Source organism: Amblyraja radiata, chromosome 8 (genome assembly GCF_010909765.2).
Source record: "Amblyraja radiata isolate CabotCenter1 chromosome 8, sAmbRad1.1.pri, whole genome shotgun sequence".
Lineage (NCBI taxonomy): Eukaryota > Metazoa > Chordata > Chondrichthyes > Rajiformes > Rajidae > Amblyraja > Amblyraja radiata.
In genome coordinates this window covers 53,077,975-53,150,063 of record NC_045963.1, presented here as the reverse complement: position 1 = coordinate 53,150,063, position 72,089 = coordinate 53,077,975, and the positions used below count along the sequence as shown (strand labels likewise).

General features: G+C 45.5%; 2 long non-coding RNA genes across 2 annotated transcripts; one reads left to right on the top strand and one right to left on the bottom strand.

Annotated features, from left to right (window-relative positions):
• The first annotated feature begins 32,047 nt into the window (after positions 1 to 32,047).
• On the top strand, positions 32,048 to 33,972 carry LOC116976225. Its single transcript, XR_004412900.1, has 3 exons — positions 32,048 to 32,057; positions 33,559 to 33,566; positions 33,724 to 33,972. It is a non-coding gene; the product is annotated as an uncharacterized LOC116976225 (long non-coding RNA).
• A 537-nt stretch (positions 33,973 to 34,509) lies between these two features.
• LOC116976224 lies at positions 34,510 to 60,610 on the bottom strand. The gene is made up of 3 exons (XR_004412899.1): positions 60,553 to 60,610; positions 59,195 to 59,272; positions 34,510 to 34,958 (listed from the first exon to the last, which is right to left on the bottom strand). It is a non-coding gene; the product is annotated as an uncharacterized LOC116976224 (long non-coding RNA).
• Between the last annotated feature and the right edge of the window lie 11,479 nt (positions 60,611 to 72,089).

Genomic DNA, 72,089 nt, shown 5'->3' with positions numbered 1-72,089 from the left:
AGGATGTTGCCAGGATTAGAGGGTGTGAGCTATAGGGAGAGATTGAGTAGGCTGGGTCTCTATTCCATGGAGCGTAGGAGGATGAGGGGAGATCTTATAAAGGTATTCAATATCATGAGAGGAATAGATCGGGTAGATGCAAAGTCTTTTACCCAGAGTAGGGGTATTGAGGACCAGAGGACATTGGTTCAAGGTGAAGGGGACAAGATTTAATAGGAATCCAAGGAATATCTTTTTCACACAGAGGGTGGTGGGTGTATGAAACAAGCTGCCAGAGGAGGTAGTTGAGACTGTGACTATCCCATCATTTAAGAAACAGTTGAACAGGTACATGGATAGGACAGGGTTGGAGGGTTATGGACCAAATGCAAGCAAGTGGGACTAGGGTAGCTGGGACATCGTTGGCTGGTGTGGGCGAGTTGGGACGAAGGGCCCGTTTCCACACTGTATTACTCTATGACTCTATGTTATAGCAGTGCATTTGACGGGACCTGTCAAAGTCAGCATGGATTTATGAAGGGGAAATCATGTTTGACTAATCTTTTGGAATTTTTTGAGGATGTAACAAGTAGAATGGATAAGGGGGAGGCAGTGGATGTGGTGTATCTGGACTTTCAAAAAGCCTTTGACAAGGTCCCACACAAGAGATTAGTGTGCAAAATTTGAGCACATGGTATTGGGGGTAGGGTATTGACATGGATAGAGAACTGGTTGGCAGACAGGAAGCAAAGAGTAGGAATTAACTGGTCCCTTTCAGACCCCAATTATTTACTATATATATTAACAAGCAGAAAAAATGTTCCCGATGTTGGGGGAGTTCAGAACCAGGGGTCACAGTTTAGGAATAAGAAGTAGGCCATTTAGGACTGAGATGAGAAAAAACGTTTGTGAGTCTGTTGAGTTCTCTGCCACAGAAGACAGTGGAGGCCAATTCACTGGATGTTTTCAAGAGAGATTTAGTTCTTGGGGCCAAGGGAATCAAGGGATATGGGGAAAAAGCTGGAATGGGGTACTGATTTTGGATGATCAGCCACGATCATATTGAATGACGATGCTGGCTCAATGGTCCGAATGGCCTATTTGCACCTATTTTCTATGTCTATGTTTCTATGAATGGGAGGAGGTTAAAGTGCTGAGCAATTTTTATTACACTCAGTTCTGATGAATTGTACTGTTAAAACTGCATACAAATGTCCGAAGAAGGGTTTCGGCCTGAAACGTCGCCTATTTCCTTCGCTCCATAGATGCTGCCTCATCCGCTGAGTTTCTCCAGCATTTTTGTCTCCCTACAAATAGCTTACACTCACTTCTGCTCCCACTTTCCAGTAACGTAAAACAAAGTTCACTTTCACTTCTATACCCAAAGCCTCTATTCAAATGGTGTTTGTTACCTATTGGAAATCTGCTGTCCAAAACAGAATTTTGGTCTTTTTAGGTCCTCTGCATTATCTGACAGGCATTAGGATGTGGGAAGACATGCTTAAGAACCCCATGAAAGGAAGGGAAGAAAGTCTACAACAAGCTTAACCCAAGACTATTCCCATCTTGACTTTTTCAGAAAGTTTTCCATGCCTTTCATGCCAAGTATGGTGCCAAGATAACATAGAAACATAGAAAATAGGTACAGGAGGCCATTCGGCCCTTCGAGCCAGCAGGACTCGTGAGAGAAAGTAAGTGAGAGAAAAGGGGAGAGAAAGAGAGAGCGGGGAGAGAGAGAGGGGGGAGAGAGAGAGGGGTAGAGAGAGAAGAGGGGAGAGAAAGAGAGAGGGGGGAGAGAGAGGAGGGGTAGAGAGGGGGAAGAGAGAGAAGATGGGAGAGAAATAGGGGGAGAGAGAGAAGGGGGTGACGTGGGCGTGGCTCCAATGGACGAGAAGCCAAAGCAAAGAAGTGGAAGCCAAATAACCGAATGGAATCAAAGCCGAAACACCAAATAACCGAATGGAAACAAAGCCGAAACGCCAACTAACTGAAAGGGTGGGACGCCTAAATGCAAACTAACCGAAAGGGCGGGACGCCTAAAAGCCATCTAACCAAATGGCTGCATGGCCTAAAAGCAAACTCACCGAATGGCCACTCTGACGAAACGCCACCTATCCGAAAGGCGGCGTCGCCTACAAGCCAACGGATCAAATGCCGCTCAACAGCCAAGTCAAATAACGGACATGACATTGCCGGGGGGAGTGGCTTGTCAGCGATTGTCCAGACCCCCGCGTCCATCGCACCACTGTGGAGGGATGAACATTTTCCCACACCTCCGCTCCACCTGACCCACAGCCCGCGGATGGTGGCCGTGGGAGAGTTGGAGCTGTCCCGAGGGATGTGCACCTTCGGCCGCTTACAACTTGGTGCTTGGGTTCAGTCATCTATGGCTTGTGTTGGAAAATGACTCTCATACTCCCATCTCCCCCTTCTCTCTCCCTTCTTCTCTGTTTCCCCCACTATCTCTCCCCCCTATATCTCCCTTCTCTCTCCCCTTCTCTCTTTCCTCCTCCCTCTCTCCCCTTCTCTCTTTCTCTCCCTCTTCTCTCTCCCCCTCTCTCCCTTCTCTCTCTCTTTCTCTCCCCTCTTCTTTCTCTCCCCTCTTCTCTCTCTCTCCCCCCTCACCCCCTTCTTTAAAACAAATGTAGGTCCCTTGCAGTCAGAAACAGGTGAGTTGATCATGGGGAACAAGGATATGGCAGACCAATTGAATTACTACTTTGGTTCCGTCTTCACTAAGGAAGACATAAATAATCTGCCGGAAATAGCAGGGGACCGCGGGTCAAAGGAGTTGGAGGAATTGAGTGAAATCCAGGTTAGCCGGGAAGTGGTGTTGGGTAAATTGAATGGATTAAAGGCCGATAAATCCCCAGGGCCAGATAGGCTGCATCCCAGAGTACTTAAGGAAGTAGCTCCAGAAATAGTGGATGCATTAGTAATAATCTTTCAAAACTCTTTAGATTCTGGAGTAGTTCCTGAGGATTGGCGGGTAGCAAACGTAACCCCACTTTTTAAGAAGGGAGGGAGAGAGAAAACGGGGAATTACAGACCAGTTAGTCTAACATCGGTAGTGGGGAAACTGCTAGAGTCAGTTATTAAAGATGGGATAGCAGCACATTTGGAAAGTGGTGAAATCATTGGACAAAGTCAGCATGGATTTACAAAAGGTAAATCATGTCTGACGAATCTTATAGAATTTTTCGAGGATGTAACTAGTAGCGTGGATAGGGGAGAACCAGTGGATGTGGTGTATCTGGACTTCCAGAAGGCTTTCGACAAGGTCCCACATAAGAGATTAGTATACAAACTTAAAGCACACGGCATTGGGGGTTCAGTATTGATGTGGATAGAGAACTGGCTGGCAAACAGGAAGCAAAGAGTAGGAGTAAACGGGTCCTTTTCACAATGGCAGGCAGTGACTAGTGGGGTACCGCAAGGCTCAGTGCTGGGACCCCAGCTATTTACAATATATATTAATGATCTGGATGAGGGAATTGAAGGCAATATCTCCAAATTTGCGGATGACACTAAGCTGGGGGGCAGTGTTAGCTGTGAGGAGGATGCTAGGAGACTGCAAGGTGACTTGGATAGGCTGGGTGAGTGGGCAAATGTTTGGCAGATGCAGTATAATGTGGATAAATGTGAGGTTATCCATTTTGGTGGCAAAAGCAGGAAAGCAGACTATTATCTAAATGGTGGCCGACTAGGAAAAGGGGAGATGCAGCGAGACCTGGGTGTCATGGTACACCAGTCATTGAATGTGGACATGCAGGTGCAGCAGGCAGTGAAGAAAGCGAATGGTATGTTAGCTTTCATAGCAAAAGGATTTGAGTATAGGAGCAGGGAGGTTCTACTGCAGTTGTACAGGGTCTTGGTGAGACCACACCTGGAGTATTGCGTACAGTTTTGGTCTCCAAATCTGAGGAAGGACATTATTGCCATAGAGGGAGTGCAGAGAAGGTTCACCAGACTGATTCCTGGGATGTCAGGACTGTCTTATGAAGAAAGACTGGATAGACTTGGTTTATACTCTCTAGAATTTAGGAGATTGAGAGGGGATCTTGTAGAAACTTATAAAATTCTTAAGGGGTTGGACAGGCTAGATGCAGGAAGATTGCTCCTAATGTTGGGGAAGTCCAGGACAAGGGGTCACAGCTTAAGGATAAGGGGGAAATCCTTTAAAACCGAGATGAGAAGAACTTTTTTCACACAGAGAGTGGTGAATCTCTGGAACTCTCTGCCACAGAGGGTAGTCTAGGCCAGTTCATTCGCTATATTTAAGAGAGAGTTAGATGTGGCCCTTGTGGCTAAGGGGATCAGAGGGTATGGAGAGAAGGCAGGTACGGGATACTGAGTTGGATGATCAGCCATGATCATATTGAATGACGGTGCAGGCTCGAAGGGCCGAATGGCCTACTCCTGCACCTAATTTCTATGTTTCTCTCTCTCCCCCTTCTATTTCTCTCCCCTCTTCTCTCTCTCCCCCTCTCCCCTCCTCTCTCTCCCCCTCACTATTTCTCTCCCCTCTTCTCTCTCTCCCCCTCTCTCTCTCCCCCTCTCCACCCCCCCCCCCCCTCTCTCCCCTCTCTCTCTCTCTCTGCCCTCTCTCCCCTGCTCTCTTTAACTCCCCTTTTCTCTCACTCCCACCTCTCTCTCTCTCTCCCCCCTCTCTCTCTCCCTTCTCTCTCACTCCCCCCTTCTCTCTCTCTCCCACTTATGCAGGGCGGCTATGGAAGTTGAGAAAACTGTCAGTGACAGCAAAGATAGACACAAAATGCTGGAGTGACTCAGTGGGGCAGGCAGCATCTCTGGAGAGAAGGAATGGGTGGTGTTTCGAGTTGAGACTCTTCAGACTCAGTCTTCAGGTCTGAAGAATGGTCTCAACATGAAATGGCACCCATTCCTTCTCACCAGAGATGCTGCCTGTTCCGCTGAGTTACTCCAGCTTTTTGTGTCCATCTTCGGTTAAAACAGTTTGCAGATTCTGGTGTTTTGTGCGTGGGAGCTTGCTGTGTGCGTTCCGGGGGAGAGTGGGTGCTGTCCCGAGGGATGCGCACCTTCGGCCGCTTACAACTTGGTGCTTGGGTTCAGATTGCCCAGAGAAGTTCTGGCCGGTCTCCGGCAGGAAAGGCCGCGCCAATCCAGATTTTAGGCCGCGAGGAGGGGCCAAAGTTGCGGCTCGAAGGATAGACGCATCCTCGACCAGGAAGTGACTAAGAGAAACGGTTTCCCCCCTCCCCCCTCCCCCACATAAAAAAGACTAAAGACCTCGCACATGCCCTGACTAGTATTTAAAGAGCCAGTGACCATCTCTCTTGCCTTTCTGCTGTGTGAATTTAAAGTGATATTTTAATTTCAAATATCTTGCTGTATTTCAGAGATGTTTCATGATTTTTGATTGTTCTCAGCTATTCATAGAACCTTTCAGACATCTTTGCAGCATGTTGAGGCAATTTATGTTTTTTTTTAATGTATTAGGATTTCCATTTGGTTTCTAAACTGCAATGATCCACTGTCCAGTTCTCATTGCTATTAGATTTAATTTTCAGCTGGTGTTCCAACTCTCAGCATTTTGCTTTTCATGCCATTGGCCACTGGATCCCATTGTCAATTCTGTGTCCACAACCACTTTTGTGTCATCTCAATCAGTTTGCTATTATGTGGTGGTGGTTTTGAATCTAGCCTGTGCCCAATGGCTCACAATGAACAAACAGAGAATGACTTCTCAGCATACAAAACGGATTCACTCATTCTATCATTTAGCAAGGAGGATGTGTTTCTATTTCCTTTTAGCTGAGATAGGGTTCTACAAAAATATCCTACTTTTCACAGTAAAACGCTAATAGTCTGCCATTCAATTATTTAGAAATATTAATGGTCCGGTATTTAGCTTATCAAGGCACCTTTACCACCCTCCCTTCTAACGGACTGGATCCACGTTTCCTACACTCCCTTTATACTCACTGGAACTCCATTTCCTGTATAATTGGTTAATGTTCATGCAAATAAAGTATTGCTTGCAGATATTACTTTAACAACCCTTTTTGGAATACATACCCCTCTGCAGCATGAAATTGAGCGTTGTACTGGTGAGTGATCGGATAAGATTCCAGATAAATGTCTTGACCCAGATTAAAGAATTCTTTGGTTAAAACACGAGATAACTGTTGGGAAAAACCATACATCATTTGAGTTAGATATAGGTCTTAGGGCTAATGGAATCAAGGGATATGGGGAGAAAACAGGAACAGGGTACTGATTCTGGATGATCAGCCATGATCATATTGAATGGCAGTGCTGGCTCGAAGGGCCGAATCGCCTACTCCTGCACCAAATTTCTGTTTCTAAACAGTTTTGAACAGTGAGTAGCTGTTCATTAGTAAAGAATTTTGTGACATTTATTTAGGTCATAGAGTGACTTTAAGTCACTCTATTAAGTCATAGAGTGATACAATGTGGAAACAGGTCCTTCGGCCCAACTCGCCCACACCGGTCGACAATTTCCCAACTACACTAGTCCCACTTGCCTGCACTTGGTCCATATCCCTCCAAACCTATCCTATCCATGTACCTGTCCAACTGTTTCTTAGACGATGGGATAGTCCCAGCCTCAACTACCTCCTATGTGAGCTTGTCCCATACACCCACCACCCTTTGTGTGAAAAGGTTACCCCTCGGATTCCTATTAAATCTTTTCCCCTTCAGCTTGAACCTATGTCCTCTGGTCCTCGATTCTCCTACTCTGGGCAAAAGACTGTGCATTTACCCGATCTATTCCTCTCATGATTTTGTATACCTCTATAAGATCTCCCCTCATCCTCCTGTGCTCCATGGAATAGAGACCCAGCTTACTCAACCTCTCCCGATAGCTCACACCCTCTAATCCTGGCAACATCCTCGTAAATCTTTTCTGAACCCTTTCAAGCTTGACAAAATCTTTCCTGTAACATGGTGCCCAGAACTGAACACAAGATTCTAAATGCGGTCTCACCAACATCTTATACAACTGCAACATGACCTCCCAACTTCTATACTCAATTCTCTGACTGATAAAATCCAAAGTGGCAAAAGTCTTTTTAACCAGCTTATCTACCTGCGAGGAACCATGCATCTGTACTCCAAGATCCCTCTGCTCTACAACACTATCCAGAGGCCTATCATTTACTGTGTATGTCCTGCCCTTGTTCGTCGTCCCAAAATACCAACACCTCACACTTTTCTGTATTAAATTCCATCAACCATTCCTCCGCCCACCTGGCCAATCGACCCAGATCCTGCTGCAATCTTTCACAACCATCTTCACTATCTGCAAAACCACTAACTTTCGTATCATCAGCAAACTTGCTAATCTTGCCCTGTATGTTCTCATCCAAATAATTGATGTAGATGACAAACAATAAAAGACCCAGCACCGAACCCCGAGGCATAGCACTAGTCACAGGCCTAAAGTCTGAGAAGCAACCTTCCACCATCACCCTCTGATTCCTTCCATGGAGCCAATTTGCTATCCATTCAGCTATCTCTCCTTCGATCCCATGTGATCTAACCTTCCAGAGCAGCCCACCATGCGGAACCTTATCGATCGCCTTACTGAAGTCCATGTACACAACATCTACAACTCTGCCCTCATCAACTTTTTTGGTCACGTCTTCAAAAAAATCAATCAGACTTGTGAGACATGATCTCCCATGTACAAAACCATGCTGACTATCCCTAATCAGCCCTTGCCCATCCAAATGCCTTCTAACTTATCCCTCAGAATACTCTCCAGTAACTTACCAACCACAGATGTTAAGCTCACCGGCCTATAGTTCCCAGCATTTTCCCTGCAGCCCTTCCTGAAAAGAGGCACAACATTTGCCACCCTCCAGTCTTCCGGCACCTCTCCTGTATTTAAGGACAACTCGTTCCCCACAATGTCCTCTCTAGTTTTCCACAATGTCCTCGGATATATCTGATCAGGCCCTGGGGATTTGTCTACCTTCAAACATGACAGTATGTACGTTCAGTGCTTCTTTGACGGTAACCCTGACCGCTCTGAAGACACTTCCAGTGACTGCTCCAATTTCCTCCGCCCTCGGTAAATTCAGAGGAGAAATACTCATTTAGGACCTTGCCCATCTCCTGTGGCTCAACACAGAGGTGACCACTTTGAATCCTGAGAGGTCCCACTCTCTCTCTAGTTACCCTTTTCCCCCGTATATATTTATAAAGTGAGCTACATAAGCCTTGTGTTTACTAAAGATGGCCTGAAAACTGATACGGCAAAAACCATTGCTATCAACGAGTTACCAGCTGAGTCTGCAGAGATTCCTTGGCATGGTAAACTACCTGGGTTAATTTATTCCGAATTTCAGTGAAGTATCGGCCCCTCTGCGCCAGCTTACCCATAAAGACAGTTTGGGCTTGGCACGAGGAACAGTAGAGGGCTTTTGACACTCTTAAGCAGCAAATGTCTGGTTCCCCCACTCTCGCTTATTTTAAGCCTAAACTACCCGTCACACTGACTTGTGACACTTCACAGTATGGACTAGGCGCAGCCTGTCTGCAAGGTGATGGCAGCGGCAACAAGCCTGTCGTTTATGCTTCGCACACCATGACTGACACGGAACAATGCTACGCTCAAATTGAAAAGGAGCTGCTAGCAGTCGTCTTTGCATGCAAGAAGTTTAATGACTTTATCTTTGGATATACGGTCACGATTGAAATTGACCACCAACCCCTGGTCAGCATCTTTAACAAACCGATACATGCCTCTCCAGGACGCCTTCAACGGATGTTACTTTAGCTTCAAAAGTATTTTTTATTGGCCTGGAGTGACTGAATACATGTGGCATCCTGTGCAGTGTGCAACAGGTTGGCACCTCATTAACAAAAGCAACCGCTTCTCTCACACCCGGTTCCTGCCCTCCCATGGTCTATGGTGGCAACTGACATATTTGAGTGGCATGGCAATCAGTACATGGTTCTTGTCAACTCGTAGTTGGTTTGATATCGATCTTCTTAGTAGCCCCACTTCTCACGGGGTAGTTTTAAAACTCGCTCACCACTTCGCAGACCACGGAACTCCTTGTCAACTGCTGACAACGGTAGTCAATTTACTAGCCAGCACTTCAAAGACTTTGCTGCACGCTGGGGTTTTTGCCACATCACCAGCAACTCAGTCGAATGGGATGGCTGAACGCGCTGTCAGGAGTGCCGAACAATTATTGGAACGATCCCACAGAGCTAAATCTGATGTATACCGAAACTTGCTCAACCTGCACAACATTTCCCGCGACCCTATCTTGTGTTCACCTGCTCAGCGTTTACTGTCCAGACAGACCCGAGCCACATTGCCTGTAGCGGTTCAGGCACTAGTCCCGCAGGTAGTCCCACCATCAGAGGTCCAGTCCAGGCTGCAACAAAAGTGCGATATACAAAAAGAATGGTATGACAAAACGAGCAGACAGTTGCCACCATTAACAGAGGGGCAAAGTGGTTTGTTTGCAAACCGACAAAGGTCATGACCGTATCGATATAATTTCTGGAACTGCCTCAGAGCCACGTTCATACTTGGTCAATGCTGATGGCGGCACCTACAGACGTAGTTGGCAACACATCCTGCCTGTGAATGAGCCAGCTCCACCTCCGTACTACCCTGACCGCACAGGTGTACTTGTAGTGGCATTTGGCTTCTTTTGTGTGTTATGGCATTTTTCTTTAAGTTTTAGACTGCCCGTAATTATGTGTGTGGGATTTATTACATAGTCAAGGGCGTGTTTGCTGCTAGGTTTCTTGAGCAGAAGCTTAGTTTTAGTTTAGCTCAGAGCTACATGGCAGAAGGAACACCCTTCGACCATGTAGAGTTTACCGAGACACGAGTAGTTTTCTAACATTTAAAAATGAAATGCTGGAGTTGCAAGAGTTAGTGCGGTTATCCTCCATCTTATTAGCTTTATAGCCATTATAGTTACTAACCTCCATTTTGTACATAGCATGCTGGTAGCAGTTTAAAATATTGGCCACTGCAAATATCTGCAAAAGCCTGTGAATACAGAAACCTGTAAAGGCGACCTTCACTGTCTCAGTGGGAATGAAGATAAGAGCCGTTCCCGGCCGTCTGGCATTGCATTGAGATACCAGCAAGCTGTATGGGAGGGGCAAAGTATGCAATAGGACTGTTCTTGACTTTGCAGCTGGTCTGCCTCCCAATATACTTTGTATCTCCACAAATGTAGCTGAGGGGATTCATTGTGTTTAACTGAAGCTTCTTTGTTATTAACCACGTGCTTATGGTTGTTTTCTCAGTATAAAGATGTGTGTAAATCCTCTGTATTGTCAGTCTGAACAGCGCCAGCTTTTGGTGTGGACGCTTTGTGCACATCACTAGCTGTTTTTCTATTTCACCTAGGTGACTTAGTAAAGGCTTTTTTACAGAGATTTTTGACTCTTTGATTTATTCTACTATTCGAGTGGATCAAACTTTAACATTTTGGCGTAGTCGGCAGGATACCTTTGGGATAGACAGCATGGACGAGTAAGTGGCAATAGTGAAATTGAGATTTCGGAGGGGGATTCAGTGCACAATCCTGGCCCCTTAAGCTGGGTCCATATCATCGGACTCCTTGGAGCACTGTGATATTTTATTGTATGGCTGTATGGTGATCACATTTCACTGTGCCAACTGGCACGTGACAAATAAATGTATCTTGTATCTTGTGTCTTGGTTCATCGGCTGCGTTGAGATACCTGAGGGTGTTGTTGGGCTAAGATACGCGGGACGAGGAGTCCGCTTGCCTTGTTGAGAGATCCAGGGGTTGCTGGATTGAGGGACATGGGCGGAGGTGCTTGGTTGAGATATCCGATGGGGTTGTCGGGTTGGGAAACGAAGGAGGATGGGCTAGGGCCTGGATAAAAGTGATGGTAGTTCACCGGTGCAGCACATGTGTTATATGGATCCGGGTAGATATAGAGCCAATGAAACTAGCCGAGAATCTATTATAATGTAGTCAATCCTAGAATAATTATGATATACATGAGAAAACAAAGACAATTCTTTGTCATTTGGGTGTAAGAATTTCCAGACTTCTAACATTCCAGAGTCAAGTAAAAAAGAATTGATTAAAAAAGCTGATTTATTTGGAAGCACATGATCAGATGTAGATCTGTCAATCAAGGTGTTCAAACAACAGTTTAAATCTCCACCCATTATTAAAAAGTGTTCAATTAAATTAGGAAAGGATGCAATTAACTATTTAAAAAACTCAGGGTGATCAATATTTGGTGCATAAACATTCACCATAGCAACTTTTTAGTTATAAAGAACACCAGTAATCACCAAAAATCTACCATATGGATCAGAAATTGTTTCATAATGAACAAACGGAATTGAGAAGTCAATAAAAAATAGAGACTCCTTTCACCTTAGGCTGTGAATCTGAATGAAACTGCTGTCCTCTCCAAAAGTTGAAAAATCGTTGATTGTCATCTTGCCATACATGAGTTTCCTGAACAAAAATAATCTGAGCATTTAGTCTACGAAGAACTTAAAAAAGAATTCCTCTTAATGGGATGGTTCAAGCCATTCACATTCCATGAAAGGAAGTTAATAACTTTATCCATGTTGTTTGTAAAAATCATGTGGGATGTAATGGGTTAATTTCTTAAAGCATAATAGTTCATGATATTGGAAGAAGAAAAATCTAGGGCGGAGCCAGAAGTGACGACATTTCAGACATTTTTGTAGTCTCTGGAGTGCCGTTGGAGAGGTCGCAGAGGGAGGAGGAGCTGAAATCTGCAACGTTCCAAGTTCCACTTCAAAAACAAGTGGGTTTGAGGAAGCCGCTGATTGGTGGAAGCAGACAAGAGGGAGCAGCTGATTGGGAGTCAGATCCCTGCTGATTGTACTGTATTGTAGCTGTTTGTTTTGTATTGTATCCTAGGTAAGGGAGTATGAGGGCCAGGGCAATTTACTGTTCTGGATGTCAGATGTGGGAAGTCATGGAGTCTGATAACCCTCCAGACGTCCACATCTGTGCCAGGTGTATCGAGATGGGGCTCCTAAGGGACCGTATTAGGAACCTGGAGCAGCAGCTCGATGACCTCCGTCTGGTCAGGGAGAGCGAGGAAGTCATTGATAGGAGTTACAGGGAGGTGGTCACTCCAAGACCACAGGAGGCAGGCAAGTGGATCACGGTTGGGAGAGGCTAGGGGCACAGGCAGGGACTAGAGAGTACCCCGGTGGCTGTACACCTTGACAATAAGTACTTCTGTTTGAGCACTGTTGGGGGGGACAGCCTACCTGGGGGTAGCGACAGCGGCCGGGCCTCCGGTACAGAGACCGGTCCTGTTGCTCAGAAGGGTAAGGAAAAGAAGAGGAGAGCAATACTAATAGGGGACTCTATAGTTAGGGGATCAGACAGGCGATTCTGTGGACGCAGTCGGGAGACCCGGATGGTAGTTTGCCTCCCTGGTGCCAGGGTCTGTGATGTGTCTCAACGTGTCCAAGATATCCTGAAAGGGGAGGGAGAGAAGCCCGAGGTCGTGGTACATATAGGTACCAATGACATAGGTAAAAAAAGAGAAGAGGTCCTGAAAGGAGAATTTAGGGAGTTAGGAGGGGAGTTAAAGAGTAGGACAGCAAAGGTAACAATCTCGGGATTACTGCCTGTGCCACGTGACAGTGAGAGTAGGAATGGAGCAAGGTGGAGGATAAATGCGTGGCTGAAGGAATGGTGCAGAGGGCAGGGATTCAAATTTCTGGATCATTGGGACCTCTTTTGTGGAAGGTGCGACCTGTACAAAAAGGATGGGTTGCACTTGAACCTGAGGGGGACCGATATCCTGGCGGGGAGATCTGCAAAGGCTACTGGGGAGACTTTAAACTAGAATGGTTGGGGGGAGGGACTCAAATAGAGAAAGCTATTAGACAGTGTGTGAGGCAGGAGGCAGAGAAGGAAAGCATTCAGACCCAACATGTAGGGGGGAAAGAAGAAAACAATAATAAACAGAGAATAAGAGGTGGTGGGGTTCTTAAATGGGTGAGCAGAGAAACAGAGGGGTGTAAAATGCGGGCGGAAGCAATAGGTAGCAAGGTGAAAAGTAAAAGTGGCAGGCAGACAAATCCAGGGCAAAAATCAAAAAGGGTCACTTTTCAACATAATTGTATAAGGGGTAAGAGCGTTGTAAAAACAAGCCTGAAGGCTTTGTGTCTCAATGCAAGGAGCATTCGTAATAAGGTGGGTGAGTTGAACGTGCAGATAGCTATTAATGATTATGATATAGTCGGGATCACGGAGACATGGCTCCAGGGTGACCAAGGCTGGGAGCTGAACATCCAGGGATATTCAATATTCAGGAGGGATAGAGAGAAAGGAAAAGGTGGTGGAGTAGCGTTGCTGGTTAGAGAGGAGATTAACGCAGTGGAAAGGAAGGACATTAGCTTGGAGGATGTGGAATCGGTATGGGTAGAACTGCGAAACACTAAGGGGCAGAAAACGCTGGTGGGTGTTGTGTACAGGCCACCTAGCAGTAGTAGTGAAGTTGGGGAAGGCATCAAACAGGAAATTAGGAATGCGTGCAACAAAGGCAAAACAGTTATAATGGGTGACTTCAATCTACATATAGATTGGGTGAATCAAATTGGCAGGGGTGCTGAGGAAGAGGATTTCTTGGAATGTTTGCGGGATAGTTATCTAAACCAACATGTAGAGGAACCAACGAGAGAGCAGGCTATTCTAGACTGGGTATTGAGTAATGAGGAAGGGTTAGTTAGCAGTCTTGTTGTGCGTGCCCCCTTGGGCAAGAGTGACCATAATATGGTTGAGTTCTTCATTAGGATGGAGAGTGACATTGTTAATTCAGAAACAACGGTTCTGAACTTAAAGAAAGGTAACTTTGAGGGTATGAGACGTGAATTAGCCAAGATTGACTGGCAATTAGTTCTAAAAGGGTTGACGGTGGATATGCAATGGAAGGTATTTAAAGACTGCATGGATGAACTACAAAAATTGTTCATCCCAGTTTGGCAAAAGAATAAATCAGGGAAGGTAGTGCATCCGTGGATAACAAGGGAAATCAGGGATGGTATCAAAGCAAAAGATGATGCGTACAAATTAGCCAGAAAAAGCAGCATACCAGAGGACTGGGAGAAATTCAGAGACCAGCAGAGGAGGACAAAGGGCTTAATTAGGAAAGGGAAAATAGATTATGAAAGAAAACTGGCAGGGAACATAAAAACTGACTGCAAAAGTTTTTATAGATATGTGAAGAGAAAGAGATTAGTTAAAACAAATGTAGGTCCCTTGCAGTCAGAAACAGGTGAGTTGATCATGGGGAACAAGGATATGGCGGACCAATTGAACAACTACTTTGGTTCCGTCTTCACTAAGGAAGACATAAATAATCTGCCGGAAATAGCAGGGGACCGCGGGTCAAAGGAGATAGAGGAACTGAGTGAAATGCAGGTTAGTCGGGAAGTGGTGTTGGGTAAATTGAATGGATTAAAGGCCGATAAATCACCAGGGCCAGATAGGCTGCATCCCAGAGTACTTAAGGAAGTAGCTCCAGAAATAGTGGATGCATTAGTGATAATTTTTCAAAACTCTTTAGATTCTGGAGTAGTTCCTGAGGATTGGAGGGTAGCAAATGTAACCCCACTTTTTAAGAAGGGAGGGAGAGAGAAAACGGGGAATTACAGACCAGTTAGTCTAACATCGGTAGTGGGGAAACTGCTAGAGTCAGTTATTAAAGATGGGATAGCAGCACATTTGGAAAGTGGTGAAATCATTGGACAAAGTCAGCATGGATTTACGAAAGGTAAATCATGTCTGACGAATCTTATAGAATTTTTCGAGGATGTAACTAGAAGAGTGGATAGGGGAGAACCAGTGGAGGTGTTGTATCTGGACTTTCAGAAGGCTTTCGACAAGGTCCCACATAAGAGATTAGTATACAAACTTAAAGCACACGGTATTGGGGGTTCAGTATTGATGTGGATAGAGAACTGGCTGGCAAACAGGAAGCAAAGAGTAGGAGTAAACGGGTCCTTTTCACAATGGCAGGCAGTGACTAGTGGGGTACCGCAAGGCTCAGTGCTGGGACCCCAGCTATTTACAATTTATATTAATGATCTGGATGAGGGAATTGAAGGCAACATCTCCAAGTTTGCGGATGACACTAAGCTGGGGGGCAGTGTTAGCTGTGAGGAGGATGCTAGGAGACTGCAAGGTGACTTGGATAGGCTGGGTGAGTGGGCAAATGTTTGGCAGATGCAGTATAATGTGGATAAATGTGAGGTTATCCACTTTGGTGGCAAAAACAGGAAAGCAGACTATTATCTAAATGGTGGCCGATTAGGAAAAGGGGAGATGCAGCGAGACCTGGGTGTCATGGTACACCAGTCATTGAAAGTAGGCATGCAGGTGCAGCAGGCAGTGAAGAAAGCGAATGGTATGTTAGCTTTCATAGCAAAAGGATTTGAGTATAGGAGCAGGGAGGTTCTACTGCAGTTGTACAGGGTCTTGGTGAGACCACACCTGGAGTATTGCGTACAGTTTTGGTCTCCAAATCTGAGGAAGGACATTATAGCCATAGAGGGAGTGCAGAGAAGGTTCACCAGACTGATTCCTGGGATGTCAGGACTTTCATATGAAGAAAGACTGGATAGACTTGGCTTATACTCGCTAGAATTTAGGAGATTGAGAGGGGATCTTATAGAAACGTACAAAATTCTTATGGGGTTGGACAGGCTAGATGCAGGAAGATTGTTCCCGATGTTGGGGAAGTCCAGAACAAAAGGTCACAGTTTAAGGATAAGAGGGAAATCTTTTAGGACCGAGATGAGAAAAGCATTTTTCACACAGCGAGTGGTGAATCTCTGGAATTCTCTGCCACAGAAGGTAGTTGAGGCCAGTTCATTGGCTATATTTAAGAGAGAGTTAGATGTGGCTCTTGTGGCTAAAGGGATCAGGGGGGATGGCGAGAAGGCAGGTACAGGATACTGAGTTGGATGATCAGCCATGATCATATTGAATGGCGGTGAAGGCTCGAAGGACCGAATGGCCTACTCCTGCACCTATTTTCTATGTTTCTATGTTTCTATGAAAGCTGGAAGCATCTTGAGGATTGTTAAAAAGACGAATGTTACCATTAAAGAGTCGTATACGCAGTCTAGCTGAATAAAGTAAGGCTGGGCGCAACATTTTCTTAAACAAATCAGACATTCCATTATGGAAAGACTTTCTTATTTGCGGTCATGCGGTCACTGCATGTTAGTATGATGCAATTGATATTTCTGATCATGCACCATTGAAACTATCAATCATACTACCTGATTCCAAGTTTAGTGCTAAACAATGGCGATTTAATGCTACTTTGTATCAAGATTTAAATTTTGTTAATTTAATTAAAGATCAGATTGCTTTCTTCTTCTTAACAAACTACTGAAGAAATATCCAATGGTGTAGTCTGGGATGCTTTTAAGGCATATATTCGTGGACAAATTATTTCATACTCCGCGGGATTAAAAAAACAAACTAAAAAAGAAATACATATATTGGCTGATGAGATTAAAGAAATTGATAACAAATATTCAAAACCTCCTAGTTTAGAGCTCTATAAGAATAGAGTTGAACTTCAATTGAGATATGATTTGTTATTAGTATCACCGATTGAGAACCAGCTACTTAAAACCAAAAGTCAATGTTACTTTGGAGTCACGTGAGTGACTACGTGAAGAAGACCGTCAGCCCGCATGCACGTCATGGCGCACGACTGGATGGCAGGCGCGTCGCTCCTCCAGCGGTAAGTTTCAAATCCTGCAGGTAAGTTTTAAACTTATTTTTCAGGTTGTCCTTTTGTTGCAGGAATCTCTCTTCGCAGAGTTTTCCTGCTGGACATTGAAATACGGCGGCGAAACCCGGATGGACCGCCAAACCGGTTACGGACCGTGGAGATGCCGGCTACGGACCGCGGAAGTGCGGGTAGCGGGTGGACTGTCTCGTCGTACGTTGGTCATGATCACTGAGGCCTGGAGAAATAGTACCAAGAAATAGTGCCTCCCCATATCATTAAGTGTTCTGTTCACAGTCCAACATACGTATGACACGACACGTATAACCGTTTTTTTTGGCAATTCCTCTATGAACTAATTTTGACGAGGGATAGAGTTATAGTGCCATAATTTGTGCCAGTAGTGCCTTGTCATCATACTTGTTGCTGGGATTGGATCTCAGCCACTGATAGCCAGATTTATGAAACGTATCTTCAACTCAAAATCTCCCAGGCTCAGGGACTCAGAGATATGGGGTGTTGACATTGTGCTGACGCTGCTTCACCGATGGGCTCCAACTACATCCCTGTCCTTGGTCAAACTCACTTACAAAGTGGTTATGCTCACGGCGCTGGTCACAGCGCAATGGATCCAGTCATTGCATAAGCTACGACTGGACAAGATGGTTACATCTGTAGGCAAAATAACATTTTATGTTATGACTTAGTCAAGCAGAGCAGACCAGGGGCATCAGGTTTCAAACTAGAGATTTTGGTATACCCTATGGACCTTCGGTTGTGTGTGGTCACACATCTACAACAGTATGTTAAGGTCACCAAGCGCCTTAGAGGTTGTGAACTAGTTATGTTTGTTAGTTACATAAAACCTCATAAAAAGGTATCAGTACAGACCACCTACAGGTGGTTAAAAGGGGGTCTGGCTTGTGCAGGAGTGAACACTGACAGTCTCAAATCTCACTCCACCAGGGCTGCAACAACATCAGCAGCAAGAGTTATGGACAATCCGCTGGACCACATCCTAGCGGCTGCAGGATGGTCAAATGAACAAACCTTTCCAAACATTTCATAACTAACCCATTGCCAGACCGGGGGTATTTGCCAACTCTATTTTAGATTCTGTTTCATAGTTTCCTCCTGGATGAAAGGGGTTACTATTATTATTATTTGTACATTTAAAAGCATCAGCATGTTTTAAATCTATGTCATGTCTGAATGTTTTTTTAATGTTCACTCATCTGTGGTCAACTGATGCAGTTGTGTTGTGTGCACTCATGTTCACGGCATGAAATCACGGAGGTTTAAAATCTTCACGTAGTCACTCACGTGACTCCGAAGTAAAATAGTAAGATTAAACGAGAACTTACCAGTTTGAAGTTTGATCATTATTTTATGAGGAGTTACGGTGAGCGATTACGTGCCCTCCGATCCCAACCCTCATATCATAAAGGTCATCTGGTAGTTCTAGTCTTCTCTAATATTACTATGTTCAGTTCAACAACTGTTATCTGTGATTTCACACCGCTGCTTTGAAGATTGGCGCGCATGCGGGCTGACGGCCTTCTTCACGTAATCGCTCATCGTAACTCCTCATAAAATAAAAATCAAACTTCAAACTGGTAAGTTATCTTACTATTTTATATACATGGCGAAAAATCTGGTAAATTACTCGCTAGTCAGTTGAAAGCGGTGTCCGCCAAACGTCAGATTACTAAAGTGAGTAAACGGGATGGTACACTAACTGCAGACCATGACGAAATTAATAAATCCTTTCAGGAATTTTATATCTCCCTAGTAGTTTTCAAGTTTATTGTCTCCCTGGCTATGCAAGGTTTATAAAGAAGCCTTTTTTTAATGACTAGATTACCACAATCCTTTTATGAAGCATCTATTTCTTTAATTCTTAAAAAAGATAAAGACCCCACTGAAGTGACATCATATAGACCTATATCACTGTTAAATGTAGATTCCAAAATTCTTTCCAAAATATTAGCTATGAGATTGGAAAATATTTTACCGCAAATTATTTCTGAAGCTCAGACAGGTTTTATTAAAAATCGTTACTCATACTTTAACGTTAGGAGATTAATGAATATTGTATATACAGTGTCAAATAAAACCCCAGAATGTGTCATTTCACTTGATGCCGAGAAGGCGTTTGATAGAGTAGTATGGGAATACTTATTCAATACACTTGAAAAATTTAAGATTGGTCCAAAATGTATTTCTTGGATCAAGCTGATATATCATATACCTCAGGCTTCTGTACTTACCAATAATCAGATATCTCCATTTATTCAGGCTCTTTCGAGGTACTAGACAGGGCTGTCCTTTAAGTCCTTTACTGTTTGATATTGCTTTGGAACCTTTGGCCACCGCTATTAGGGAATCCCCTAATATTTTTGGTATTGTCCGCGGAATAAGACACATAAGCTATCTCTTTATGCAGATGATCTGTTATTATTCATTTCTATTCCTGAGAAATCTATTCCGGCAATAGTAGCACTACTTAATCAATTTAGTACTTTCTCTGGTTATAAACTAAATCTTAGTAAGAATGAGCTTTTTCCATTAAACAATCTAGTTTTGAATTATGGGCAGTTTCCACTTAGACTGACTACCGAAACTTTTACTTATATAGGCATTAAGATTACCAAGAAACACACAGATTCATTTAAAGCTAATTTTACGCCTTTAATTGACCATATCAAACAACAGTTTACTAAATAGTCACCAATGTCCTTATCTTTAATCGGCCGAATTAATGCTATTAAAATGTTTATCTTACCTAAATTTTTGTATTTATTTCAGACGATACCAATTTTGATTGCTAAATCTTTCTTTGATATTATTGATTCCAAAATTTCTTCATATATATGGCAGAATAAAGATTCCAGACTAAGTAAAAAATACTTACAGAAATCAAAAAAAGACGGTTGTTTGGCACTGTCGAACCTTAGATTCTACTATTGGGCAGGTAATGTTCGTTATTTAACATTATCTAGGGTGGGCGGCGCGACCGATGCCGCAGCGGCCTCTGCAGTCTGTCTGGTTTTTTTTGTCCCAATGAGGGTATAGTTTGTAGTGGGCTTTTAAATGTGTATGTGTGGGGGGTGGGGGAAACTTTTAAATCTCTTCACTGCACGGAGGCCCGACCTTTTCTCTGTCGGGTCTCCGTTGTCGTTGGGGCCTAGCACCGTGGAGCGGCCTCCAACCGGAACGACCTGGAGGCTCAAGTCACGGAGCCGGAGGAGCTGCGGACTTACCATTGGGGAGCTGGCCAGTTTCGGAGCGTGGAGAGCTGCGGTGGAGCGCGGCTGTGACCCGACTCCGGTGGATGGTGGATGGTGACACTGGGAACCCGCGGGTCCCTGCTGGGAGACCGCTTTGCGGGGCACCGGCAACGCGACTTCTCCCACTCGAATTGCAGGGTTGAGAGTGACCTGGAGCGGGGCCTTACATCGCCCGGCGCGGCTTTAAATGGCCGCGGACTTGCTAGCGCCTGCCGGGGGCTCCAACATCAAGACCCGGGGCAGGGCCTTACATCGCCCGATGCGGCTTTAAATGGCTGTGGACTTGCTAGCGCCCGCTGGAGGCTTTGTCTTTGACTTCGGGAGAAGAATGGAGAGCAGGGGAGTGACAAGGCTTTGCCTTCCATCACAGTGAGGAGGAGATTCACTGTGATGGATGTTTGTGTAAATTGTGTTGGTGTGTGTCTTGGTTCTTTTCTTGTATGGCTGCAGAAACCAAATTTCGTTTGAACCTCATGTGAGGTTCAAATGACAAATAAATGGTATTGCATTGTATTGTATTGTATTTTGGACAAAAGATTTAGAAGATACCCAATGCCCAGGATGGATAAATCTCGAACATGATTCTATACAAGAGCTATCACTGGCTTCTATTATAGGGGCCTCGTTACCTTTTACAATAACGAGATTGAATAAATATACGACTAACCCAATAATAAGACATACATTTCAAATATGGTTTCAATTTCATAAATATTTTGGATTGAATGATTTTATCTTATCGAGTCCTATCATATCTAATTTTTTCTTCCAACCTTCTAGTACTGATCAAGCCTTTCTGTTATGGAAGAGGAAGGGATTAGTAGCTTTTCGTAATTTGTTTTTGGATGGTTGTTTTATGTCTTTCGAACAACTCTCCAATAAATATAATTAACCTAATTCACATTTTTTTAGATATTTACAAATTAGACTTTTTTTGAAGGCTACTCTACTCTTTTTCCCGTTACCACATCAAACCAAAATCTTGGGAAAAATTTTACTTTTGAACCCTTATCAGAAAGGATTAATAACGACTATCTATGAGTTGATTTTGAAATTACAAATAGATATATTTGATAAAATTAAGAATGACTGGGAAAGAGAACTCCAAATTTCTCTATCTATAGAGAAATGGGAGAGGATTCTTCAATTAGTTAATACTTCCTCAATGTGTGCAAGACACGCTCTGATACAATTCAAGGTGGTTCACAGAGTTCATAAGCCAAAAGATAAGTTAGCTTGTTTTTATGGTCATATAAATCCTACCTGTGACAGATGTAACTATGAAGTGGCCTCACTGACCCATATGTTTTGGTCCTGCCCACTTTTGGAAAAATATTGGAAATAAATCGTTGATACTATTTCTGTAGTTTTAGGTATTGATTTACAACCTCATCCTATTATTGCAATTTTTGGGCTACCAATGTTAGATTCCATTCATTTGTCCCGTTCCGCCCATCAGCTGATTGCTTTTACCACATTAATCACCAGAAGATCTATTTTATTTAAATGGAAAGACTCTAACCCTCCGACCACACTCCATTGGTACTCTGAAACGATATCATGTTTAAATTTAGAAAAAAAAACAGGAGTGAAATTGTTGAACCCTTGGTTAAATTTGATAAGACTTGGGGAAGATTTCTTCAACATTTTCACACAACATAAATTGTTCCCTCTCCAACCGTTATAAAAATTATTTTACCTTTATACGGTGGAACGGACTTGACGACAAACAGGGACTTAAATTGTTGAAATTCTCAGCTCAGATTCTGTTTTGCTTTTTTTTTCTACTTCAGGGGAATTTTGTTTCTTCCTTTTTTCTTTTTTTTTTCTTTTTTTTCATTTTATCTTTTTGTTTTTTTTATATATATAAGTTTTCTTTTAAACATTTAACTATATTTACATAGAGACCGGGAGGTCTATATTCAACGTGTATTTTGATACTGGACTCATATTTAGGTTATACCTGTTATTAATGTGGGGGGTAGGTGTAAACCTAATTTCTAGGTCCCTACCTGGTCGGTGTGGCAGCTTCTTCTCCGGGCTGCCCGTCGATCCGTCCTCGTGGCCTACCTGCGGGCTTGGAGCGCCGTTTCCTGGCGGGAACCGCCCAGCACCTCGGCCTCGGCGGCGGCACAGCATTGGAGCGCTGGAGCGGAGCGGAGCGGGCGATGCCTTGCCTGGGTCACCGCGCTGGAGCGACGCACTGGAGCTCTGGCGAGCTGGACCGCCGAGAGCAACAACTCCGGGCTGCGGGCTGCGGAGAGGCGGCGCCGACTTTGTCATCTGGAGCCTGGGAGCTCCTAACCGGCGCGGCCTTGTCGGCTTCGGCAGCTGCGGGCTCCAACCAGAAAGCGGCCGTTCCAAGTGGCCCAGCCGCCGAAAGGACTCTCCCGACGCCGGGGCAAGACCACCCGGTGAGAACGGCCAGGGACATCGGGCCTCCGTAGAGGCAATTGCGGTGGCCTCAATAGGCCTGACTTTGGGGTGAACATGGGGTGGGGACTGGACATTGTGCCTTCCCCCATAGTGCTATCCACTGTGGGGGGATGATTTTTTTTGTCTAACTGTAGTCTTGTAGGTCTGTGTCCAAGATGGCTGCCGTGAAGGGAGAGTGGACGCTGGCACGAATTGGTTGCCGCTGCTCTCTCTTCACACTGTGTTTTTGATTTTCTGTTTTTGGATTGAATTCTGTTTTTAATTTGTGTCTCTGTGATGTCTTTATTATTTGTTATATTCCGATTATATGTTATTCCGATTAAATGTCTATTATTGTTATGTCTGTATTCTTTCTTTATGTGCTGCACGGAGAGGACGCTGGCGCTGTTTGTTCGCCGCTTCTCCGTTTGCTATTGTCTGTTACTATTGTAAAGCGACTTTGAGTCTTAGAAAAGCGCTATAAAAATAAAATTTATTATTATTATTATTATTATTAATGTAATCCTGATCACTATGTATCAATATCATTGTTATGTTTATCATTATTCTTTTTGTATTGTTTTTGATTTGTTTTTGTTTTTGGAAAAAAAGCTAATAAAAAGATTTAAAAAGAAAGAAAGAAATAGAGCCTATAGACAAATGTCGGCAACATTAACTAAGCAGTTAGGGGACGAAGCATGCCCGATTGGTGGAACGTGGAATGTGGAAACCTTGAAACAGGCAGAGCAATTGATATGGGAACGTGATACGGGTAAAAGATGGAAGAAACAAATTAAGGAATGGAGGGAGGTGGTAGTCAAACGCCACAAGGAGGCGCGCGATAGTAATTGGATGAATAATGCATGTAGTAGAGGGATTACAGTATGTGGACCCACCGGTGTCATAAAGGGTTGGAAGGTATTACAAGCTGAATGTACGGCCTATGATAAGAAAATAAATGTAAAAGAATGTGAGTCTTCTACTCAAAACAATGTAAAAACTAAGTCAGAAGCGCGACCTATTGGTGATTATGGAGGGTTAAATCCAGTACTGGATGAGGAGGACCTGCTGTCTGGTGTGGCCGAATTATTTGCATCCTCGGACTTTGAGTCAGAAGATAGCTTGAGACTTAGACCACCCCCTGTTGTCCCGCAGTCAGCTCAAGTGCCGCCACCATACTCGACTGCCACTAGTCCCACTGCGGTTGCCATGACACCCCCTACAACTAGTTCAGCTACAGCTCCCGTCCCGATTGTAGCGGTAGCTCTGCAACAGCATTGGCAAAATACTTTGACTTCACCACAGACTATTAGCGATAGGGTAAAATGGTGTAACGTTAGACGACTTGTAGCACCTTACGGCATAGAACCCAGTACATCCAATTTTTCCATACGAATGACAATAGACAATAGGTGCAGGAGTAGGCCATTCGGCCCTTCGAGCCAGCACCACCATTCAATGTGATCATGGCTGATCATCCCCAATCAGTACCCCGTTCCTGCCTTCTCCCCATATCCCCTGACTCCGCTATTTTTAAGAGCCCTATCTAGCTCTCGCTTTAAAGCATCCAGAGAACCTGCCTCCACCGCCCTCTGAGGCAGAGAATTCCACAGACTCACCACTCTGTGAGAAAAAGTGTTTCCTCTTCTACGTTCTAAATAGCTTACTCCTTCTTCTTAAACTGTGGCCCCTGGTTCTGGACACCCCCAACATCGGGAATATGTTTCCTGCCTCTAGCGTGTCCAAACCCTTAACAATCCTATATGTTTCAATGAGATCTCCTCTCATCCTTCTAAACTCCAGAGTGTACAAGCCCAGCTGCTCCATTCTCTTAGCATATGACAGTCCCGCCATCCCGAGAATTAACCTTGTAATGATACGCAATCAGAACGGACATGGCAGTTCCTTGGAAACCAGCAGACATGGCTTTAATGGCACACCAAGCCCCCGATAACAGACCCAAGGGGCCCAATTTGCAGACTATTTCGAGACAATGGTGCGTGCCTATACAGCATGTCCTCAAGACTATTTTACGGCCCATTCTGCCCTTCTTAGCGGCACTGAATTTGGGAAATGGATCACCCAAATGTCTCTAAATCAACCGACTCAACCAGTCATGAACACATGGGCTGAACTAATAGCCGCTGAAGTAAATGGTCCCGCACAAATTGCCTTAATGACAAGAGCCCTACGACAAATCTTACAGCTCCCTCTAGATATGGCCTGTAAACCACTGCCGAAAGAAACTGGCATTCAATTTTGGGAGCGTTTTATAGCCTTATACAGAAATCATGCCGGTGACGAAAATTTTAATCACGGTGGAGTTTCTACACAATTTAATGCTATACTGGTACAATCACTGCCTCCGGTCACAGTAATGATGATAAAGGTCGATTTGGATTGGGCAAGTAAACCAGTGGACAGTATGAGACGAGCTGTATGTGCACATTGGCCCAAAGCCAAAAGCGAAAGAACCCTCGCAAAGCCTGTGATAGTTAAATATGAATATGCAGTACAGCCTGAAAGTGAAGGAGCAGGAGCAGAGGGAGTTAATGAATGGGCCACGCCCCCTCCCTTAGGCCAACCCACGGTCTGTTATCAGAAACAATTATCAGCAAAACCATAATGGTCCACCCCCCAATAGACCGGATCGTCGTTCTAACGACGAACGTCGGCCTCCCCGTATAGTTCGGACTAATGTGCGATGCTTTAGATATGGGGGATTCGGACACATGAAACGAGAATGCTCCACCAGCCCCTACGATAGAATTCAGCGACCAGAATTCCGTGAGCTCTCTTACAGCACCAAAAATCCCATCTGTAATCAAGATTGATGGTCCTCAGGCGAGTCTCGAACTATGTTCCCCCGCAATTGCTAGGGAAGGAGGGGAACCTATGATAAATATTCTAGTCGAAGGGATAGAGATACCATTTTTGATTGTCACTGGTGCCACCATGTCTACCCTCGATAGATGTATAGTTGAGAAATGTCAGTTTCCCGTATCAGACTCAACTGCTCACCTGTCGGGTCTAGATGGAAAAACCCGCAGCTATCCACTAACCTTCAGGTCCGGGCAATGGATTGATGCTGTGCGATCTCCTTTTCAGTTACCACTGGTATTAACTGCTGCCTAGCAGGACGTGATTTACTACAGGGTCTGTCCGTCATTATTTCCTGTACTAATGAGGGCATTGCTATACAAGAGGGTCCGATATCACCAATCATGGCTTTACGAACAGGTGTATTGCCCCACTGGTGGGCAATTGACCAAAGCCCACACACCATATTTCAGTCAATGTATAACCCTCATCTCACCTTATGCTATGATCCTACAGGAGTAAATGTCAAAAACGAAGAATATTATGCAGACTTTGTAGATGAACTAGATACGGTCAATATCATCGGCCAATTGAGGGCCCCTGTGGGAAGGCTTTCCTAGCCAAAATCTCACCTTCCTTATGGAAGCACAGTCCATTCATCAAACCACATGTGACTATTACCGTTAATGAGGGGCACACCGCCAAAGAGCTGGGGAATTTAGCCCACACTTTGTATAACAAGGCGGACACAACATGCTTCGACCGAAAACAAAAGTTCCCTGAAGGCATCATTGAATTCTTGTCAGTGGAACAAGATATTGTAGGAAAGATCACCCACCATATAGCGACAGGTGCCCCAGAAGTCAAACAGCATTTATGGTCCATTAGCTCTCTAGATGTGGGACTAACCAACTGTGACCCTATAATTATTGATGTAAAGCCAGAAAAGCAATTACCAGCTATACAACAGTACTCCTTAAAACAGGAAGCCTCCGAGGGGGTAAGGCAGTTAATTGATGGGTTACTGGCACAAGGCATTTTAATACCGTGTCAATCTCCATGCAATACACCCATCTTCCCGGTCCCTAAACCGGGAAGATTGGCGGTTAGTCCAAGATCTAAGGGCAATTAATGAAATCACAGATCCAAGGCATGCTGTAGTTCCTAATCCAGCAACAATACTTAGTCACATACCTGCCGATGCTACTGTAGTGGACTTACAACACGCTTTCTTCGCTATTCCAGTGTATCCAGATTCACAATACTTATTTGCATTTACCTATGAAGGTAAACAATATACATGGACACGAGTACCACAAGGATTTATCCACTCGCCTACTATCTTTCCGCAGATATTGAAGACCCAGTTACAGGACATTAAATTAACTGGGGGCTCGGCAATTATTCAGTACATTGATGATTTACTACTGGCCAGCCTCTTAGCGGAATCTAATGATCAAGACACACAGATACTGCTGTTAACACTGCATCCTCTAGGTTATGTGATACCTAAACAGAAAGTTAAAGCTAATCAATCTTCAGTGCTTTTTCTAGGAGTCACCATCAGTGCTACAGAACGGGCGCTCATTCAAACTGTCCAGGACTGCTCTCACCCCAACCATGGACTGTTTACCCTCCTACCATCCGGGAGGCGCTACAGGTCTCTCCGTTGCCGGACCAGCAGGTCCAGGAACAGCTTCTTCACGGCGGCTGTCACTCTACTCAACAACGTACCTCGGTGACTGCCAATCACCCCCCCCCCCCCCCCCCCCACACACTCCTCCCACAGGAAAAACACTATGTCTGTATATATGCTAATGTAAATATTTATTCAAATCATATGCTATGTCGCTCTTCCAGGGAGATGCTAAATGCATTTCGTTGTCTCTGTACTGTACACGGACAATGACAATTAAAGTTGAATCTGAATCTGAATCTGAAACTCGCCTAATGACCATTCTGGAATTTAAGCCACCTACATCACATAAAGGCATGGGGACCTTTTTGGGACGTGAACTTTTGCAGACAATGGATTCCAGATGTGGCTTTATATTCTCAACACCTCTCGCCTCTATCGTCCGTCAAGGCACCACAGAATTATACCATGACAACGGAGCAACTGCAAGCTTTTACTGAATTAAAAATGCCTTAGCTGCAGCCCCGGCACTGGGAAGACCTCTCTACGACCGACCATTCCAAGAGATGGCTGTGCTACAGCAGTATTGACACAATACCACGGAACCCTTCGACGACCGGTAGGATACCTCTAAACTAGTTACCTCTAAATTAGTTGCGGTAGCCCGAGGGTACCCGCCATACACACAAATCCTTCCAGCCTTACATGCAATGGTTAATGCTGTTGCAAACATTACTTTGCACCAGCCTGTTGCTGTCCACACTGAGCACGCCGTTGTAGCTATTAAATTCACGTCAATCCCAACACATCAGGCATGCATGATCGCTACGAACTAGCCTTACTGACCAATAGCCAGTTAAGTTTTCATCACTGCTCTGTCACCCCGCAACTTTTTTTACAAGATGTACCTGCACAAAACACTGAAATTCCACATGACTGTTTAGCCTACAATGACGCTTTCACCCAATCTCGCACCGACCTTGTCGATGTTCCTTTATCTGATGCGCCCGACATTTTTGTAAATGGAACTTCCTTCATTGATTCAATGGGCCGACGATGTGCCGGCTTGGCATTAACTAATAACCTAGAAATCCTTGAAAATGCAGTATTTCAAAGCCTCTGTCCGCACAACAAACTTGCACTTGCATACTGATGGCTGGACAGATTGCCAACATCTACACCGATTCGCATTATGCCTTTGGGGTAGCCCATGATTTTGGTGCCCTCTGGCAGCACCGGGGATTTTTGACTGCAACAGGGACACCTATTAAAAATGCCCTGTTCGTGTCCAATCTATTACATGCAATCACCTTACCAGAAATGCTGGCCATAATTAAGTGTGTAGCCCACACAGCAGCCAGGGACCCGATTTCCTGCAGCAATCGCGCTGCTGATTGCGCTGCCCGTAATGCCGCACAACTTAGAATCCATATAGTCCCATCGGGAGAATCGAGTGTTTTCCACTCTACCATTGCCTTACCAGACATGCAGGGGGACACCCCGATTGAGGAACTTGACAAATGGTGCCAGTCATATTGACATCAAAGATCCACAGATTCTGTTTGGGTCACTTCCACTGGCAAAGTTTGTGTTCCTGACACTTTATTGCCTATTGTTGCATTATGTACACTCCCTTACCCATAGTGGTAAAAGGGGAATGTTAGCAAATTGTAAAGCCACATGGTGGCATCCGTGGCTAACGAAAGAGATACTGCAAATTGTTTCCCAATGCCAGGTTTGCCAGAGACACAACCCTGGGAAACCTGAGGTACACAAAATTGCTGGGGAAACTCAGCGGGTGCAGCAGCATCTATGGAGCGAAGAAAATAGGCGACGTTTCGGGCCGAAACCCTTCTTCAGACTGTGGGGGGGGGTGGGGAGAAGGAAGGAAAAGGGGGGGAGGAGGAGGAGCCCGAGGGCGGGCGGATGGGAGGGTGGGAGGAGACAGCTAGAGGGTTAAGGAAGGGGAGGAGACAGCAAGGGCTAGCAAAATTGGGAGAATTCAATGTTAATGCCATCCGGACGCAAGGTCCCCAGACGGAATATGAGGTGCTGTTCCTCCAATTTCCGCTGTTGTGGAAACCTGTGCGGGTTGAACCAGGCCATACGCCAATGCCACACCGGCCTTTCCAGTACATTAAAATTGATTTTATTGACTCACCTAGAGTCAACCATTACAAACATTGTTTAGTCATTATTGATCTTTTTAGCCGATGGGTTGAAGCAATTCCCACTACCAACGCAACAGCGCAGTCCACTGTTGTTGTTTTGCTCCGCGAAGTCATGCCGCGATTCGGCCTCCCTACTGTTATCAGTTCAGATAACGGACCAAATTTCTCGGCTAAAGTTAATGAGGAGATGTGTAAGCAATTAAACATTCGGCAAAAGTTCCAATGTTACATCATCCACAAGCTGCAGGGATTGTGGAAAGCACTAATGGAACTTTAAAAAGCAAGCTTTCTAAATTAACTGAAGAAACAAAGCTGAATTGCGTACAAGTTTTCCCTATGGCCCTATTTGCTATGCGAATCACACCACATTCCACCACAAAATTAACCCCAGCTGAAATAATGTATGGAACGCCCCTCAGGACTCCCTGGGGGGGCTGAAGAAATTGCAGAAACAACCTATGATTTCCATGCCTTGGATGAATGGTTGTTGACATACATGAAGTTACTAACAGATTCTTTGTCAGTTTTGCATTCACAGGTACGAGAGGCGCAGCGAACTACTGACGAGCCACCGACAGAGGGGTTGCCTGTCCAACCCCTTAAGATATGAAATTGAGATTGGAAGAAATTGGGCAACCGCTGGACAGGTCCATACCTTGTGCTCCTCACTACCCCTACAGCTGCTAAAGTTGAAGGACACCCTCGCTGGGTGTATCATTCTGATTGCAAAAAGACAGCTACACCGGGACCCTAATAAAGGCCTTTGGCCAGGGAGGTTCTACTGCAGTTGTACAGGGTCTTGGTGAGACCACACCTGGAGTATTGCGTACAGTTTTGGTCTCCTAATCTGAGGAAAGACATTCTTGCCATAGAGGGAGTACAGAGAAGGTTCACCAGACTGATTCCTGGGATGTCGGGACTTTCATATGAAGAAAGACTGGACAGACTCGGCTTGTACTCGCTAGAATTTAGAAGATTGAGGGGGGATCTTATAGAAACTTACAAAATTCTTAAGGGGTTGGACAGGCTAGATGCAGGAAGATTATTCCCGATGTTGGGGAAGTCCAGAACAAGGGGTCACAGTTTAAGGATAAGGGGGAAATCTTTTAGGACCGAGATGAGAAAAACATTTTTCACACAGAGGGTGGTGAATCTCTGGAATTCTCTGCCACAGAAGGTAGTTGAGGCCAGTTCATTGGCTATATTTAAGAGAGAGTTAGATGTGGCCTATGTGGCTAAAGGGATCAGGAGGTATGGAGAGAAGGCAGGTACAGGATACTGAGTTGGATGATCAGCCATGATCATATTGAATGGCGGTGCAGGCTCGAAGGGCCGAACAGCCTACTCCTGCACCTATTTTCTATGTTTCTATGTTTCTGCTCTGGATATTATTCATTATCACCAGCTCTTTGATCATACTTATTGAACCATGGGAAAAGAACTTATACCTTAAGGCAGCCCATGCATACACACGACGCTTTACGCCTGCTAGTCAGCCCTGTTGGGTTTGTGCAGCAATGCCACGGGATGGAAAGGGATGGATGACCATGGTCGCTATTCCCCTTAATGTTAACGAAAAATATACTCTACTTTGTTTTTCCTCTATCAGTAATAGAACTAAGTGTCAGAATAACAGGGACAGATCCCCAAAGTACGATATCTTTCAGGGATGGTACATCCCAGCCTTTAAGTCCGACTGGAAAATTCATGAGAAAGATGGGGCCCAAATTCCACGTTTGAAGGTAATGAAGCTCTCCCAGGAACCAGTTAACTCCACGTGCCATTGTTATCACCGAGGTACTGGGGTTTTCTTGGGAAATAGCTCATGCCTTATTATGGACACTAGCGCTACCTCTGGCCCACCTCGACCTATTAACGGCACCTATTTCAAATGTGGACCATGGGCTTATCCATGATTACCAGGGATGCCATCAGATAGAAACATAGAAATTAGGTGCAGGAGTAGGCCATTCGGCCCTTCGAGCCTGCACCGCCATTCAATATGATCATGGCTGATCATCCAACTCAGTATCCCGTACCTGCCTTCTCTCCATACCCTCTGATCCCCTTAGCCACAAGGGCCATATCTAACTCCCTCTTAAATATAGCCAATGAACTGGCCTCGACTACCCTCTGTGGCAGAGAGTTCCAGAGATTCACCACTCTGTGTGAAAAAAGATCTTCTCATCTCGGTTTTAAAGGATTTCCCCCTTATCCTTAAGCTGTGACCCCTTGTCCTGGACTTCCCCAACATCGGGAGCAATCTTCCTGCATCTAGCCTGTCCAACCCCTTAAGAATTTTATAAGTTTCTATAAGATCCCCTCTCAATCTCCTAAATTCTAGAGAGTATAAACCAAGTCTATCCAGTCTTTCTTCATAAGACAGTCCTGACATCCCAGGAATCAGTCTGGTGAATCTTCTCTGCACTCCCTCTATGGCAATAATGTCCTTCCTCAGATTTGGAGACCAAAACTGTACGCAATACTCCAGGTGTGGTCTCACCAAGACCCTGTACAACTGCAGTAGAACCTCCCTGCTCCTATACTCAAATCCTTTTGCTATGAAAGCTAACATACCATTCGCTTTCTTCACTGCCTGCTGCACCTGCATGCCTACTTTCAATGACTGGTGTACCATGACACCCAGGTCTCGCTGCATCTCCCCTTTTCCTAGTCGGCCACCATTTAGATAATAGTCTGCTTTCCTGTTTTTGTCACCAAAATGGATAACCTCACATTTATCCACATTATACTGCATCTGCCAAACATTTGCCCACTCACCCAGCCTATCCAAGTCACCTTGCAGTCTCCTAGCATCATCCTCACAGCTAACACTGCCCCCCAGCTTAGTGTCATCCGCAAACTTGGAGATATTGCCTTCAATTCCCTCATCCAGATCATTAATATATATTGTAAATAGCTGGGGTCCCAGCACTGAGCCTTGCGGTACCCTACTAGTCACTGCCTGCCATTGTGAAAAGGACCCGTTTACTCCTACTCTTTGCTTCCTGTTTGCCACCATTTCTCTATCCACATCAATACTGAACCCCCAATGCCGTGTGCTTTAAGTTTGTATACTAATCTCTTATGTGGGACCTTGTCGAAAGCCTTCTGGAAGTCCAGATACACCACATCCACTGGTTCTCCCCTATCCATGCTACTAGTTACATCCTCGAAAAATTCTATAAGATTCGTCAGACATGATTTACCTTTTGTAAATCCATGCTGACTTTGTCCAATGATTTCACCACTTTCCAAATGTGCTGCTATCCCATCTTTAATAACTGACTCTAGCAGTTTCCCCACTACCGATGTTAGACTAACTGGTCTGTAATTCCCCGTTTTCTCTCTCCCTCCCTTCTTAAAAAGTGGGGTTACGTTTGCTACCCGCCAATCCTCAGGAACTACTCCAGAATCTAAAGAGTTTTGAAAGATTATTACTAATGCATCCACTATTTCTGGAGCTACTTCCTTAAGTACTCTGGGATGCAGCCTATCTGGCCCTGGGGATTTATCGGCCTTTAATCCATTCAATTTACCCAACACCACTTCCCGGCTAACCTGGATTTCACTCAATACCTCCAACTCCTTTGACCCGTGGTCCCCTGCTATTACCGGCAGATTATTTATGTCTTCCTTAGTGAAGACGGAACCAAAGTAGTTATTCAATTGGTCCGCCATATCCTTGTTCCCCATGATCAACTCACCTGTTTCTGACTGCAAGGGACCTACATTTGTTTTAACTAATCTCTTTCTTTTCACATATCTATAAAAACTTTTGCAGTCTAACCTTCTTATCTGATTCGTACACTTTAATCTTAAATACATCTTTACATCGTACATCTTTAATACAGATGACGGAGACGTGGCCACACGAATTAAGGGCCCCCATTATTGGACAGGATGTTGTTATCTCGCTTATGTCATCGCTGCCATGCGCCATTTTAAACAAATAACTGACCATGCCACATTTAAACACCTTGTATCTGGATCTCGGCTCACCAAGCGAAATGTTTCACCAGGTGAGAATATTGGTATGGCTATGCTTCCCTGGTATGGAACGAATCGCAATGCATTTAAAATTGATCATCTTACTGGGCTATTGGAGGAATTGGCTAACAAAACAGCAGTTGCACTGATAGAATCACAGGCCCAGTCCTCCAATATTACTGATCTGGCAGCCCATATCAAAAATGAGATAGCTGAGATCCAAGGTGTAGGGGAAAGTCTGGTTGATGATCATAACCAGGGGATTAGGAGTTGGTTTAATGGATGGGACTCCTTTTGGGGTCTCGTGTGGCAATATAGGATTATTATTCTGACAATCATAATCATTGTTTTATTGTCTGGCACCACGTATTCGCGAATGCCTGGCTTCTGGCTTCATTATTTGATATATTGATTAAATCTAATCAAAACGGGGGAATTTTTGATCTAATCAAGGAGATTATCCTCCATCTTGTTAACTTTATAGCCATAATAGTTACTAACCTCCATTTTGTACACAGCATGCTGGTAGCAGTATAAAATATTGGCCACTGCAAAAGCCTGTGAATACAGAAGCCTGTAAAGGCGACCTTCACTGTCTCAGTGGGAACGAAGATAAGAGCCGTTCCCGGCCGTGTGGCATTGCAGTGAGATACCAGCAAGGTGTATGGGAGGGGCAAGGTATACAATAGAACTGTTCTTGCTATCGCAGCTGATCTGCCTCCCAATATACTTTGTATCTCCCCAAATGTAGCTGAGGGGATTCATTGTGTTTAACTGAAGTTTCTTTGTTATTAACCATGTGCTTATGGCTGTTTTATCAGTATAAAGATGTGTGTAAATCCTCTGTATCGTCAGTCTGAACAGCGCCAGCTTTTGGTGTGGACGCTTTGTGCACATCACTGGCTATTTTTATATTTCACCTAGGTGACTTAGTAAAGGCCTTTTTACAGAAATTTTTGACTTTGATTTATTCTACTATTCGAGTGGATCGAACTTTAACAGAGTTTGGCGAAGATTAAAGTGTACGAATCAGATAAGAAGGTTGGATGAATATCTTATTGTGTTTCTTCAACAATAAAGAAACTATTAATCAAAAGACTGTGTTATGAAGATGTATCTGTTGAGAAGCTCTGAAGGTCTTACGGAGAGCTCACATGCACATTACGACATTCTCCGAAACCATGTAGGCTCTTAAGTGGCTAGAGGGAGTAATGTCTTGAACGATATAAAAATCTGCCGCTACATAAAGTCGAAGGATACCTCTGACAGGAGGTGAGAGCCACGTCCCGAAGGAGAGAAGAAGTTTTGGTCAGAAGACTGGTTTCAGAAGAGGAACTGAAGACAACAGATCTCGGCCACAGATGGCCTTGAGGGTTATCGACACTACTTATCTGAAGACATGATCGTGAGTAGAAATTGACTTATTCCTTTTGAATTGAAGCTGGAAAGCTTTAATTTTGAATGGCATCTGTAAGATTAAATGAAAGATAGTTCAGCTGGCTTGGAAGAGAGCCAATAAAGTGTTTTTCCACTTTGCCCGGAGAAATTCAGATGTCCGGTATTCGATTGTTTTGAAGTCAAGATAAGACACATTCCTTTTGAACAAACGTCATTATTAACTTAGTTGATGTTGAGGGAATGTTGTCTGGAAATCCAATTTGTTATTGTTCCTGGGAAAAGTTGTTTACACAAAACTAAAGTAGATTGAAGAAGTCCTTGTTCGTTCAATTTAAAGACTTGGCAATTTGCCAAGACCTGTTTAAATCCATGGAGCAGGAAGATGATGGAATAGAGACAACAGAGGAACCACAAGTTAACGACTCAATTGAAAGCTACAGAAAACTCATGTATCGTGGAGATGCAGATAATATCCAGGCTGCCCACCTGAAAGAAACCGAGAAGGAGAGAAACAAGTTATGGGAACAGGTTATCAAATCAATTGAAAAACAGCAGAAACTAATGAAATCAGTTAAGAACGTGATCAAAGTAGAATCTAATCAGAGCCAACTATGGAACCTCTGCCCGGAGGTTGGAGAGAAACAAAAGAAGCTGCTGTATTCACAGCCGCCTCGGGAAGAACGCAAAAGACACACCCAGTGGTGGGAAGCAAGGGTGGAGATATTCAATGGTTTCATGGATGAGGCAGAGGAGTGGTTATCTGAAATTATACCACAGCTTACGCGTTTAACAGCTGAAAGTACAATGCACAAGGTGCTGGAATGGAAGATGAGATTACACCACGAGATAGTATCTCGAACGTATCTACACGAAGATCAAGACATAAATCTGGTTCTATAGCCAGTTCGTTTTCAAGAGTTTCTGCACAATTGGAATCTACCCGCTCTCTCCATAGAAGTGGATGCCTTGAAGAAGAAACATGAGATTGAGCAAGAATAAGAAGAGATGAGGCGACGAGAAGAACAGATGAAAGAAGGGATGAGGCGACAAGAGGATGAGATGAAGCGACAAAAGGAGGAGATGAGGCTACAAAAGGAGCAGATGAGGCGATGAAAAGAGCAGCTGGAACTAGACACAAAGATGGCGGTGCTCAAAGAAGGAGATATTGGATGTGAGGGTTCAAAGAAGTGAGGGTTCAAGATGCAGCTCTAGAGCATCGAAGACGATGAAGACGACGAAGACGATGAACCCTGGACCAACAGGATAAACTGCTCCAAGTGAGTCAGCAGTTGGATCAATTCCACAATCGAGGTCCACTGGATTTCATGGCTTTGAACACCTATTGGAACTGAGGAAGATGGGCAAAACTTCATCTCAGCAAATGGGTGCTAGACCGAAACAAACTACTTATGGAGCATCTGTAGATGCTCAGGACAAACCAATAGCGAACTACGCTTTTCCGAGGCCTGGTGCATAGGCTCGAACAAGCCAGTTTGATTCACAGAGGCTTGCCTATCGTTTGTTGGAGCCAAGCCAAGGTTTTCAGGATAGATCATTGGCATTGATGAATAGTCAAGCATAATTCATAGCTCGACAAAATACCTCTCTCCCTCTACCACCAGCAGAAATGCCTGCATATGATGGAGATCCTTTGCGGTATGAAGCTTTCATAAGGGCATTAGAAGAAGTATGAGAAACAAAAATTACAGATGAAAAGGAGCACTTACAATTTCTGGTGAGGTACACAAGCGGAAGTGTGAAGGTACTTGTAGAAAGTTGTCAAAATGAGCCCGACAGCCAAGGCTATAAAGAAGCAAGGTTACTTAAAGAACGTTTTGGTAATGAACAGAGGATTGCTAACGCATACATGGAGAAGGCCCATGCTTGGAAAGAAATCAAGCCAGAAGATGGGGAGGCATTGAGTGATTATGTAATATTTCTTAGAGGTTGTTGCAGCTCGATGAAAAATCTCGGTCACATGGAGGAAATGAATCTTGCAAGTAATACTAGAGTCATCATAAGTAAGCTGCCCAGAAGACTGAGAGAAAAGTGGAGTGATGAAGCAGGCGGAATATTGGATGAGAGGAAGCAAGTAGCCAGGCTACCAGACCTGGTGATTTTTTTGGACAAGCAAGTACGGAACATGTTAGAGCCACATCACGGAACTATTGAAGATCATAAACCAATTGCAACTAACAAAGGTTCTACCTTTACCAAAACTGAAGAAAGATCAGGAGCTAAGAGAAGCAGTTTTGCTACCACTATAATATCTATGGAAATGACAGATGGAATGAAAGGAGATGTATCTACTATCAAGTAAATAGGATTTTGTTTGTTATGTGATGAAGTCGGTCACACCATAAGATGGTGTTGAAGATTCAAGAAGAAAGAATATGAAGAAAAGGTGGATTTCTTGTTTTGGATGTTTGAAAAAAGGACACATGATGAGAGACTGTAGTAGTCCTATAATTTGTTATAAGCGCAAGCAATATCGTCATGAAGCACTTCACACTGTAAAGAAGCTACCAGAGCAAATGGAAGAGAAAGAACCGGAACAAATAAAAGAGCTACCACAACAAATGGAGAAGGAGCCGGAGGAAAACGAACAGAAGGAGAAGCCAGCTACTAGTGATGCTGTCATCTCGCCACAAGTAACTGCTCATATTGAGGCCGGGGTTGAAGCCTGTATTTTTTCGATCTTACCAGTACAGGTATGGAATAGCAAGACGAATACAGTGTTGCAAACATATGCTTTTTTGGATTACGGAAGTTCGACTACCTTTTGCACAGAAAACCTGACGAGAAGACTGAACATCACAGGAGAAGAGGCTAAGGTTTGATTGTGTACCATGAATAAGAGCAGGAGTCATTACATTACAAGTATGGAGATATCCAGTCTGGGTGAAGATAATTTTATACCAATATCTGAAGTGTTTACACATGAATCCATGCCTGTTGGTCGTCAAAATATACCCAGACATGAAGACTTGAGACAATGGCCTTACCTAAAGGAGGTCAAAATATCTAAAATAAATTCTAGTATTGACCTACTTATCGGAACTAATGTTTTGAAGACATTGGAACCTGTATGGATTGTGAGGAGCCAAGGTGATGGACCGTATGCTGTGAAAATCCGACTCGGATGGGTTACTCCTTGAGAAGGAATAATGAAAATGGGAGTCAAGTTCAAGTTCAAGTGAGTTTATTGTCATGTGTCCCTGTATAGGATAATGAAATTCGTGCTTTGCTTCAGCACACAGAACATAGTAGGCATTTACTACAAACCAGATAAGTGTGTCCATGTACCATAATATAAATATATACTCACATGAATAAATAAACTGATAAAGTGCAAATAACAGAAAATGGGTTATTAATAATCAGAGTTTTGTCCGAGCCAATTCCTGAACCTGGTTGTTGCAGTCTTCAGGCTCCTGTACCTTCTACCTGAAGGTAGCAGGGAGATGTGTGTGTGGCCAGGATGGTGTGGGTCTTTGATGATACTGCCAGCCTTTTTGAGGCAGCGACTGCGATAAATCCCCTCGATGGAAGGAAGGTCAGAGCCGATGATGGACTGGGCAGTGTTTACTACTTTTTGTAGTCTTTTCCTCTCCAGGGCGCTCAAATTACCGAACCAAGCCACGATGCAACCGGTCAGCATGCTCTCTACTGTGCACCTGTAGAAGTTAGAGAGAGTCTTCCTTGACAAACCGACTCTCCGTAATCTTCTCAGGAAGTAGAGGCGCTGATGAGCTTTCTTGATAATTGCATTAGTGTTCTCGGACCAGGAAAGATCTTCAGAGATGTGCACGCCCAGGAATTTGAAGCTCTTGACCCTTTCAACCATTTATGGTTGATATAAATGGGGCTGTGGGTCCTCCTCCTACTCCTTCCAAAATCAACAATCAGTTCCTTGGTTTTGCTGGTATTGAGGGCGCTGGCACCATATGGACAGTTGGACAGTTGCTCGATCTCTCTTCTATACTCTGACTCATCCCCATCAGTGATACGCCCCACAACAGTGGTGTCGTCAGCGAACTTGATGATGGAGTTCGCACTGTGACTGGCTACGTAATCATGAGTATAGAGTGAGTACAGCAGGGGGCTGAGCACGCAGCCTTGAGGTGCTCCCGTGCTGATTGTTATCGAGGCTGACACATTTCCACCAATACGAACAGACTGTGGTCTGTGAATGAGGAAATCGAAGATCCAATTGTAGAGGGATGCGCAGAGACTCAGTTCTGCGAGTTTGGTAGCCAGCTTGGAGGGGATGATTGTGTTAAATGCCGAGCTGTAATCGATGAATAACAGCCTGACATATAAGTCAGAAGAACTATCCTGCCATTACTGTTAATCAAACATCTACTGATAAATTAGAAAAGCTGTTGATGAAGCAATACGATCATGACTTCAATGAAAGTAGCAATAAGGAATCTGAGGAAATATCTAGAGAAGAGTTAAAGTTCATGGATATCATGAACTACTCAGTAAAGATTGATGGACACTATTATCTGGACTTACCTTTCAAACAAGAAAGTGTTAATCTGCCAAATAATCGTCGTATGGCAAAGCAAAGCACCCAGAATTTGAAATGCAAGTTTGGCAAGAATACGAAATTTCATGAAGTAACAATCTCTTTGAAGAATAATTGCTACATGGATGATTGCTACATGGATTCCTGCTCCTTGTCTACTGAGCAGGAAGCAATTCAAATGGTAAAACACCTGACTTCCCTTTGCAATAAGGGAGGATTCACGCTTTCCAAGTGGATCAGCAACAATTGTGATGTATTGGAAAGCATTCCACCAGATGATAAAGCCAAAGAAACCAGAGAGCTGGATATGGACAGAGACAATTTGCCAATGGAAAGAGCAATGGGAAATACTAATGTTGCACAATTGAAATATGTTAACAGAAAAGAAAATCCTGCGGATGAAGCTTCTAGAGAACTGACAGCGAAACGTTTCTTAAGCGATAAGAGATGGATCAATGAACTAGAGTCTCTCTGTAAGCCAGACAGAAAATGGCCAAAGCTTGAGTTGGGATTTGAAATCTCTGCTAATGATCTGGAAATTAAATCAAACCTAACGGTGAATGTTATTACTAAAAATCCTGTTATTCTCTCGAAGGATTTTTACATTTCAACACTGTTGTTACATGAGTTCATGTGTTACAACATTCATGAGTTGATCGGACATGGAGGAAGAAGTTTCATGCTATCAAAATTTTGGACTTTTATGTTTTGGACTATATACTGGGTATCATGCCTGATGTTAAGGGGATGGTGTGCACGGTACAACTTTAAACTAAAAACAGTGTTTTTATAGACCAATAATCAAGTTATGCTTGCTTCTACAAGGCAAAGGTGAAGATGGAAGAGTTGATGAAGAATTCTGATTGCGGATATATAGTGCATGCTATTTTTTGCTTTTGATGCATGTTAAGCCTTCGTGGTTATGTTTTTGATGTTTATTACTAATTACCTCATTATATACTTGGAACAATTAGGGGCCGGTATGTAGTGGCCAGTTGGCTTCTTTTGTGTGTCATTAATTATGGCATTTGTCTTTAAGTTTTAGACTGCCCGTAATTATGTGGGTGGGATTTATTACGTAGTCAGGGGCATGTTTGCTGCTAGGTTTCTTGCGCAGAAGCTTAGTTTTAGTTTAGCTCAGAGCTAGATGGCAGAAGGAACACCCTTCGACCATCTAGAGTTTTTGAGACACAAGGAGTTTTCTAACATTTAAAAGCGATATGCTGGAGTTTGACGAAGATTAAAGTGTACGAATCAGATAAATAGGTTGGATGAATATCCTATTGTGTTTCTTCAACAATAAAGAAACTACTAATCAAAAAACTGTGTTATGAAGATTTATCTGTTGAGAAGCTCTGAAGGTCACACGGAGAGCTCACATGCGTATTAAAACATACTGCTAAAACCATGTAGTCTCTTGTGGCTAGAGGGAGCAATCTCTGCCACTTTCTTGTGGCTAGAGGGAGTAAACTCTGCCACTTTCATCCATGGCCAGCGGCATCAGCACAACAACCTGTTTCTGAAACGGTTATTTTGCCAACGGCCACACCACTTCCGCCTGTGCCAAAGTCTACTGTTCCGTCACCGGAAATGCCGTTTCAATCTCCGACACCAATTATACCACTGATTGTGTCCCCGAAAAATGGAAATGGTCTATATCGTAAACATGCTGGTCGTGTTTGTAAGCCCACCGTAAAGTACCTGGGCTATGTTTGACTTTCCTCAAGCTTATTGCCATTTACTATCTATGCTTTATTTAGTCAGTAGTTTTGTATTTGCATTTAATTCTTTAAGAGGGAGGATGTAGATTAGTGTCACTCATATCGTGACTCATACTGTGGCTCCGCCCATAGGTTTAATAGAAAGCCCTTTTCCTCCTTCTCCCTTAGTCTAGTGCTGTGTGCTGAAATGAAGTTACCTATGCTGAATTGCTAATAAAGACTTTGGATCCTATTCATATTGTGTGAGCCTTGTCCTTTCAACACATGGTGAAACCAAAATGTATAAAAATGGCTTTCAATAAAATCTGACAATGTGCACTTTAACCTCATGTGATTTTTTTCTATTACAAATCTGAAATAGTGGAGTACAGAGGCAAATAAATATATGATTGGTCTTTGTCCCAAACATTATGGAGGGCACTGTATGTCCTCAATTCACCTACTCTGGGCAAGAGACTGTGCATCTACCCGATCTATTCCTCTCATGACTTTATACACCTCTATAAGATCACCTCTCATCCTCCCGCACTCCGGGGAGTCCCACCTATTCCCAACCTCTCCCTATAGCTCTAACATATAACATATAACATACAGCAACGAAAAAGGCCATCTCGGCCCTACAAGTCCGTGCCGAACATCTTTTTTCCCTTAGTCCCACCTGCCTGCATTCATACCATAACCCTCCATTCCCTTCTCATCCATATGCCTATCCAATTTACTTTTAAATGATACCAACGAACCTGCCTCCACCACTTCCACTGGAAGCTCATTCCACACCGCTACCACTCTCTGAGTAAAGAAGTTCCCCCTCATGTTACCCCTAAACTTCTGTCCCTTAATTCTGAAGTCATGTCCTCTTGTTTGAATCTTCCCTTTTCTCAAAGGGAAAAGCTGATCCACATCTGTCTATCCCTCTCATCATTTTAAAGACCTCTATCAAGTCCCCCCTTAACCTTCTGCGCTCCAGAGAATAAAGACCTAACTTATTCAACCTTTCTCTGTAACTTAGTTGTTGAAACCCAGGCAACATTCTAGTAAATCTCCTCTGTACTCTCTCTATTTTGTTGACATCCTTCCTATAATTGGGTGACCAAAATTGTACACCATACTCCAGATTTGGTCTCACCAATGCCTTGTACAATTTTAACATTACATCCCAGCTTCTATACTCAATGCTCTGATTTATAAAGGCTAGCATACCAAAAGCTTTCTTTACCACCCTATCTATATGAGATTCCACCTTCAAGGAACTATGCACGGTTATTCCCAGATCCCTCTGTTCAACTGTATTCTTCAATTCCCTACCATTTACCATGTACGTCCTATTTTGATTTGTCCTGCCAAGGTGTAGCACCTCACATTTATCAACATTAAACTCCATCTGCCATCTTTCAGCCCATTCTTCCAAATGGCCTAAATCACTCTGTAGACTTTGGAAATCCTCTTCATTATCCACAACACCCCCTATCTTGGTATCATCTGCATACTTACTAATCCAATTTACCACACCTTCATCCAGATCATTGATGTACATGACAAACAACAACGGACCCAACACCGATCCCTGATCCCTGAGGTAGTCACCTGCCTCCAACCCGACAAACAACCATCCACCATTACCCTCTGGCTTCTCCCATTCAGCCACTGTTGAATCCATCTTGCTACGCCTGCATTTATACCCAACAGTTGAACCTTCTTAACCAACATTCCATGAGGAACCTTGTCAAAGGCCTTACTAAAGTCCATATAGACAACATCCACTGCTTTACCCTCGTCAATTTCCCTAGTAACCTCTTCAAAAAATTCAAGAAGATTAGTCAAACATGACCTTCCAGGCACAAATCCATGCTGACTGTTCCTAATCAGACCCTGTTTATCCAGATGCTTATATATATTATCTCTAAGTATCTTTTCCATTAATTTGCCCACCACTGAAGTCAAACTAACAGGCCTATAATTGCTAGGTTTACTCTTTGAACCCTTTTTAAACAATGGAACAACATGCGCAGTACGCCAATCCTCGGGGACATTTGAAATATTTGTCATAGCCCCGGCTATTTCTACACTAACTTCCCGCAATGTCCTAGGGAATATCCTGTCAGGACCTGGAGACTTATCCACTTTTATATTTTTCAAAAGTGTCAGTACTTCTTTTACTTTGAAACTCATAGTATCCATAGCTACTCTACTAGTTTCCCTTACCTCACATAATTCAATATCCTTCTCCTTGGTGAATACCGAAGAAAATAAATTGTTCAATATCTCCCCCATCTCTTTTGGCTCTGCAGATAGCTGTCCACTCTGTCTCTCCAATGGACCAATTTTATCCCTCGTTTTCCTTTTGCTATTAATATAGCTGTAGAAACCCTTTGGATTTACTTTCACCTTACTTGCCAAAGCAACCTCATGTCTTCTTTTAGATTTTCTAATTTCTTTCTTAAGATTCTTTTTACATTCCTTATACTGCTCAAGCACCTCATCTACTTCATGCTGCCTATAATTATTGTAGATCTCCCTCTTTTTCCGAACAAGATGTCCAATTTCCCTTGAAAACCAGGGCTCTTTCCAATTTTGTGGGGAGGGAGGGGTTGAGGGGATGGCAACTGCAATAAGACAGAGCTGTGATAGAGGGCACTCAGTCCTGTTCCGAGTCCGGAAACAAGTTAAGAGAGTTAACAAGTTCCAGGAAAGGGTTCCATGTATCTAGGAATGTCTTGGTAGAGCCTTTGAGAGAGAACCTAAGTTTTTCAAGCTTTAAGTTGTAGAGCACCTCCTTGATCCAGCGGGCGTGTGTCGGGGGACAGGTAAGTCTCCAGTTAAGCAAAATCAGGCTCCGGGCTAACAGGGTTGTAAAAGCCAGGACCCGCTTCAACGCAACAGAGAGGTTGGTGTTGGGGGGAATACCAAAAATAGCTGACAGTGGGTTTGGAGGAATAGTCTGGCCATAGGCTCTGCTTAGCACGTCGAAAGCACTCCTCCAAAAGGTTGCTAGCTTAGGGCAAGACCAAAACATATGACTATGGTTGGCAGGGGATTGATTGCATCTGTTGCAGGTGTCTTTAACAGCGGGGTATATTCTAGATAATCTTGCGTTTGTGTAGTGGACTTTGTGAAGGACTTTACATTGGATTAGGCCATGACGGGCACATATGGAGGAAGAATGGATCAAATCCAAGGCAGAGTCCCATTGCTGGTCTGTTAGTTTCGTATTCAGCTCACCCTCCCACGCAGCTTTTAATGAGGTATAAGGTTTCAATATAACCGACCCTAACAAGTTGTACAAAAAAGAGATTCCATGGCCTAATCCAATGCAAAGTCCTTCACAAAGTCCACTACACAAACGCATCTGGAAAAAACGAAAAAGGTGGGAGTTTGGGAGGCTATAGTTGTACGAAAGCTCCGCAAAAGACGAAAAAATGCCATCCTTGTATAGGTTTTTGATACTACTGATGCCATTACTATGCCAGGTTTTGAATGCGGAGTCTGTACTTGAAGGTTTAAAGATGTGACTTTTAAGCAGTGGGGTCAAGATGGAAGGGCCTTGTAAACCCAAGTTTTTCCTAAATTGACTCCATATCTTGAGCGAGAGGGACGCAATTGGGCCTGCACCCGCAGATGTTATAGAAAGGGGGAGTTGAGAGCATAGGACAGACCGCAACGGGAGATGTGAACTCGCCTTTTCCATGTGTACCCAGGTCGGTAGATGGTCGCAATCATCATTCATCCAGTACAGGATTTTTTGCAAGTTAGCAGCCCAGTAGTATCGCCTAAAGTCAGGAAGTGCCAAACCGCCGTCACTCTTAGGAGACTGTAGTAGCGTCTTTCGAATTCTGGCCGGTTTGCTACCCCATAAAAATTTAGATATTCTCCTTTCTAATTTATCAAAAAATGATTTAGTGATAAATATAGGAACATGCTGGATACAGGAATTTGGGTAGGACGACCATCTTGACCAGATTTATCCGGGCCGCGAGGGATTACGATAAGACTGACCAGCGGTCAAAGTCTCTTTCAGCTTTCTCAACCAGAGGCAGGAAGTTTGTGCGGAACATATCAAATATAGGTATTGTGATAAAAACGCCGAGGTAGCAAAATCCGTCCTCCGCCCATTTAAATGAGGTTAAAGAGCGAGGGAGCTGCTTAGCCGATGAGTTAATCGGTAATAGTTCATTTTTTTGGTAGTTAAGTTTATAACCAGAGTACACCCCAAACCGTTCTAAAATATTCATAATCACAGGGAGAGAGCTGACTGGATTCGAGATGTACAGGAGCATACAATGAGACTTTATGAATTGTGTCAAACCGTGTGATACCTTTAAAGCCCTTCTCTGAGCGTAACCAAACCGCCAAGGGTTCTATCGCGACAGCAAACAGAAGTGGTGATAACGGGCAACCCTGTCTGGTACCTCTCCGAAGGGGGAAGTGGGGCGACAGTGTGCCGTTTGTTTGTACTGAGGCCACCGGGGACGAGTATAATAGACTGACCCAATAAATGAAACTTTTTTTTACTGTTTCTTTTCAACCGAACAGGAACATAAAGATTCTGCACTCTTAAAATTTCCCCTTTAAATGTCCTCCATTTCTCTTCTACATCCTTCCCATAAAACAAAATGTCCCAGTTCACGCCTTTTAAATCATTTCGCATCTCATCAAAGTTAGCCTTTCTCCAATCAAAAATCTCAACCCTAGGTCCAGTTCTGACCCTCTCCATAATTATATTGAAACTAATGGTATTGTGATCACTGGACCCGAAGTGCTCCCCAACGCATACCTCCGCCACCTGTCCCATCTCATTTCCTAACAGGAGGTCCAACACTGCCCCTCCTCTAGTAGGTACCTCTATGTATTGCTGCAAAAAACTATCCTGCACACATTTTACAAACTCCAAACCATCCAGCCCATTTACCGAATGTGTTTCCCAGTCTATGTGTGGAAAGTTGAAATCTCCCACAATCACTACTTTGTGCTTACTACTAATATCTGCTATCTCCTTACATATTTGCTCTTCCAATTCTCGATCCCCATTTGGCGGTCTATAATACACCCCTATAAGCATTGCTACCCCTTTCCCACTTCTCAGTTCCACCCAAATAGCCTCCCTAGATGAGCCCTCCAATCTATCCTGCCAAAGCACTGCTGTAATATCTTCCCTGACTAGTAATGCAACACCTCCACCTCTTGCCCCTCCAAATCTATCCAGACTCTAAGCTCATCCACCTTTCTTACAATGCTCCTAGCATTAAAATATGCACATTTAAGAAACCCCCCGCCTCTTATTCTCTGTTTATTTCCTTTTTTTTCTTTCTCCTCTTGTGCCCGAGTGCTTCCCTTTTCTGCTTCCTGCCTCCCATTCTGTCTACTAGCTTTCTCTATTTGACTCCCTCGCCCCAACCATTCTAGTTTAAAGTCTCCCCAGTAGCCTTTGCAAATTTCCCCGCCAGGATATTGGTCCCACTCGGGTTCAAGTGCAACCCATCCTTTCTGTACAGGACCCACCTTCCCCAAAAGAAGTCCCAATGATCCAGAAACTTGAATCCCTGCCCTCTGCACCAGTCTTTCAGCCACGCATTTATCCTCCACCTCGCTCCATTCCTACTCTCACTGTCGCGTGGCACAGGCAGTAATCCTGAGATTGTTACCTTTTTGGTCCTTTTCCTTAACTCTCCTCCCAACTCCCTAAATCCTCCCTTCAGGACCTCTTCCCTTTTTTTACCTATGTCATTGGTACCTATATGTACCACGACCTCAGGCTCCTCTCCCTCTGATTTCAGGATATCTTGGACGCGTTGAGACACGTCCGAGACCTTGGCACCAGGGAGGCAGACTACCATCCTGGTCTCCCGACTGTGTCCACAGAATCGCCTATCCGACCCCCTAACAATAGAGTCCCCAATTACTATTGCCCTCTTCTTTTTGTCCCTACCTTTCGGAGCACCAGGGCCGGTCTCTGTGCTGGAGGCCCGTCCGCTGTCGCTACCCCCGGGCAGGCTGTCACCCCCATCCGTACTCAAACAGGAGTACTTATTTGCAAGGCGTACCGACATTGGAGTACTCACTCGTCCCTGCCTCTGCCCCTTGCCCTTCCTTAGCGTGACCCACGTGTCTCTCTCCCGAGGTTTTGGAGTGACCACCTCCCTATAACTCCCCTCTATGACCTCCTCACTCTCCCTGACCAGACAGAGGTCATCGAGCTGCTGCTCCAGGATCCTAATACGGTCCCTTAGGAGCCCCATCTCGCTGCACCTGGTGCAGATGTGGACGTCTGGAGGGCCATCCGACACCATGACCTCCCACATCTGACATCCCGAACAGTACACTGCTCTGGCTGTCATTCTCCCGCCTTACCCTGGATCCGATACAAGTATAATACAATAGAAACTGCTGGGAGAAATCAGCAGGTATCTGACTCACAACAGCTGCTGCCTCTTGACCTTTAAACTGCACCTTTATTATATAAACAAGCACTGTACCTTTACTAAAGCATTGTACCTTTAGTCCACTGTACCCTTAGCTCACTGTACCTTTACTAAAGCACTGTACCTTTAACCAGAAAGAAGAAATGCTAACCTGAGGTTGCACCCAATCAGCTGCTTCCTCTAGTCTGCTTCCACCAATCAGCGGCTTCCACCAGAACCCTCCCTATGAAGCGTGGAACGTTACAGATTTTTGGGTCTTTGTACAAATACTCTAGTCCAGACAACATCCTCAGAAATCTTCTCTGTACCCTTTCCAGCTTGATAACATCTTTCCTACAACATGGTGCCCAGAACTGAACACAATACTCCAAATGCAGTCGCACCAACTTCTTAAACAACTGTAACATGACCTACCAACTTATAAGTGATGAATCTGTGGATGACTATCTCACAAAGCTGAAGAACGTTGCATCGAAATGTAAGTTCAGAGATACGCAGGAGATATATGACAGGGTGCTTGACCAATTCATATGGGGAACATTCCACAAAGAGGTCCAGACGTCTTTCATTGGAAGGGATGAGCAATTGACTCTCCAAGATCCTGCTGACTTAGCATGAGGACATGAAGCGACTAACAAGCAAATGTCTCCAATGTCCCTTACAGGCAGGAAAGTGGATGCAGTGAAGGCTTATATACAATATAGACCCAAAAATCCATGATCTGAGAAGATGTCTCAGCCACCAACCAAAACTAAACTGCAAATATGCAAGAATTGTGCCAGATCTCTTGTGTTCAGTGATAAAACCAACTATCTAGCCTTTGGAACCATTTGTAGTAAGTGTGGAAAGCAGAATCACTGGCAGTCAGTCTGCAGAGCTGCACATAAACCACAGCAAACTAAGAAGAAGGGAATAAATGTGCACAGGAGAACAATATGATGAGGAATTACTTGAGCTAAACCTAGGGATCATTCAAATTCATAGCTTGGATGATAAGTATCAATGTAAAGAGATTTTTACAAAAGTCCGCATTCAGAGGAACGACACGAAGATCAACCTCAGATGCAACGTGGACACCAGTGCGCAGAGCAACATCTTGTCTCTCCACATTTTCAGACAAATGTATCCTGACAAAGTAGATAAGAGAGGAATGCCAAGACCAGATGCTCTACAGCAGAACAAAGCAATCCTAACTGCTTATGGAGGCACAAAAATAAGACAGCTAGGAATGATTATGATCACTTGCACACATGACAAGCAAGCAATATGTACCTTCTTTGTGACTGATGCTGACGGACCAGCAATCCTGGGACTGCAAGCCTGCCAGGTCTTAAACCTCATATCCCTACACTGTGAGAACACAGAGACTTCATCTCCTCACCATATTGAATAGAACACACCTCTTAGTGAGTGACCTACAAACAGAAACAAAGGTGATCACATGGTAATGTATCCTGTTTGCTTTGAAGACACCATTGGTGGCTTTGAGGACAAAGAGCACCTCGTTACTCTAGATCCAGCAGTGAAACCAGTTAGCCATCCAGCAGCAGAATTCCACTCAAACTGAAAGACAAACTCAAAGCCGAGTCGGAGACAATGGAAAAGAAAGGAATTATTGTCAAAGTTGACAAACCAACAGATTGAGTCAACTCCATCATAGTGAAGGAAAAGCCCAATGGTAGACTGATAAGCCTTGATCCTCATGATCTGAACAGAGCCTTAAAGAGAGATCATTGCCCTACATCCACTCTTGAAGAAATAACTCCTTCATTAGCTAAAGCCAAGGTGGATGCACGGAACCGATATTGGATTATTGGATATTGGATAACGATAAGATCGTTAAAGAGTTATATTGTTACAATTGAAACATGCAAATTAAGTGCATGACGTAGTTAAGTCATGTGATTTAGACAGAGCGAACAGTTGCAGAATGAGAAGTCTGTAGAAGACATTATAATAAATGGAACTATTAAAAGAGAACTATGACACAAGGCGCTGACTCCGTTCTTTATCTTAAAGACAGACTTCAAAGTAACACAAAACATAGCAATCAGCCATTTTCTCTTTTGATTCCAATAAATCACACTGTCAGTACAAATGCAGGGCCACGGCAAGAAACGTTGACTATCTATCCCTTTGCCTCCACTTTGACCTGCTGAGTTCCTCCCACACTTTGTTTTTGCATGTTCCCTTATTTCAATGCTGTCTCCGTTCCAAGGGGGACACATTTTGCAATGTCGATAAATAACTACTTTTGGTCTGAGAAAATATACTAATTGTGCTCCCAAATTTGTTAGCTAACTTGTAGAAGCTAATATAAAATAAAATCAGAACTTTCTTAGGAAATGTTCATAAACTTTGTCCTTTTCAGAACATGATGCAGTGGGATCTTTGGTTCACCTGACAAATCATATGAGATTAAACATGGCCGTCCGAAGGGGGAGTGCGCTGGGTGCGACCGCACCCCCCTTTTTAACCCCCAGGGTAAGAAAAAATCCCCAGAATTTTTTTTTAAATCGGAGCACAATCAGCGTTTCCACTTTGTTGGAAATCGCCCGAAATTCTGGCTCCGGCCGCTGGGGGAGAAACAAATGCGCCCATCCGCGCCTGCGCAGTTGGGGAAGCGACACAAAATGGCGCCATCTATCCGCGCCTGCGCAGTGGACCCGGGCGGGATCAGACTGCCATTTGGACTTCACCCATGCCTCGCGTCTACTCCAGGTAAGTTGTGGAAGGGGGGTTGCGGTGTCTGCCCGCCCGCCTGCCCGGTCCAATGTTTCCATCCACGGCACCGGTGCCTCGCCATCGGCCAGCCTGGCGACCAGGAGACTGTCCTTCCGTCGTCGGGCGGGAGCGGGTGTGACCTCAACAAGACACCACTGTGGCAGGGCCCGATGCCCTCGCCTCCCCCCGCCGCCGGGGCCCAAACCTTCTTCCGCCCGCGTCCCCCCCGCTCATCCCCGCCCCCCCCCACCACCACTCCCGCCCCCCCCACCACTCCCGCTCATCCCCGCCACCCCCCCCCCCTCATCCACGCCGACCCCCGATGGGTTCGCTCCACCTTCATCTTCACCCCCCCTCCCCTCCAGAAAGAGGGGGGGACGTGAGAGGGGGGAGAGGGAGAGAGAGAGAGAGAGAGAGGGGAAGGGGGAGAGAGATGGGGAAGGGAGAGGGAAACGGGGAATATCTTCAATCAGATTGTAAAATTGAGGTAGGTTTTAGAGCTATTATTTTTTGTGGAAGCTAGGCAGAAGATGGAGTTGGAAGATCTCCTTGGTGCAGTAAAAAACAAACGTCTTATGATTCTATATCATGAGTTCTTACAAGAATTGTGAAAACTTCACATATATGCAGCCTATCAGTAAAATATTTTTTGAATACATCTGATGTCATAAGTCCTGTTAATGATAATATTGGCCAAATAAAATATGTCACAAAATGGAGAATCTCTGTATTTGTAAAGCCTGTTGGTCCACTTTCTGTGAAAGGTTGCAAGGAGTCTGGATCCTAGATGGAAGTTGAGGATAATTCCTTTTGTTTATATGTATGAGGGTTTTGTAGAAGAGCTAAGAGGTGTTGCATATGCGTGATTAGATGGGGGGGGGGGGGGGGGGGGGGGGTTGTAAAGTACTGTTAATTATGTTGCAGAGTATTTGTGCTGTTATCTTGTGATGTGTGAAGCCTTGTTCAAATTGTTGATAGTACCTGGAGAAATGTTTCTATTCATTTTGTAAACTGTCTTCCTGCTAGAACTTTCTGTCGAAACAATGTAATGGTGAATTTTGTGATTGGGTTCGGGAACTGTCAATAGCTATAATCTAATCAAGATTCAAGAGAGTTTATTGTCATGTGTCCCAGATAGGACAATGAAATTCTTGCTCGAACTTCTTTCGAGCATGAAGGAGAGTTACATAGACCTGCTAGGACCATGTGTCGACCATGCTGCGAGTTTGAGTCGAGTGCAAACTCTTCTAAACTCGCAAATTAGGTCCCCGCAGTGGGACAGGCCCTTTAGTTGATCCAGTGCTGGACTCGGTGTTTTACTGACCACCAATTGAGGCCCACCTGGCCCGCCACCCGCTCAAGTACGCCGCCCGCACACCTCCCACAGCTGGACTCCCTCTCTCTCTCCCCCCCACCTCTCTCCCCCCACCTCTCTCTCCCTCTCTCCCCATCTCTCTCTCCCCACCCTCTCTCCCCACCCCTCTCTCTCCCCATGCCTCTCTCCCCCCACCCCTCTCTCTCCCCCACCCCTCTCCCTCCCCCTCTCCCCTCTCCTCTCCCCCACCTCCTCTCTCTCTCCTCTCTCTCCTCTCTCTCTCTCCCCCTCTCTGTCCTCTCTCTCCTCTCCCCCCCTCTCTCCCCCCCTCTCTCTCCCCCCCTCTCTCTCTCTCCTCCCCCCTCTCTCTCTCCCCTCCTCTCTCCCCCTCTCTTCTCCCCCCCTCTCTCTCCCCCCCCTCTCCTCTCTCCCCTCCCCTCTCCTCTCTCTTCCCCCTCTCTCTCCCCTCTCTCTCCCCCCTCCTCTCTCTCTCTCTCCCCCTCCTCTCTCTCTCTCTCCCCCCCCTCTCTCTCTCTCTCCCCCTCTCTCTCTCTCCCCCTCCTCTCCTCTCTCCTCTCCTCTCCCTCCTCTCCCCTCTCTCTCTCTCTCCCCCTCTCTCTCTCTCTCCCCCTCTCTCTCTCGCCCCCCTCCTCTCTCTCTCGCCCCCCTCCTCTCTCTCTCTCTCCCCTCTCCCTCTCCTCACTCACCTCCTCTCCCCTCCCCTCCCCTCTCTCTCTCTCTCTCCCCCACCCCTCTCTCTTTCTCTCTCTCCCACCCTCTCTCTCTCCCCCTCCCCTCCTTTCTCTCTCTTCCCCCTCCTCTCTCTCTCCCCTCCTCTCTCTCTCTCCCCCTCCTCTCTCTCTCGCCCCCTCCTCTCTCTCCCTCCCCCTCCTATCTCTCTCTCCCCCCTCCTCTCTCTCTCCCCCCTCCTCTCTCTCGCCCCCCTCCTCTCTCCCCTCCTCTCTCTCCCCTCCCCTCCCTCTCTCTCTCTCTCTCCCCCCCTCTCTCTCTCCCCCACCCCTCTCTCTTTCTCTCTCTCTCTCTCCCACCTCTCTCTCTCTTTCCCACACCTCTCTCTCTCCCCCATCTCCATTCCCCACCTCTTTCTCTCTCCCCCACCTCTCTCTCTCTCTCTCCCACCTCTCTCTCCCTCCACCTCACTCTCTCTCTCCCCAACCCCCTCCCTTTCCCCCCCCCCCCTCCCTGTTAGCGCGTGTGCGGGGGTAGTTAATGTGTGGGAGTGGTTAATGTGTATGACTCCCCCCCCCCCCCCCACAACCGCACATTGGGGGAACAGATCCAACGGGTCTGCACTTGGTCTAGTTCTCCTTAATTCTACCACACTAAAGAAGAAGCTGCTAAAGCTATTGCCAACCTCTCAGATGCTCAGAAGCTGTACCTCATACAGAATCACTTTAAACTGGGTCCAACATACAAATATTGTGCCTTCTATAAGAATGGATGCTGGCGAAGATTTAACCCTGACTGGTTACGAGCATACCCCTGGCTTGTATATAGCGATCATGTGGATGGCGTCTTTTGCCTACATAGAAACATAGAAAATAGGTGCAGGAGTAGGCCATTCGGCCCTTCGAGCCTGCACCGCCATTCAATATGACCATGGCTGATCATCCAACTCAGTATCCCGTACCTGCTTTCTCTCCATACCCCCTGATCCCCCTAGCCACAAGGGCCACATCTAACTCCCTCTTAAATATAGCCAATGAACTGGCCTCAACTACCCTCTGTGGCAGAGAGTTCCAGAGATTCACCATGTGAAAAATGTTTTTCTCATCTCGGTCCTAAAGGATTTCCCCTCTATCCTTAAGCTGTGACCCCCTTGTCCTGGACTTCCCCAACATCGGGAACAATCTTCCTGCATCTAGCCTGTCCAACCCCTTAAGCATTTTGTACATTTCTATAAGATCCCCCCTCAATCTCCTAAATTCTAGCGAGTACAAACCGAGTCTATCCAGTCTTTTTTCATATGAAAGTCCTAACATCCCAGGAATCAATCTGGTGAACCTTCTCTGTACTCCCTCTATGGCAATAATGTCCTTCCTCAGATTTGGAGACCAAAACTGTACGCAATACTCAAGGTGTGGTATCACCAACACCCTGTACAACTGCAGTAGAACCTCCCTGCTCCTATACTCAAATCCTTTTGCTATGAATGCTAACATACCATTCGCTTTCTTCACTGCCTGCTGCACCTGCATGCCTACTTTGCATCTCCCCTTTTGCTAATCGGCCACCATTTAGATAATAGTCTGCTTTCCTGTTTTTGCCACCAAAGTGGATAACCTCACATTATCCACATTATACTGCATCTGCCATGCATTTGCCCACTCACCCAGCCTATCCAAGTCATCTTGCAGCCTCCTAGCATCCTCCTCACAGCTAACACTGCCCCCCAACAACAGGAAAGTCTATTTGTCACATACACATACAAGATGTGCAGTAAAATGAAAGTGGCAATGGCTGCGGATTGTGCAAAACAACGGAACAGGTGCTCCTGAATGTATATTGCCATTTACCGCTACTTCTACTAATGCAAGGGCATTCGTTGGCCTTGCCCTGTAAACCAACTCTGGTTCCACAAATCCTGTCATGCCACCCCCCTTTTGGAAAAGCTTCGTACGGGCCTGTTAAATCACTCTTTTTCAAGGGATTTTCCACAATGGAAAGGTATGTCAGCCTTGGTTTCTACACTATATCTCTGGAGTAAAATCAAGTTCCAAATATCACAAAAAAATCTCTTGCCTACTGTAGATGGTTTATGCATGCAACCTATAATGTAGCTACCTCATCACCACTAACCACGCCCCATCATATTAGTATAACTGTAGTATCCTCCCTTTGTTCCTCCCACTAGGTCCCAGTACGCCTGAAGGCTGGATGCAGTCAGTGCTGGGACGTGTGTGCCATGTGCTATATTAAACTCCTAGTAAAGGTTACAGTGTGTCAGCTATCAAACCTTTACATGGTGTCAGAAAGTTAAACTCGCTTCTCCCGTTTACCGGGTTTCTTTTATTTGTCCCCTGAGTGCCCAGTGTTGGGTTTCCCTTGATATGGCATCCTCATGCCGAAAGCCATCTCCCCTTGTCTTTGACGCTGACATTGCGGAGCGATGGTCGACTTTTGTGTTGGACTACATTCACTTCGTCAATATTGCGCACCGGAACGACCCAGCCGCGGTCAAAGCCTCACTCCTGCTCAACCTGGCTGGTCCCGACGCAATGAAGAGAGCTCAGGCGTTCGTCTACGAACCAGCAGTCCTGGATGACAACGGCCTGCCGGTCGAGCCAGCTGAATCTGCCGATGACCCGGTATGTCTTTTGCGCAAGTTCGCGGAGATATGCGACCTGCCCTCCAACCGCATACTGGAGCGGGCCAGGTTTTTCTCACGTAAGCAACAGCCGGACGAACCTGTCGAGTGCTTCATCGCTGACCTGCACTACCTTGCTCAGCGGTGCCGTTTTGAAACCATGCGCGACCAGCTCACCAGGGACATTCTCGTCACTGGCATGCTTGATCAGAAACTACGTGCCGACCTGCTGCAACGGCCTGACCTAACCCTAACTCAAGCAATGCATGCGTGCCGCATCGCCGAAGTGGTTACCCCTCCGCATGGGCAGAGGGGATCGGACAACCGAGCCATAAATCTGACTGGTGCTGCTGGACAACGACGCATGCAGGACAACTTTCGCCCTCCACCGCGGCCCGTTCGTACATCTCGGGTCCCGCGATCTCAGAAGTGTCCAAACTGTAATTATGTGTATCCTACGGAATCACAGTGCACAGCCCTCGGAAAGACTTGCAATTTCTGCAGGAAAATGAACCATTTTGCAGCTGCCTGCCGGTCCCGTGGGAAAGTGCCCTCAGCTCCTAGACAACTCCTAAACAACCTTCAGCAAGTTGATAGCGAGATGGATTCTCAGTCCTCTGTCGACACTGCCCCCAGCTCTGAGCTCAGCTATTCCATGGGAGATGCAAGTGTTTACACTCTCCTCCACAGCCGATCTCGCCTCCCCGATCCATCTGTGCTCATTACTGTGAACAACAAGTCCTTCTCTACGAAGCTGGATACGGGAGCAAAAGTGAACGTAATGTCAACATCACTGTTCAACAAGATAAGGAATAATGAGCTGTTGACTGCAGATCGCTCTGTTTTGCGTGCCTATGGGGGAAAGGAGCTAACACCTGTGGGGAGGGCGACCTTCCATTGCGTGCTACAGAAATCTTCCCGTGACCTGTCGTTCTTTATTCTGGATTGCGACTGTGTAACTCTACTGAGCAACCAGGCCTGCCAGGATCTTGGTCTGGTGTCCTTTGAATGCACGGTCCACGAGGTGCAAGCAGTGATGGATCCACTATCCGAGTACCCAGACCTGTTTGACGACAAGTTGGGGAAGCTGCCGCTGGTGTATAAAATCACAACTGACCCATCCATGGTGCCTGTGATCCATCCACCCCATAGAGTGTCGTTCGCCATGAAGGGCAAGGTGGAGAGCATGCTGAAAGACATGGTCAACATGGGAGTGCTGGAAGCTGTCAGCGATCCCACCGAATGGGTCTCCACCATGGTCGCCACAATGAAGAAAGGAAAAAATGAAATACGGGTATGCATCAACCCTAACGACTTGAATCTGGCGATTAAACGGCCCCACTACCCTATGAGGACTGTTGAAGATGTTGCCGCCCAGGTCGGACAAGCCACAGTGTTCTCCGTCCTCGATGCCAGAAGTTCGTTTTGGCAAATACCCCTGGACAAACGTTCCACGGACCTAACCACGTTCGGTACGCCCTTCGGCAGGTTTAAGTTTTTGCGGATGCCGTTCGACATCAACTCCGCCAGCGAGGTATTCCAGCGTTCAAGGAACAATTGTTTGCAGGTCTGCCCTGTGCGATTATTGTAGACGACATTCTGGTCTATGGAAGGGATGTGGCCGAACATGACCGCCACCTCCGACGGATTCTGGACCGTGTACGGCAGATCAATCTAAAGCTGAACAAGTCAAAATGCAAGTTCCGGGTGCCTGAGGTCACATATGATGGCCACATTTTCACGGCCCACGGGTTAAAGCCTGACCCGCAGAAGACCAGCGCCATCTCAGAGCTGCCTGCCCCGACAGATGTTATCAGTCTACAGCGATTCCTGGGTATGGTCAACTATCTGGGCAAGTTTATCCCTGACCTCAGCGAGTTGAGCGCACCCCTGAGACAACTCACTAAAAAGGACATTGCTTAGTCATGGTTTCCACACCACCAGCAGGCGTTTGACCTGCTAAAGACGAAGCTGATCAGCACACCTACTCTGAAGTTCTTTGATCTACTGCGTCCGGTCGTGGTCACTTGCGACGCTTCTCGTTTTGGACTGGGTGCTGCTTGCCTGCAGCCCCATGATGGTGACTCGCTGCTGCCTATCTCTTATGCCTCCAGGACCATGACGGACACAGAGCAGCGCTATGCGCAGATAGAGAAGGAGCTGCTGGCGGTGGTGTTTGCGTGTTCAAAGTTTAAGGACTTCCTATTTGGAACCAGGTTCACCGTTGAGACGGATCACCAGACACTGGTGACGATACTTAACAAGCCTATACACTGCGCTCCAGCCAGGCTACAGCGGATGATGCTGCAGCTACAGCGGTTTGACTTTAAAATCGTGTACAAGAGGGGCACCGAGATGCATGTGGCTGATGCACTGTCCCGGGCCCCCCGGACCTCCTGCGACCAGCACCCCTTCGAGCAGGCAGACTTACAGGTACTGAACGTTAACTTCGTCCCTTCCAAGCAACTACAGTGCCTGGTTGAGCATACCGCTAACGACCCCGACCTGCAACAGCTTGCTGCTGTCATCAAGCGCGGGTGGCCTACCAAACTGACTTCATTGCCTGCTAGCGTCCACCCCTATTTTTTGGTCCGCGATGAGTTGGTCCTCCGGGACGGCATTATTATCAAGGGACATAAAGTGGTCGTCCCTGCCTCGCTGCATGGTTTGTACTTCGACGCCGCCCACATGGGGCATCCCGGGGCAGATGCCACTATCTCGCATGCCCAGGAACAATATTACTGGCTGGGCATGGCAAAGTACATCAAGGCCAGGGTGGATTCCTGTCCGGACTGCAACTCTCTTGCCCCGCTTCAGCAGAGACAGCCGCTTTTACAACAGCCTGCCCCTGACATGCCCTGGTCTTCACTGGCTGCCGATATCTTCGACTGGCGTGGGAAGCAGTACCTTGTGCTGGTAGACTCTTACTCAAATTGGTTCGAGGTGGACCTCCTCCCCGCCATCACCTCCGAGATGTTGATCAGTAAGCTACGCCGTCACTTTGCCACGTTTGGTTCCCCTGTTCGGCTGCAGACAGACAACGGCCGCCAATTCACTAGCGCCGAATTTAAAGCTTTTGCTGCGAAGTGGAACTTCAATCATTACACCAGCAGCCCGGAGTACCCGCAGAGCAATGGACTGGCTGAACGGGCGGTTGCTTCAAGCACTTGCTTGAACAATCCCGTCTCTCCAACGGTGATTTCTATCAGGGTCTCCTGAACCTTCAGAACATTTCCAGAGACAGTACTATGCGATCCCCTGCCCAACGACTCATGTCCCGAGTTATTCGCCCTCCGATGCCGATCGCCCAGCAGTCCCTGATGCCCAAAGTCCTGCAGCCTGCTGATGTCCAGCAACGAATTGCCCAGAAGCACGAAATCCAGCGCCGCTCGCACGACAAATCCTGCCGCCCCCTATCCCCACTGGTGCCTGGACAGGTCGTCCGTTTGCAGACGCCCACCGGCTATTCCCGACTTGCCACCGTTGTCGGGTTTGACAGCGCGCCACGGTCCTACCTGGTGGATTTTGAGGGGACTGTATACCGACGCAGCCGCCAGCACCTGTTGGCGGTCAACGAGCCCAAACCACCTCCTGCGATTCCGTATACCCCTCCGTCGCGTGTCGAGCCTTCCTCTACTGACTTACCCTCTGCTCCCTGCATGACCCGGTCGGTCCGTTTGCCTCGGGCACCTCCCCCTGCTCTTCCTGAGTTCGCTCCCCAGGCCCTGTCGTCCCCTGTCAGGTCTTCTCTCTCTCCGACTGCTCATTCTACCCCTTCTGTTTCACCTGGCTCACCTGTGCCTCTCCGTTCCCCTTCCAAGCTTGGTTCTCCACCCACCTTCTCTCCCCCTCCTGTTTCTGTTCCTGTCCCTCCTCCTATTCTTTCGGGTGGGGAGGGTGAGGGTGCTGTGCGCACTCGCTCGGGTCGGATTGTAAAACCTCCGGCTCGATACGGAGAGTTTGCTTAGCTCTGCAGGTACTGTATAACCAACCTGCCATTGCTGTAACTTGTTTAAATTGTAAGGGGAAGGATGTAGATGGTTTATGTATGCAACCTATAATGTAGCTACCTCATCACCACTAACCACGCCCCATCATATTAGTATAACTGTAGTATCCTCCCTTTGTTCCTCCCACTAGGTCCCAGTACGCCTGAAGGCTGGATGCAGTCAGTGCTGGGACGTGTGTGCCATGTGCTATATTAAACTCCTAGTAAAGGTTACAGTGTGTCAGCTATCACTCCTTTACACCTACAAACAAGGTCGTTGTTTAAAATGTATCTCAAATAAGAATTCCCTGATGATTTTGGCAAGCTCTGGTCCCTGACTGCTTTGAGAATGGAGTTTTTGAGATGTAATTGAAAGCTTCTAATCCTTGCATCAGGAGCAAATAGAAACCCTGTTCTGCCCTTCTGCAAAGGGAAGAAGGAACACACTATCTGACATGAGCTACCCACCCACTTATCCTGTCAATCACCTCTTGCCCCATCTTTGGTAGGGTTTCTGGGTCCCACACTGGTCTCATCAGTCTCTTCAGTAAACACAGGGTTATGCTGGAAGTGATGTGTTTGGCTCTGGGGGGACTGCCAAAGAAAAGCAGTTATACTACAAATATCAATGTTACCCTGTACATTAAACAAATCAGATTGCTATTTGTATGACAAGATAATGTCCTTTATTCTTACCAGGGAAGGCACTTCGGCTTTATTATTCAACTCTGCAGAAGAAGCTTTCTCAGGATCAAGTATCCAAATTCTAAGTACCTGTACAAAAACATTAATACACAAATTGATTACCATTAATTTGTGTGAGAATAGAAACATGATTGTTTTACAAGCTCTGAACACTGTTCATTCATCTATTGAATAGAGGCAATATTCAATCGTTTGTCTTACAATATATTTTTGAAATTGATTCATCTTTGTGCAATTTATTTCCTATCCCTAAATGCCATGGAGGATCATCTAAGAGAATGCAATTACATTTCATGGATGGATGATTAAGACTTTCTCTTGGTGGTGGTCCTAGCTGACATTTTTGTGGAAAGAACATGATTTGATACTAATCAGCCCATGACTTAAGTCTTGTCTAATGCAGGCATGGACTAGTTCATTGGCTGAGAAATTATGTATTATGGAACCATCAACAAACTCTCCATTTCTGATCTTATGAGGAAGTAGCTGAAGATGTCTGGGCCTAGGACACTACTCTAATGTTACTTGCAGCAGACTGCCTAGTGTGAAATCAATCTGAGCGAACAATAAACTGCTCGAAAAACTCAACTGATCAAGCAGGACTGTAGAGGCAAAAAGTAGGTTAACATTTCAGGACTGAGAATGCCAAGTGCAGATAGCCAAAGAAGAGGTAAGAAGAAGGGGAAGGCAAGTAAATCAGGTGAGGAGCCCCATTACAGGTAGGATGTGAAGGCTTTGGAGAGGGTGCAGTAGAGGTTTACCAAAATTAGCTGCAAAGAGAGGTTGGACAAACTTGGATTATTTTTGCTGGAGCATCACAGGCTGAGGGGAATGGATGAAAGGGGATGGATGAGGATAATCTGTTCAAAGTATATAAAATGATGGGAGGCATAGATAGGGAAGACAGTCAGAGCCTTTTCCCAGGGTGGAAATATCAAAGACTTGAGGGTATGGCTTTAAGTGAGACAGGCAACGTTTAAAGGAGATGTGCAGGGCCAGCTATTTTTTTTAAACAGAGATGGTGTGTGCCTGGAACATGCTGCCAGGGGTGGTGGTGGTGTCAGGTACAATAGTGGTTTAAGAGGCTCTTGGATAAGCACATTGATATGCGGGGAATGGAGGGATATGGATCATCTGCAGGAAAATGGGATTAGTCAAACTTGGCATCATGTTCGGCATGTGCATTGCTGGCCGTTGGGCCTGTTCCTGTGATATATTGTTCTAATGTTCTTCATTCTATGAAATTCAGTTGCACATTGATTACAAATGTTATTTTGTCTGTGTGATCTAATATGAGGCGTAACAGTCTTATTTCAGTCTTATTTCAGTCTTATTTCAGGATTACTTACATCCATCTGATTGGCAGTTTTAAAACGTTCCTGTTCTTCAGGATAGTCAGCTACTATACTAGACAATCAAGCAACAGCATCAATCAGGATCATGCCTTGTTAATTACTGCCAATAAAACAATTAACTATGAAGCCAATTTTGCTCTCAGTGCATATGTACACATTAATACAAAATTACAGAACAATTACCACATGAATGTTGTGGTGAAAATAAAGATCTTACTGGTGGGAGAAAGGAAACAATGAGCACAGCACTCATCTCTGTCCCAGATGTTTGTGACAGAGTGGAACTACAAGGCCAAGTAGAGTATAAAACAGCACAACAGTTACTAGCCAAACACATAACTGGTTAGAAAAGGAGGTAGACAAAAGTGCTGGAGAAACTCAGCGGTTGCAGCAGCATCTATGGAGCGAAGCCCCTTCTCAACTCTCCCTCAACCCTCGGGCTCCTCCTCTTCCTTCCCCTTTCTTCTCCCCGCCCCCACCCTACATCAGTCTGAAGAAGCATTTTGGCTCGAAACGTTGCCTATTTCCTTCGCTCCATAGATGCTGCTGCACCCGCTGAGTTTCTCCAGGACTTTTGTCTACCTTCGATTTTCCAGCACCTTCTTAAACACAATGGTTAGAAAAGGAAGTGGACTTTCATTCCATTCATCCAGAATGTATGCAAGATTTATTATAGGAATTATAGGGAATGCAAGGGAAATAGGGCTCTTGACATGCTTAAAGTGAGCACAGGAAACGGGCACAGTGCATTTACATGCAGCATAAGAAACGAGGCGCTTACAGGGTGCACAGGAGATGGGGCATCAGGGCATTTGTGGGGAGCGCAGGAAACAACCCCTCAATGTGTTTGTTGGGATTGCAGGAAACAAGGCTCTCTGTGCTTTTACAAGGAGTGCAGGAAACGGGACATAGAAACGTAGAAAAATAGGTGCTGGAGTAGGCCATTCGAGCCAGCACCGCCATTCAATATGATCATGGCTGATCATCTAAAATCAGTACCCCATTCCTGCTTTTCCCCCCATATGCCTTGATTCCTTTAGCCTTAAGAGCTGTGATGTATATGTAATGTAATATGTAATGTAAATGCCAGTGCCCCTTGAGGCCAAAAGCAGAAGCTGACAAATGTACCTGTGCCTCGTGACTGAGGTCAAGTGACCTTCTGGAAGTTTCAGTTGATTGCAGATTAAACTTTTCCTACAAGATGTCGGACGTGTATTCATTGTGCTAGTCATAACAAGGTCGTAAGGAAGACATTACATGTTGTCAGAGTTTTAAAAAATGGTGGGACTCAAGCCTCCAGGACCATTCTCCATGCAAGATGAAGAAGAAGCATGAGAGACTGTGAACTGAAAAAGAAGAAAACGAAAGAGAAAACTCGGTCAAAGGAAACAAAAAAGTTCGGGAAAAAAAAAGCAGGTAACAGTCCAAGTGAAAGAAGAAAGAAGCAAGAAGTAGAGCAAGAAACACATGTGTGGCAGCACAAAGAGTAAGCACGCGGCCTCGCCTCGTCTTGAAAGCAGTGGAGGGCCCAGAGCCGATCAGCCTCACGATCTTGAATTCAGAAGGAAGAAATGGGCAAAGAAAATATCGAAGTCCGACAGCTTCTCACACTCACCTGCAGGTCTAAAAGCCCCGTTCGGAGGGCCGGGCTAACCCCACCCTGAGGGAGAGGAGCAGACAGCCGGCTGCAGAGAAGCGACAGACAAGGCCTTCACTTACCGCCACAACGCAGGCGCCGCCGCCGACTCCGAAGCGCAGCCAAAAGACGACGGGTACAGAGGGCCAGCGGCCGGCCGTAATTACAGACCACCACCGCGCAAGCACCGGGCAGTGCACTGGGAGACGGAGAGAATGTCGCCTTCAATGACGGCCAGAGGAATCAACGGTCCCTCACAGCAATGGCCGCCACCGCACTACCCCGGACCATCACCCGCGCCCAAAGATCGGAGCCCGCGTCCGTGCGGCCATAACAGCCGCTGCTGCCGCCATGTTAGAAAGAGTCGAGGAGCCCTGCGGAGCGCGCAGCACGACCCGAGCAACAGTTTAAAGCCATTAAGGGACAAATGCAGAGAAGTTCAGAAGCCAAGAAGTACAGATAATTTGCTGAAAATGCAAATAATAATAATAATAATAATAATAATAATATCTTTTATTGTCATTGCACGTCAGTGCAACGAGATTTAGTATGCAGCTCCAACCGATGAAAAAGAAAAGTAAAATAAATAAATAAGCTGTGTGTCGCGGCCATCCGAGGGAGACAGTCCAGGGGGGGTGGGGGGCACTCAGCAGGGCCGGTTCATGGCCGCTATAGCTCTTGGAATAAAGCTATTTCTGAGTCTGGAGGTTCGGGCGTTGAAGGCCTTGTAACGTCTGCCGGAGGGAAGTAGTTCGAACAGACCGTTACAGGGGTGTGATGAGTCTTTATGGATGCTGACGGCCTTCCTGAGGCACCGTGTGTGGTAGATGCCCTCCAAGGCTGGTAGCTCTGTCCCAATGATCCTCTGCGCTCTGTGGACGACGCGCTGAAGAGCTCTCCTCTCCGCCTTCGTGCAGCTGAGATACCACACAGAGATGCCATACGTTAATATGCTCTCTGTGGTGCAGCGGTAGAAGGTTGTCAGCAGCTGTTGGGGCAGACCAGTCTTTTCTAATGTCCTCAGGAAGAACAGTCATTGCTGTGCCTTCTTGACCAGCACAGCGGTGTTGGTGGACCATGTGAGGTCCTCTGAAATGTGAGTGCCCAGAAACTTTAAGCTGGACAATCTCTCCACACTTTCCCCGTAAATGGAGAAGTAAAAGTTAAGAAGTGAAGAAGTAAAAGTTAAGAAGCCAAGAGTTATTATGCAAGAAATTGAAAGAATGAAAATAGTTTGTATTGACTGTTTAGTATTGACTGTCTAAGTTTTTTTTTGAAGGGGGAGTCCGCCTCCTAGATGGAGCAAGTCTACGAGACCAGGCGGAGAGTGTAAGTTCAGGATAGAGATGTCTAATTCGGGATAGAGCCCTGTAGCCCAGGATAGCGACCTGTAGCCCAGGATAGATCCCTATAGCCGTGGATAGACCCCTTTGTAGCCGTGGATAGACCCCTGTGTAGCCGTGGTAGACTCCTGTATAGTCGTGGATAGACCCCTGTGTAGCCATGGATAGACCCCTGTGTAATTGTGGATAGACCGCTGTGTAGCCGGGGATAGACCCCTGTGTAGCCGTGGATAGGCCACCTGCAGCCAGACGTCCAGATGTGAGAAACCTAGATAGAGGAGCCAGTCTCCCAGAAGCCAGAAATAGTCTCCCAGAAGGGGCAAGTCCCCTGAAGGCACGATGCGCCGAGATGCAGCAAGAGGCAGGAGCCAGTCTCCCAGTCGCAGCAAAAGGCAACGAGATAGGCCCTTTGTTAGAGTTTCTAGAGTTTGAGGTAAAACAGCAGGACTCTTAATTGAGTCTAGTGTAAATCCTTATGTGGATAATAGGGGGAGATGTGATGTAATTAAAGTGAATGGGGAGATGTGATGTAATTAAAGTGAAGGGGGAGATGTGATGTAATTAAAGTGAAGGGGGAGATGTGATGTAATTAAAGTGAAGGGGGAAATGTGATGTAATTAAAGTGAAGGGGGAGATGTGATGTATATGTAATGTAATATGTAATGTAAATTACAGTGCCCCTTGAGGCCAAAAGCGGAAGTGGCAAATGTACCTGTGCCTCGTAACTGAGGTCAAGTGACCTTCTGGAAGTTTCAGTTGATTGCAGATTTAATTTTTTCTACGAGATGTCGGACGTGTATTCATTGTTCTAGTCACAACAAGGTTGTAAGGAAGACATTACAAGAGCTAAATCTAAAGGGCCTGTCCCACTTGGGCGACCTACTCCGCGAGTCCAGAAGAGTGCCTTCGACCTTCAAGCTCGAGGGCACTCGCCTGGAAAGCCTCGAGCCTGGGTCGACCGGCCGCGTTGAAACCGTGAGTTGGATCGACGGAACCGCGAGCTGCATCTACCGACCGCACACATACACTAACACACACAAACACATCACGAAGGTGGGGGCAAGGGACAGCGGAGCGCTGTCTGTGCGATGAAGAGGAAGAGGAAGGTAAACAGCTGCCACAGAGTACCGTAAGTCCTTTAGGGGGGGGGGGAAGAGGAGGGGAGGACAAGGGGAGGAGAAGGGGGGGAAATGAGGAGAGAAGGGGGGGAGAAGGAGTGGAGACACTTTAAAGAAGTTTAATAAAGTTTAGCGGGCATTTTACCCACCAGTAGGTCTTCCTAGGTCGTGAAACTCCAATGAGCCAATCAAAATGGCCGGTCAGCGAAGGAGATTGCCTACGGCTGCCCTCGACTGCCTGTAAGTAAATAACGAGCCCACTCCACTACGAGTGAAAAAGACCCATGCCGACCAAATTTTACTCGTGAAAATTTTTCAATATGCTGAAAATTTTTCTGCGACTTAGCTGAGGCCGCGAGTAGGTGGGAATCCCTCGAGCATGAAGGAGAGTTCCAGCCACCTCATACGATCTCCTAGGACCTCGTGTCGACCATGCTGTGAGTTTGAGTCCAGAGCAAACTCTTCTAAACTCGCAGCTTAGGTCGCCCAAGTGGGACAGCCCCTTAACTCTCTTGAAAACTCTTCTAAACTCCAGTGAACTGGCCTCCACTGCCTTCTGTGGCAGAGAATTCCACAGATTCACAACTCTCTGGTTGAAGACATTTTTCCTCATCTCAGTCCTAAATGGCCTATCCCTTCTTCTTAAACTGGTTCTGGACTCTCCAGTGTATCTAGCCTGTCCAGTACTGTAAGAATTATATTTGTTTCTATAAAATGCCCTCTCATCCTTCTAAAGTCCGGTGAATACAAGCCCAGTTGACACATTCTTTCATCGTATGTCAGTCCCCGCCATCCCAGGAATTAACCTGGTGAACTCCCACAATAGCAATAATGTCCTTCCTCAAATTAGGAGACCAAAATTGCACACGATAATCTAGGTGCGGTCTCACCAGGGCCCGGTATAACTCCAGTAGGACCTCCTTGCTCCTAAACTCAAATCCTCTCACAATGAAGGCCAACATGCCATTAGCTTTCTTCACTGCCTGCTGATCCTGCATGCTTACTTTCAGTAACTGATGTACAAACAGATCCAGGTCTCGTTGTACCCCCACTTTTCCTAATCTGACACCATTCAGATAATAATCTGCCTTCCTGTTCTTGCCACCAAAGTGGATAAACTCACATTTATCTGCATTATACTGCATCTGTCATGCATTTGGCCATTCACCCAACCTATCCAAGTCATCCTGCAGCCTCATACTATCCACCTCGCAGTTAACATATATTGTAAATATCTGGGATCCCAGCACCGAGCCTTGTGGCACTCCACTAGTCACTACCTGCCATTCTGAAAGGACCCGTTTATTCCTACTCTTTGCTTCCTGTCTGCCAACCAGTTCTCTATCCATGTCAATACCCTAGCCTCAATACCATGTGCTCTAATTTTGCACACTAATTACTTGTTAACCTAACACCATTTCCTGACTAATGTGGAATCCCTTCAGTTCCTCCCTCCCATTAGATCCTCGGTCTCCTAGTATTTATGGGAGACTGTTTGTGTCTTCCTTAAGGGCCGTCCCACTTACGCGACTTTTCAGCAAACTGTCTGTGACCTTAAGCTTGAGGGCACTGCCTGAAAAACCGCAAGCTGGATCGACCATCAGCGCTGAACACACACTCACACCCACAAACACATTGCAAGGCAGGGGCCAAGGAAAGCGGGGGGAGCGCTGTCTGAAATTCACACGGTGCAAAGATAAGGTGATACCCGCTATGAACAGGAAGGTTAAAGACGACTGGCACAGTGTATGGTAAGTCCTTTAAAAGAAGGGGGGGAGAAGGGGAGAGAGAAGGGGGGGGAGAAGGGGAGAGAGAAGGGGGGAGAGAAGGTGTGGAGACACTTTTAAGAAGCCAGACAACTTTTAATAAGCCAGAGATACACAGCTGTGAAGTTTAACGGGCATTTAACATTACCGGTCGGTTTTCCTTGGTTCTGAAAACTCATGCTTATGTTTTATTTTCCCCAATGAGCCAATTAAAATGCCCGATCAGCAAAGAAGATTACCTACGGCTATCTCGACTACCTACAACGACATGGCGACTGCACTACCACTGCACTACGAGTTCAAAAGTATCGATTTTCTCCATGCCGACTGATTTTTGCTTTCAGAAAGTTTTTCAACATGTTGAAACATTTTCCACGACCAAACTGAGGCCACGAGTAGTAACCACTGTGTGGGAACTCCTCTCGACCATGAAGGAGACTTACCAGAGACCACCTACAACCATGTGTCGACCATGCTGCGAGCTTGTGGCGAGCGCAGACTCTCCTAAACTCGCCAATAAGGTCGCCATAGTGGGACATGCCCTTTTGTAAAGACAAAACCAATACAATACAATACAAAGTACTTGTTTAACTGTTCTGTCATTTCTTTGTTTTCCATTATAAATTCACCTGTCTCTGATTGTAAGGGACCTACATTTAACTTTACTAACCTTTTCCCTTTTACATATCTATTGATGCTTTTATAGTCAGTTTTTATATTCCCCGCAAGCTTTCTTTCATGCTCTTTTCTCCCCCTCTTAATTAACCCCTTTGTTCGCCTCTGTTTTCTAAATGTTTCTCAGTCTTCCGGTTTGATGCTTCCTCTGGCCAATTTATATGCCTTTTCCTTGGATTTAACACTATACTTGATTTTCCTCGTTAGCTACAGTTGAGTAGCTTCCCCATTTTATTTTTTCGCCAGAGAGGAATGAACAATTTTTGGAGTTCATCTATGCGGTCTTTAAATCTTTGCCATTGCATCTCCACCGTCAACCCTTTAAGTATAATTTGGAGTCCATCCTAGCCAATTCCCATTTCATACCTTCAAAGTCTCCTTTCTTTAATTTCAGGACCCTCGTCTCTGAATTAACTGTGTTGCTTTCCATCCTCTGCTTTCCATCCAAATGCAGAATTCCACCATATTATGGTCACTGTTGCTCTCGGGGCTTTGCACAATAAGATCGCTAACTAATCCTTCCTCACTACACAATACCCAGTCTAGGATGGCCTTTCATCTAGTCGGTTCTTCTACATATTGGTTTAAAATACCATCCCGTATACATTCCAGGAAATCCTCTTTCTCAGCGCTGCTACCAATTTGGTTGGCTCAATCTAAATGTAGATTAAAGTCGCCCATGTGTCAGATGACGAATCATCGAGATTTCCAAATAACTGTATTTATGGACTATGGGTTTGTACTGTACATCCATATTGATGCATTAATTCAACTAATTATTTTGCACCATGAACAATTACCTCTCAGGCACTTTCATCATATACCATACATAATTAAACAAGGCTGCACCTAAATTAAATATGCGGGGAGCATCTTCTATTGTCTAAGAGAGAAACAAAATGCATTAACAGGATTCCAAATGTAATCACACTCTTAAAACCAAAATTGACAGTTTAAAAATCTTTTAAAACATTAAAAAATAAAAATAAAATATTCAATATATTTAATTCAAATAAGTAAATTACTCACCTCAATTACATTGGGAAATCTAGTTGGCTGAATCTGCATCAGGTCTCACCTACCACAGATCCAGCAAGTATATTTCCAAATATAACTGCAGGAAGTTGTCATTCCAATGCTTGACTGTATGTCAGGACAAAGTCAGAATGGCAGCATAAGGATATTGAGAAATTTAGTGATTCAACATTCACCAGGTTCTCAGAAGTGTTTTTGAGGTAGTGTTGAGGCACGATGAGCTTGAAGGTGGATAAAGAAAGTTGTGACAACCAGAGAGGTGTAAACCGGTGGAATTCTCTGCCACAGAAGGCAGTGTAGGTCAATTCTCTGGATGTTTTCAAAACAGTTAGACATAGCTCTTAGGGATAACGGAATCAAAGGATATGGGGAGAAAGCAGGAACGGGGTACTGATTTTGGATGATCAGCCATGATCATATTGAATGGCGTTGCTGACTCGAAAGGCAAAATGGCCTACTCCTGCACCTATTTTCTATGTTTCTAAATCCCCCAGGCCTTAATAGGATCTATCCCAGGTAATTGGGATATTGTTGGGCCTTTAACAAATATCTTTGTATCTTCTATAGCCATCGGCGAGGTCCAGGAGGACTGGAGAGTAGCCAGTATTGTTCTTTGGTGTAACAAGGGAAGTAGTAATAATCTAGGAAATTATAGGCTGGTGAGCCTCACATCAGTGGTAGGAAAGCTATTAGTGAGGATTTTTCAGGATAGGATTTACTCACATTTGAAAGAGAATAGGCTTATTAGAGACAATTGGCATGGTTTTATCATAGGTCATAAGTGATAGAAGCAGATTTAGGACATTGGGTCCATCACGACTACTCTGCCATTCAATCATGGCAGATCTATCTCTCCCTCCTAACCCCATTCTCCAGCTCTTCTCGCCATAACCCCCGACACCCGTACTAATCATGAATCTATCTATCTCTGCCGGTAATGCCTTGCAAACTTGATAGAATTTTTTGAGAGGGTGACAAATGTGATCGTTTGGGGTAGGGCAGTACATGTTTAGCTTAGTGTTTAAGAAGGAACTGCAGTTGCTGGAAAATCAAAGGTATGCAAAAATGCTGGAGAAACTCAGCGGGTGCAGCAGCATCTATGGAGCGAAGGAAATAGGCAACGTTTCGGGCCGATACCCTTCTTCAGATGTTTAGCTTAGTTTAGAGATACAGCATGGAAACAGTCCCTTCAGCCCACTGAACAGCATTTCCCACACCCTAACTCTATCCTACAGAAACTAGAGACAGTTTACAATTATACCAAGCCAATTAACCTACAAACCTGTACATCTTTGGAGTGTGGGAGAAAACTGGAGACCCCTGAGAAAACCAACGCAGGTCATGAGGAGAGCGTACAAACTCCGTACAGAATAGCACCCGAGGTCAGGTTTGAGCCCAGGTCCATGACCCTGTAAGGCAGCAACTCTACTGTTGCTCTACCGTACCGCCCTTAAGAGTTGTCTACATGAATTTCAGTAAGCCATTTGATAAAATTACTTGTGGTAACTGATCCAGAAGGTTAAGATGCATGGGATCCATGGTGACTTGGTCCTTTGGATTCAGGACAGGCATACTTGTATGTAACCACAAGAAATTGCAGTGCTGGAACCTTAAGGGGAAAAAAAACAAAGTGCTGGAGTAACTCGGTGTGTCAGGCAGCAGATCTGGAGAACATAGATAGACAACATGCTCGCTGGAGGTGACTCAACCCGAGGCCTCTAATATCCAGGTTCTCCAGAGATCCTACCTGACCCGCTGAGTTACTACAGCACTTTGTGCTTTTGTATGTAAATGCAGATAGTTTGGTTAGTAAGTGAATTGTAAACAGTGAGGAAGTCTGTCAAAGTGTACAGCAGATGTTGATCAGCTTCATAAATTGGCGGAGAAATGGCAGATGGAATTTAATCTGAGCAAGTGTGAGTATATAGTTAATGGCAAAAACTTACCAGCATTGATGTACAGAAAGTTCTTGGGTTCAAAGTCCATTACCCCCTGAATGTGGCAACAGAGGTCGATAGAGTCATAGAGTGCAGTATGTTTGGCTTCATCCGTCAGAACATTCAGTATCAGGAAATCACATTGCAGTTTCATAGGACTTTGTCTACGGTGCATTTGCATTATTCTGTGCATTTCTGGTTTCCCCATTACAGGAAGGATGAGACAACTTTGAAGAGAGTACAGAAGAGATTTAACAGCATGCTGCCTTGTTAGAGGGATTAGCTGTAAAATTAGGTTGGACAAACTTACTTTCTTTTTTCTGGAGCAAAGGCTGAGGAGAGACCTGATGGAAGCATATAAAACTAAATGTCAAGGACTAGAGGGCATGGCTCTAAGGTGAGAAGAAAAAAGTTTAAAGGAGACAAGACCGTCACACACACACATACATACACTACCCCCCCCCCCCCCCCTTGATATTATATTATTATTCATTTTTTCCTTTTCCCCAGCCCCCACCCTATCCACTCATGCATAGACCCCAACTGCGCAGGCACAGTTAGAGAGGGAGAGGGAGGGGGTAGAGAGGGAGAGGGTAAGGGAGTATAGAGGGAATGTAGAGGGAGGGGGAGGAGGAGAGGGGTAGAGATTGAGGGGTGGGGGGCATACAGCTTTACAGGGGAGGGCTGGTCCCCGAACACAATACTCCACCACTCACCCATACTCACCACTCCCTAGAGAGGAAGGGGGGTAGAGAGGGAGAGGGGGCAGAGAGGGAGGTGGGGGCAGAGAGGGGGTTAGAGAGGGAGGGGGTAGAGAGGGAGGGGGTAGAGAGGGGGAGGGGTAGAGAGGGGGAGGGGTAGAGAGGGGGAGGGGGTAGATGGGGAGGGGTGTAGAGAGGGAGGGGGTAGAGAGGGAGGGGGTAGAGAGGGAGGGGGATAGAGGTCAACTTGTTCTCTTTGATCTTATTTGATTGTGCACGCCAGGTTGGTTGCATTCGTGGAAACACGTGAAGGTTGCAATCTACCCCGTCCCATTGTGATGTAATATGTAAATTAGATCAATTGTGATTGGATGTCTGTGAGATGACACTGTGACATCATCAATGGAAAGTGCTGCAAGAGTCTCCCACTAAAAAGCAGTTAAGTTTTTGAAATAAAGATTAAAACACAAAAAACATTGGAAATAAAGGTCTGAATGCGATGGGAGACGTTTACCCCGTCGAGGGAAAAAATGTGAGTAGCATTTGTGAAAATGGGAAGGCTGTAGCTAAGCTTTGTGTAAGATACAAGTGAAGGAGATTAAAAGAAAGCCAACACAACCCTGCATACACATGGAAATTTAATTTGTTGAAAACATAGGGAAGAGTTTTAGTATATACCAGACCAAGTGGGACATGGTGGGTCCCGTCCCCTCAAAGCATGGTTGCGGGCGGTGGCGGCCTGCGGCGACACACACACACACTAACCCTCCTTTGATATTATATTAATATTATTAATTCGCTCCTTTTACCCCATCCCCTACCCTATCCACTCACGCATAGTCCCCAACTGCACAGGCGTGGCTAGAGAGGGCTGAGAGAGAGGGCAGAGAGAGAGAGAGGGGAGAGAGAGAGAGAGAGAGAGAGAGAGAGAGAGAGAGAGAGAGAGAGAGAGAGAGCAGAGAGGGTAGAGAGACAGAAAGGGCAGAGAGAGGGCAGAGAGAGAGGGCACAGAGAGAGGGCACAGAGAGAGGGCACAGAGAGAGAGGGCAGAGAAAGAGAGAGAGGGCAGAGAGAGAGAGAGGGCAGAGAGAGGGCAGAGAGGGAGGGCAGAGAGAGAGAGAGGCAGAGGCAGAGAGAGAGAGAGCGAGCGGCAGAGAGAGGGGGCGGGCGTGGACCTGAGTAAGGCTGCGGGCGGGTGTCAAGCCGAGGGCCGCAAGAGGCGGCGGGTGATCGTCGACCCAAGAGAGACTGCGGGCGGACGTGGACTCGAGGGAGGCCGCGGTCAGGCGTCAACCCAAGGATCGCAAGTTCAGCTGCCGC